Source organism: Mustela erminea, chromosome 16, assembly GCF_009829155.1.
Source record: "Mustela erminea isolate mMusErm1 chromosome 16, mMusErm1.Pri, whole genome shotgun sequence".
Lineage (NCBI taxonomy): Eukaryota > Metazoa > Chordata > Mammalia > Carnivora > Mustelidae > Mustela > Mustela erminea.
The window spans coordinates 60,679,112-60,751,200 of NC_045629.1; the positions used below are offsets into that span (position 1 = coordinate 60,679,112).

Genomic DNA, 72,089 nt, shown 5'->3' on the forward strand with positions numbered 1-72,089 from the left:
TTGTAAAGCAGAGGGATAAATACCATGGACAAGTACAAATGAGAAGTGAGCAATTAAAAGAATTTGCAATGGTTCGCTAATTCAGCAGATATTATTCAGAGCCCGCTATGGAGTAGGCACAGTTTTATTTATTGGAATTAATATGGTGAGCATAATCAGACATAGTCCAAGTAGCTTTAATCTTCTAAATATAAATATACCTCAAGGACTTGGTTTTCACATTCTACTACTCAACTACCTCTGCATTCCTTTTTTTAAAAATTTTTAATTAACGTATAATGTATTGTTTGCTCCAGGGGTACAGGTCTGTGAATCATCAGGCTTACACACTTCCCAGCACTCACCATAGCACATACCCTCCCCAATGTCCATAAAGCCTTTTTAAGTCAATGAGACTAAACAGGATCACTGTGCACCTTAGAAAGCTATATTCTTTGAGACTATAAGGAAGGATTTGTGCAGAACAGAAATTATACTGGGATGTAAAAGTTTTTCTTAAAATATTATCCTCTGAAACCTGTTTCAGAAATAATTGGGCTGGCATATGATGTAAAAGTTTAAAAAAACAAAACAAAACAAAACAAAACCAAAAACCAGAGAGGGAGAAAAGGATGGAATCCCAGCAGTCGTAAAGCACGAGATTTCTGAGGGGTAGGGCTCAGAATTGGTATTTTGAACAAATTTACCAGGTGATCACAAAAGCACTAAATCTTGAGATTCCTACACTGAATCTCAAAATACAGCAATACCAAGAAGAAAGAAAAAAAAAAGAGAGGAGAGTGAAAAGGTAGAAACAAAAAAATGTATTTTATTAATTTATAGGCACACACAAAGCTCTCAGATATTTAAGTAGTCAGAAGAGTACTTTTTATGCACTAGTAAGTGTGTTTATGTCTCATAAAATGATATAAATGCATATTAAATCATCAGAAGAATAGAGATACATCACTCAGTGGTTGAAAGCATAGGTTTGCTCTGGGAAATGGTGAGGAAACTATGAGAAGATACTGAAATAATGATGAAAAAACTTTTCTGAAAATAGTGGGTGTCTGTATATGTACTGATAATTAGAGAAACAAAAAAAATAATGCTTCAGAGACTTTTATAAATATGAAATCTTGAGTGAGCTGTTAATGTGTGATTATTCAAAGAAACTTCCATGTATGCATACAATTTGTCTTTCTTGATACTCAGTTTTCCACCACTGTCTTTTCCTTCAAACTCATGATGTCTATGATAAAATTCAGACCTTTTTTTGTTGTTGTTGTTATCACTTATTTATTTGACATAGAGAGAGAGCATGTGCACAAGCAGGGGTGAGGCAGGTAGAGGAAGAGGGAGAAGCAGGCTTCCCACAGAGCAGGGAGCCCGATGTGGGGCTCCATCCCATGACCCTGGGATCATGACCTGAGCCAAAGGCAGATGCTTAACCTACTGAACCACCCAGGCATCCCTAAAATTCAGACTTTAATTAGAGAACTGCTTAGGCCCTTTTAAACTCCACAGGCCTATTTATTCCCACAGTTTAGTCTGCTGTCCCTACTCTTATTGAGGTCTTTCTATTTTGCTTTCTTTCTCCTTCCAATGCATCCATTGCATCCTTTCTAACTTCCAAACGAGAGTTCTTGCCCTTGGCTGGAGGCTGGGCCTCAGCTATATCTTGAAGCCCATCCTTAGCTTGTGTCAGAAGCATTTATGGGGTTCTGTTTCTAAATCAATTCCATGCTGCTCTAGTCTGATATTCTCATTCTTTCAGCAAGATTGCTGAATAGTTACATGAATATATGAATATATTCAGCAAGATTGTTCAATAATTATTGAGCATTAACTGTGGCAGATTCTGAGATCAGAACTAGAGATAAAGGCATCTAATTTCCAGCTGTACCTGGAAGAATCATTTAAGTTGGATAAACCTCATAGTCTTAAAAAAAAAAAAAGAGGTAATATGCTACATTGTGAGATGTAGTGAAAATTACATAAAATAGTAAATGTAAAGTGTTCAAGGTATGACATTAACAAGAAACCAAGAAGCAGTGGAGGCTATTATTATTATTACCACAAAGTAAAAATATTAGAGATTTATAGTCCTAGTAAGTGTTTTTCTGTTATCACAGCAGCTCTGAATCATTTTATTCCATAATTCCCATGTTTCCTGTTTTTAAAACTCATTCAGCAAAAGTGCTCCTGGGTATTTACCCCAAAGATACAGATGTTGTGAAAAGAAAGGCCATCTGTACCCCAATGTTTATAGCAGCAATGGCCACGGTCACCAAACTGTGGAAAGAACCAAGATGCCCTTCAACGGATGAATGGATAAGGAAGATGTGGTCCATATACACTATGGAGTATTATGCCTCCATTAGAAAGGACGAATACCCAACTTTTGTAGCAACATGGACGGGACTGGAAGATATTATGCTGAGTGAAATAAGTCAAGCAGAGAGAGCCAATTATCATATGGTTTCACTTATTTGTGGAGCATAACAAAAAGCATGCAGGACATGGGGAGTTAGAGAGAAGGGGGTTGGAATTGGAAGGGGAGGTGAATCATGAGAGACTATGGACTCTGAAAAACAATCTGAGGGGTTTGAAGTGGTGGGGGGGTGGGAGGTCGGGGTACCAGGTGGTGGGTATTATAGAGGGCACGGATTGCATGGAGCACTGGGTCTGGTGAAAAAATAATGATACTGTTATGCTGAAAATAAATGAAAAAAAAAATTTAAAAAAAAGTACCTCTGTAGGACTTAAGCATAGCTTGACCACTGACTCTCATGAGGAACTGTAATCAAAATCAAATTATATTTATATTATAAGAACTATGGTAATTTCTATGAGTGTACCCTACAAAGCTACATGGTCCTGGGACCATCCATACTAGACTTAGCTGAAGGTAGTTAAACTATCCTAGAAAAATGAATCAAAGTTTCTCAAAATATAACATGAGTTTGTGAATTTGTAAAAAAGTTAATCTGCTGAATGTTTATATACCATTATATATTGAATTTGTATGCCTGACTTTGTCCAGCCATCACCTACAGCAAAGAATTGGCAGACAAAACTAGAATCTACCTCTGTAATTTCTAACAGTGCTATTTTCCCATCTCCATACTAGTTTTCAAAAGACAATTTATTCCTGATATAGAAATTGCCTTTTTTTTTTTTAAGATTTATTCATTTATTTGAGGGAGAGAGAGAGAGAGAGTATGAGCAGGAAAAGTGGTAGAAAGAAAAGAGAGAATCTCAGGCAGACTCCCCACTGAGTGTGGAGCCCATGCATGGGGCTCAACATGGGACTCAACATGGAGCTCCACATAGGGCTTAAGGTAGGTCTGGATGCAGGGCTTGAAGCAGAGCTTAATCCAACAACAATGGAGATCATGACCTGAGCAAAATTAAGAGTTGGAAGCTTAATTGACTGACACTCCCAGGTGTCCCCTGATATGGAACTTTTTAAAGATAGTTACATTGTGATGTTTTAGGAATACTTACCGCATAAATCCTGAGAATTTTTGTCTTGTGAACTTCTTCATGTAATAAAGGATCAAAAGTAGGATGAGGGGATAAAAGGAGTAGGTTAGGGGAGTAAGGCACTTCCCTCAGGTGCAAAATTTAAAGGGACACTCAAAAAAAACCAATAATTCAGATAAATAACATTTTAATGCAATATTTTAAAAAAATCAAAGTTAATACAAGAAAACTATGATGAACAAAGTATCAAAACTATATATAAAAGCATGACCAGCCAGTGTTACTGATTTTTTCTTTTGACCTAGATTCTGATATGGCTTAATACCACATTGATCCTAGAAACACATATTAATTAAAATTGTTTTATTACTTTGGGTATATATGTGTAAAAAGACAGTCTCTTTTCCATGATCTATTTAAAAAGTTGTTGAGAGACAGACAATTCAACCCCACACAACTGAAAAGATCTTTACTGTGTCTCATGTCCTTAAGAACACTGTTATGGACTGAGTTTTATTTCCCCACATACTTACATTGAAGCCCTACATCAGCCCCTTAGAATGTGACAGTATTTGAAAATAGGACGATTAAAAGGTGATTAAGCTAAAATGAAGCCCTTCTGATGGGCCTTCGTCCAATATGACCAGTGTCCTCCTCTAAGTAGAGGAGAGTAGGACGGGGGAGAGGTACCAGGGTCTGCGCACACAAAGAAGAGGGCATGTGAGAACACAGTGTTAGGGCAGCCACCTGCAAGCCCAGAAGAGAGGCCTCAGGAGAAATTGAATCTGCTGGTGCCTTGATGTTGAACTTCTAGTCTCCAGAATTGTGAGAAAATAAATTTCAGTTGTTTAAGCTATTATGACAGCTCAAGCAGACTAGTAAATTCCCTTTTTGATGTGGTGACGGTAGTGGCCATACTCCTTTCAGGAAGTAGTGATATCAGAACCTTTTTTGAATAATTGCTATAGTAGTAGTAGTTGGTCAGGGGGGGAAGATACAGAAGAGAGAATTTGCCAAGTACATTAATATTTGAATGTAGAATGAGTGAATGAAATTCACAAATGCACTCCAGGCAAAGAAAATCCCACAGATGTGTTTGTTTGCATTTCATGGAATCACTCTATTATTAAAGTACACCATATATCATCATGAATTTGTAGTGAGAAATACAAATATGGCATATGATATATAGAATTAAATATAATCATGTGTCAAAAAGTTCCCTGTAAGGGAATGAGATCTTGTGGTTTGCCTTAGCCTGTGGGGTTTTGCTGTATCAAGAGGGCTCCATGGGTGAACAGTATGAAAGTCGTCCTATTTTATTCACACCTGTTCATTAGTGTCTTAGTGCCTGCCCCTGAAACAAAAAGAAAAGAGACTCTCAGAGTTGACACTTCTTTCCTAAAACACTCATCCCATCAACAATATTCAATATTACATATCCAGAGGGAGCATAAGAACAATTTCAAATTCAAACCAAATCCCCAGAATACTGGAGATGCAGACATTTTATTAGTGTTAATATGTTAAAAAAAAAAAAAAAAAGCAGATGGGAGATTCCTCTCTATCTCGTCCCAGCTAAAAACACATTCTCAAAAACAACAAGAAATTCCAATAGTAATCATTTCCATATAATAAAGAGTAGGATAAATATTGTACTAAATGTGGGTAAAGACATGATTATCTCATTAATTAAGTGGATGAAAAAGTATAAATACAATATTGGTAAACTGGGGCACCTGGGTGGCTCAGTTGTTAAGCATCTACCTTTGGCTCAGGTCATGATCCCAGGGTCCTGGGTCAGGCTCCCTACTCAGCGGGAAGCCTGCTTTCTCTTTCCCACTCCCCCTGCTTGTATTCCCTTTCCCTGTTTCCCTGTGTCTCTCTCTGTCAAGTAAATAAAAATCTTAAAAAAAAAAAAAAATTGGTAAGCTAAGTTTAACAGTATGTAACCATGGTAAATCATTATGACCAAGTCAGATTTATGTCAGAAATGCAATGTTGGTTTAATGCTAGAAATCTAAGCTACCTAGATTTTGACATTGATGAATTAAGGAAGAAAACAGTATGATCTTAGTAAGTACACAAAAAGGGCTTAACCGAAATTCAGCATGCAGTTATAAGTTCTCAAAAGCAAACTAGGAATACAGGACAATTTTTTGAACTATTAAAGGACATCCACACAAAACAAAACTAGAAAAAAATCATTTTTGAAGGGTGAATTTTGAAAGTTGTTCCTATAAGATGGGGAAAAAGATGCTGCTAACACCAATTTTTCTCAAGGCAAAAATAGTATTATGTTATAAGAAAGGAAGAAATGAAAATTTAATTGTTTACAAATGGCATGATTGCCTGTGTAGAAAACCGTAAAAATAATCTACAAATACATAATTAAAATATAATAAGAGTATTTTCTGATTGCGAACTCATTTTATAAATGTCAGGAACACTTGTAAATATCACTAATTATCAGTTAACAATGTAATCAAGGAGCAAAATAAAGTTAAAATGTAAAATAAAATGTAAAATATCTTGGAGTGAATACATGTAAAAATGGTATTTTTAAAGGAGGAGATAAGTATATTGAAAATGCAACAGGGACATATAACTGGAGAGATGTACTTAATCATGGATTAGAAGACTCTCATGTAGACAGCAATTCTTTACAAATTAATCTATAGATTATATGCACTTCCAGAGAATCTAGATATTTCTCTGTGTATGTGCACATGTGTGTGCGTGCACCTGTGTGTATCAGAGAGAGGCAGAGACTTCTCAGCATCATTCCAAAATGTAATGGAAGAACAAGGGCCAAGAAAAGTCAAGACGTTCTTGAAGAAGTAAAATATTAAACCTCTATTTCTTATCAATAATCAAAACACAATATAGAACTTTAATATTAAGAATAATATCAGCAGAGGGACAGGAAAATAGATAACAAATATGGTCCAAAGAAACAATTTGTGTTATATATATATATATATATAGAGAGAGAGAGAGAGAGAGAGAGAGACTTTAGGGCAGAATGGGTCTTGAAATTTTAGAGTGAAAATGCTGCTAATCAATACATTTTGTCGCAAAAATTGGCTATTCAAAGAGATCCCTATATTACAGTATAAACAAAAATATATTCCAAGCAGATTTAAGAAATCAGTTAAAAGATAAGACTAACAAATGTTATATAGAAGGAGTGCAAGAGGTTTGTTTTTTTTATTTTGTTTTGTTTATTTATTTATTTTTTTAGGGAACCAGGTAAAGGAAAAGATTAAACTATACAGAGCAATATAACTTAATTCAATAAAATTAAAATTAAGAACTTTTATTTTTCAAATAGTCTCATAAAGTCAATGAAAAGAAAAACCACAAAGAAAGATATTTGCAATAAATATAGACAACAAAGTACAGTTGATTCTCATTATTTGTGTTAGTTATGCTAGTTATTTTCCATGAAGTCCCTCAAACAAAGAATTAGCAAATACTGATATTCCGCTCCTAGGGACAGTATGGGTTTATGGTCCTGTGAGCCTCTGGTCAACACATTTTCATCAGTCAGTCAACATATAGCCTTGTTTTATGTGTGTTCCTGTTTAGTGTCATCTTATATTTCGTATATATTATTGATTTGTTAACATTAACTCATGGTCAACAACGTTACAACTTATGGCTGACCCAAACTTATCTAACATACTTCCTTTCTTTGTAAGGCACATCATGGACTTCTCGTACTTGGGAACACTCGCCAGCACTTTAGCACTGTGTTTGAGGGCTTTTTAAATCATCAACAGAAATATAACAAAAAGGATAGAAATGCAAATACATTGGTTGCAAAAAACAGAGTAGAAACAAGAGGTTGAGGTATCACCTTATTCTGCCTCAGCTGGGACATTGATATGTATTGGTCAACTCAGTGTTTTTTGCTGGTTCAGGCATGTCTTCAAATGACCATGAAAGCAACAATAATATTGATTTTAGGATTATGAATTGATTTTAGCAAGTAGGCAAGTTAAAAAAGGTAAAATCTGCAAGTAATGAAGATAAACTGAATTAATATTTAGAACAAATAATTCCTTACAAATTAATATAAGGAAATAAAACAATTTATAGAAGATGAACAAAAATATGTATGAAAATTTGATAGAAGGGGAAGGGAAAAAATAAGCATGAAATATGGCCAACCTCAATAATGATGAGGGAAATGCTAATTAACAGCATTAAAGCATTATTAAATATCACTTCACAATGGTTATATTTTAAATATTACATAGCCTAATAATAACAATTATTGGTGAGAATGTGGTACAATAGAAACTAAATACTGCTATTGGTAGTATACATGGAAATAACCACTTTCAAAACAATTTAATGTTTTTTTGTTGTTGTTTTGTGTGTGCGTGTGTGATTTTAAACAATTTAATGTTTTACATAATACTGTTGAGTATTCATTTTCTTTCTTTTTTTAAAGATTTTGTTTATTTATTTATTGGATGGAAGAGATCACAAGTAGGCAGAGAGGCAGGCAGAGAAAGAGGAAGGGGAGGAGGCTCCCAGCTGAGCAGAGAGCCCGATGCGGGGTTTGATCCCAGGACCCCGGGATCATGACCTGAGCCGAGGCTTTAACCCACTGAGCCACCCATGTGCCCCAAGTATTCATTTTTTGTACCAAGCAAAGCCAAACCAAGGTGTGTGTGTGTGTGTGTGTGTGTGTGTGTGTGTGTATACTAATAAGACCGAGAATCAGGTCAGGTGTAACAGCATTCAGACCAGTATTTTCATAATAATGAAAATGTAGAAACCTCCCAAATGTCCATCAGCAATACAACTGATAAATTATGCCATCCTCACATAAGGAAATACAGAAGAATTTATAGCACTAATAATGAATGAACTGACTCATTAACATAAGGGCATCAATCTGAAGAGATTTCAAAAATTTATTGTAGAAAGGGCACCTGGGTGGATCATTTAGGTAAGCATCTGCCTTTGGCTCAGGTCATGAGACGCATCAAGCTCCTGACTTAGCAGGGAGTCTGCTTTTCCCTCTGTCTCTCCCTCTGCCCCCCTGGTCATGCGTGCTCTCTCTTTCTCTCTCTCTCAAAAATAAATGAATAAAACTGTTAAAAATATATAATGTAGAAAGACAGAGGGAAACACCAGAATACAAATAGTTTAATCCAGTTAAGCAAATTTATAAATTAGATAAATTTAAACAAATATTTGGGAATAAATAATACAAAATTCGGTCGGGAATAATGAGGTAAAATGTGAATAATGCAAGATTCCTAAGTGAGGGGGCGGTTAATGCTGGAACACTCTATTTCTTGTTTAACTTGTTTAGTGTGTCTGTAGAAATAAAGGTATTCATTTTATTATCATCCTATGTTAGAATATAAACTCTCTACTTCATATGTTTGTACCATAAAGATGAAAATGAAAATGAAAAAAAACCTTAAACTGTAAGGACGAAAATACCTGAGAAACAAAGACATGGCTCACTTTGTAAATTTGTGAAAAGTTCTAACACTCATGAACTCTTTTACCTAGAAAAACTTGTATTAATGGCATTAAAAGCTATGTATCAAAAATAATTGGATCTGATTTAGATAAGCTCTGTATAGAAATATAATAGTTCCCCATGAGAAAGGAAAATGCTTTGTGTTGTTTTATTCTTTATTTTTTTTTAATATTTTGTTCATTTTATTTGACAGAGATAGCAAGAGAGAGAGCACAAGCAGGGGGAGCAGTAAGCAGAGGGAGAGGGAGAAACAGGCTTCCCACTGAGCAGGGAGCCCGATCTGGACTCAATCTCAGGACCCTGGGATCTTGACCTGAGCTGAAGGTAGACGCGTAAGGGACTAAGCCACCCAGGAGCCCCTGTGTTGTTTTTTTCTAACACAGTGAACAGTATTCTGCCACTTCCCCCCAAATGTTAAAATACCAAGAAAATATCCCTCTGAAATTATCTGACAAAATGTAAAATAGAAGGAAATGGTGTGCCAAAGATAATAGGGCACCAATAAAATTTAGCTACGTAAGTTCAGTCTAATTCCAGTTTTTTTTCTCCATACTTCTCTTCCAGCTAGCTCTGAATAACTTTTCAGTTCCATTCTCCTAGCAAAATCTACTCATTTAGTGTTAAATTAAAATCCTGCAGTCAGAGTAAGAAACAAAGGAGAGGAAGTAGGTGAGCAATTTCTAAAGAATCAATTCAGTTGCCTCTTTGTTAAATGGTTTTTTTAAGTTGGTGTGTACTTAATTGGGTTAACATGATAATTAAACATGTGCTCATGTATAAAACCCACTGCAACTCCAGTCAAATAATAAGTGCTCAATAAGTAGTAATTATTATTAGGTCTATAAAAGATCCTTTGAGAAAAATTATGTACATTTGTTTATATTATCACCTCTTTTGTACAGACATCTTATTTTATTAATTTGGTTGTATATTTCTCAAGGGCCATTACCACAACTTCTTCTTCCTATCTTTCCCTACTAAGCACTTAGCATTTTAGTGATAGATAAGAAAGATTAAACAACTGGAATAGCTTCTAATAAAGCGTATTTAATCCAGTTAGAGAGGACCAAAATATTTGTGTATCAGATATATTTCCAGAGTGCTTCTTTTACTGAAAAAAACTTAGAAATAGAAATAATATTTTCAATGTTTGTAAAATGCATATTTATACATAGAAATTGCCTCAAAATAGCTAAGTTTATTAAAAAACAATTGATTTTAGAGCTCATTACATTAGGAATGATATGAACAAAATGATTGATAAGATTGATTTTAGCTACACAGAGTGGTTTAAGTAATTTTTAAAATTTAACCATACATAAATATTCTAATGAGGATCAGCAATTGAATAATGCCTTAATTGTTTTTGGTAAGGAATGGTGAGTAATGATTCAAAAGGCAACCTTAGATTATTTAGAGAGCAAAAAATGTAATTTATGATTGTAATAAGTGTGATTCTTTGATTTATAAATATTAACTAATGTTGTATTTCATTTACTTCACGTAAGCCCTTGAATTCCAGGGCTCCAATATAGGAAATAACATGGTCCACTTTACCCAGAGTGCCATCTAATGGCACTGTCCTCTTAATTTAAACCAATCTAAATGTGCTGCTTTGCATAGCTAATTTCAATTTAAAAAGAAGTATATCAGACATTAGATATTATTTTTGTTTTTTTATAACTGGTTTTCCAGTTTCTCTTTATAGAAGGATGAAGTAGAACCATAATAAGGACAAGTAAAAAGAAAATTATAAAGTAAAGGCAAACACAGTATATAGCAGAAAGTTGCAACACTGTGGATTTCTATGAAGTGCAAAAGCAAGCTTATCTGTATACACAATCATGGGGAAAAATTGCAAGTTGACAGGCACAGAAACAGAGTTAGTGATAGACAAACATTTCTGCATAGTAATTCAAGAGGAAGTATGAAAGAGAAAACAAGTGCTCCACCAAAACTCTAGCAGTCTTGAATTGTATTTAACCTTTATCATTAACTATAAAACCTTGCGGAAATGATCAATCTGACTTATCTGTATACCTATGCGTACAATTACAATAATATTTTCCCTAGTCTATTTCTGTGACTATTATAATGAATAAAAAGGGAAACATTTTGCAAAATTGAAAGTGTTACATGACTTTAAGAGATTATTGTCAGATCAAAAAAAGATTTAAAAGGATGTCATGGCGTGCAGGCTCACTGGGTCTGAGGATCTAGAGAGTTCCCTCAGGACCAGCCAAAAGGGTCCTTGGCTTTGCACTGGATAGAAATCAAACAGGAGCAAAGAGGAAGTGAAAGCAGAGTTTATTGAAGACAAAGAGGTAGTATCTAGACAGACAGTCTAGGAAACTTGGAAAGGAAAGGAGAGTGAGTCTTATCTCTTTACTTGGGATAAAACAAAGGGTATGTGGTTTTTATTGAGGATTGTGGTCCATGCACTGTCTTCTCAGGCACCCAGGAATGGATCAAAACAAAGACAAGTGTTTAGGTGTCTATAAGTCACTCAGTCTTGGAGCCAGAGGTCTTGGTAAGTCAGTGTTCTGGAAAATAATGCATGATGACCCCACCCAGTCACTCCTTCAATGTTATCTGTTGCTATGGAAGACTGCAAAGAGATCATTAACTCCTTGACCTTTACAAGGAGGACACAAATTATCTGTACAATAAGGCAGGGGTGCAGGTCCTAGCAAGAAAAGAGTCAGCAAAAAAGCAGCCCTTCATGGGGTCCCGTCATGGGGTCCCTTCAGTTTCCCTATCTCAATGTGGCAAGTATAGTAATTGGCTGATTATTCAACAGCCTTTAAAAAGTTTGTGCATATGTCAACCCACAGCAAAGTATGTTTTCATAATAGGCATGTCTTGTGTTACAGATGCCATTTTTTAAATATTTTTGTGCATTTATTTGTTTAGCCTTATTACTGTCATGAAATGCCTTCACAAATATTGATGAACACCACAATTAATGCCCATGCCTTTTAACTTTACATGATTTGAGAACTAACCTTAGCTTCAGCATCACAATTTGCAATATCAGACTTTTGCTTCTTCTCTTATCTCTTACTGTCCATGAGGATTTATATGAGAAATCAAGCAATTATATCACTTAATTCATTGATGATTTGTAGACATAGTTTAGCATGGTTTGGTTTTAATGGTTTTAAACGGAAACAATTGTGCAAGTAAATCATTTTATTAAGTACTTATTTTCCCTCTGGCATCTCACTGATTCACTTAAATTAGGATTTGAAAATTTTCACAGGCAGTAGTTGCTTCAAACTAATAAATCTGATCAAGAGACATCTTCACCTCCCACTTTTTAAAATTCTAAGACTCAAAATCTAGTCTCAGTTTCCTAAAATTTTATACTTGACCCCTCAAAGTATTGGTTCTTTCCTATATTCCTGAGTCTACAAAGATCTGTCTACTAGCCTGAAGAAAAAAGTAGAAAAGGATCTTTACTGATGCTTAAAACAACGTTGATTATATTGTTAACTGAATTTAAAGGAAATTTTTTGGCATTTTAACTAGTTATTTATTTATTTATTTTTTAGAATTTTTGCGCTTACTTAGTAAAGAATTGAAAATAAGGGACTGTCCTCTGAGCACAATTAAATATTAAACAGATCTATACAAATGTTCTTATCTTCATTTGAAAGGGCTTATTTACATCTCTATATCCAATTTCTTGAACCAGTAATTTGGACACATATTCTAAGAGAGGCTTTGTTTCTGATGAGGGGAAATGCAAACTGAAGAAAACTCAGTACTCCTCTAATTTTCCAGGGCAGATTATCACAACAAATAGTGATCATGAAGATACTGATGTGAAGCACAGGGTTTAAAGACTTTCTAAAATACAATTTTGTAAAAAATAAGTCTCCAGTCTTACTCTTCTTTTAACCAATTTTATATCAGTTGTTTCACAGTTAGTAAAACCTAATATAAAATAAGTCTGAAGAAATCAGATAGCAAAATAAAGTATACATTTATTCATAGTACATAATGTTAGTAAAGTATCCATTCATGTACATAATGGTCATATAAAATTTTAAAATAAACTGATTTTCCATTATGCAAAAAGTAATTGTCAGTAACCGGGTAACGTTTCTGAGACTGAGAGGGAATAACAGATGGTAGCCAGCATGGAGAAATATGTAAACATTTTGAAAAGCATGTCTGAGAAAGGAAATTACCTGAATAACAGGAGTTCCTATAGGTTTATATGTGTAAGGAAAATTTGCAAGAAGTTAAAAAAAATAAAGGAAGAATCTAGCATATCGTTGGAGATACAGTTTTTAAACGAGGCAAAATCAATTGAATGAAGATAATGAATGAACAGATTGAAGATCAGGTTTCATATGTGGTATCTAAGACACAATGTTCAGCATACATAAATTCTGAGAATTCTGCTTTTATGATGCTAGGTAATGGAAAGGCCACTGTTTTATGATGATTCATAGAGCCTTTTACAATGATAAAGTGGAAGAATGGTTTAGCAGTCGACCAATCTTTTCAGTAAGGAATCAAAAAAGTAGAAATGACATGGAGAGGTCATCTGTTCCCTCTCCCTCAGTACCTGGCAGGACCACACGTAAACTATTCTAGACAGGATTATTTGATTCTGAGAATGGAAGTAAAAAATATGTAGCTTGATAAATATTGGGTAATCTCCTCTGACTTTTGGAGAGGAAACTTTTTTCCCCTTTTATCTTTCCCTAAGTTTTAATGGCAGAAAAACTTAACATTATAACCAGAAGTGGAATGAAATATAATTCAAATATGAGGAAAGATTAAAACAAAAACCCATCTCTGGGACACCTGGGTGGCTCGGTTGGTTAGGCAGCTGCCTTCGGCTCAGGTCATGATCCCAGCGTCCTGGGATCGAGTCCCACATCGGGCTCCTTGCTCTGCGGGGAGCCTGCTTCTCCCTCTGACTCTGCCTTCCACTCTGTCTGCCTGTGCTCGCTCTCGCTCTCTCGCTCTCTGACAAATAAATAAATAAAATCTTAAAAAAAAAAAACCATCTCTACCTAATTTACATCAGCTTATACTATGAATAAATAAAAGCTATCAATGTCTATAGGACATAGTGAATCATGTATTTGAAAGAAGATCAGAACATCATAGAATAATTATTATACAACATTTTCCAGTTGTTCCTCAAAACAAAAATCTGTATCAGGAGACTAAGAAATAATCCAAATAATTAAATAATTCAGCATATTGGCAAATTAAGTTTAATAGGCAAATATTCAAAACAATATTGTATAGAAGGTAAGTACTCGTTTCAGAGTCAGAAGTCTGAGTATTGGAGACGCTAATTAGGCAATTAACATTATACCTATAAGTTCATTTTTTGGATTATACTTCTCAGTAAATAAGTGGAATAGACTGGATTTTGGTAAACACCTAATCTGATATGATTTGTGGACATATAAAGGATTTATAGGCATAAATTAAAATGACCAAAATTTTACTGACATAATCAAAGAAGTTTTCACAAGGTAAATCCAAGTGTGTGTGTGTGTGTGTGTGTGTGTGTGTTATTTAACTTGTTGTAGTCTTTGAGGTAGCCTAATAAATATTATGTATCTTCTTGATATGAGTTTTGAACCAAAATATAGTAACATATGGGAAATAAATATATCATTTTCAACATTTAATTACACTTAATTTAACATATTTAAATTTCTCACACACACACACAAACTCAATAAGAGAGCAAACAACCCATTAACAAAACTGGCAAAATACTTAAATAGAAACTTAACTAAAGAAGATGAACACACAAAATATAAGCATATGGAGCTCAATATCTTTATTCTCCAGGTAAATGCAAATCAATACCAAATGAAACAGTGTTATTCAACTATGGGAATAGCTATTATCAAAACCTTTTCAAAATTAAGAAAACAAAACAAAATAATTTTTTTTAATCAAATGTAAGGAGGTGGGGTATGCAGAATGGTATTAAAACTTTGGCAATTTCTTTAAAAAATTAAGCATATAGAAACATGTGTTTAATAAGTATTATTAGAAAGTTAAAGACAACACGAAAATGTAATACAGTCATTCTACTTCTAGATATTTACTCAAAGCAAGCTCTATGCCCATACTAGGATGTGTACACAGATGTTTGTAGTAGTTTTACTTGGAATAGCCTCAATTGGAAAATGACCCAAGTTCCATCAACAGGTAAATGGATCAGCTAATATTCTAATAACTGTGTAGAGACAGATGATTGCTACACTTATTATGGTAAACATTTCATAATGTATATAATTGTCAAATCACTATGTTTCACACCTGAAACTAATGTAATACTTTATGTTAACAATAGCAACAAAATTGTGGTATATCTGCAAAGGATTAGTACACTAAATTTAAAAAAATAGAGCTGTTCCTGTGCCTGGGTAGCTCAGTTGGTTATAGTGTCTGCCTTCCACTCAGGTCATGATCTCAGGGTCCTGGAACTGAGCTCCACATTGGTCTCTCTGCTCAGCAGGGAGCCTGCTTCTCCCTCTCCCTATGCTTCTGTGATCTTTCTCTCTCTCTCTCTCTCAAATAAATAAAATAAAATCTTAAAAAAAAATAGAACTGTATTGCACTCAAGATGGATGGATGTCAAAATAATTATGTTGAGTGAAAGAGACCAGACAAAAATAATGCATGTTAAAAGGTTTCACTTGCATAAAAATCCCAGAAAATGCAAACTAGCCTTTAGTGACAGAAAGCAGATCGGTGGTCTCATGAGAACTTGAAGGGTTCAGTGGGAGGGGAAAAGAGAAGGAGTACATAGGGCATGTAGGAGGTGTTTAATAGACTTATTATACTGATTAAAATTATGGTTTTGCAGTATTTAATTACATGAAAACATAAAATTCTATACTTTAATAATGTACAGTTTATGTGTTTCAATTATATCCCAATAAAATGATTTTAAAAAATGAAATGACATTGCACTATTTAGCTTTGTTACACTTGAAAGAACTGATTGGCTATCCATATTTAAGAACTACTATGCATCAACTTCAAAATAATCTGCTTACATTTATAATATGATTTTTACATTGTTAATCACTCTGAGTGATAAACAATAAATACTTTTATAATTATTTTATTAATACCAACAATATCCCCATGAGTTTGATATTATGTTGATTTTAAAAATGTGAAGACAGGCTAGGAGAGTTTCAATTATTTATCTGAGATTGTAGCATTTTTTAAAATTTTTAAAAAATATTTTATTTATTTATTTTTGAGAAAGAGAGAGAGAGCGCATGATCTGGGGGGAGGGGCAGAGGGAAAAGCAGACTCCCCACTGAGCACGGAGCCTGATGGAGAACTCCATCCCAGGACGCTGGGATCATGACCTGAGCTGAAGGCAAATGCTTAATCCACTGAGTCACCCAAGCCCCCTGGGATTGTTCATTAAGCTTCTATATCTGGCTGTCAGATAAGAACTTTGTTTCTGATATCATACTTCCCTAGTCTTTAATATAATGACTTAAGTGAAGTCCATTACCTAAAAATTCCCTTTGAACATTTGTAATAGCCTCTACACTAGCTGTTCTAAAACATCAATCATATTTTATTTCATTTTTATATGTCCACAGCACTGGGCACACTCCCGATGAAAAGGAAATACACATTGAATGCTGTGATTGTATTAAGCTTAATACATTATTATTTTTTTTAATTTCCTGAAATCTCTATAAACTACTTGCATCACAGGCCTTTACTTACAGAATAAGCATGGAATTTCAAATCTATTAAAATTTCAAGGAATTCAAAGCAAATAGGCCAGTGATTAGGCCCCCTCTTCTCCCAGCTCTCCCCTCCAGATATGTGTGGTTGGTTCAGAAAATATATAATTAGTGGAGATTAGTACATACACTGTCTTCAGGACATTTCTATGTATTATATGTTTTTCTTGATTAATGTGATGTTCCATGTTTGATCAGAATTGCTGTCTCTATACAATGGCTTATTAATTTATGTTAATGCTATCAACACTGGGATGATTTGGAAATAAGGTAGTCTAGGGCATTTGAAGTACCCAGCCTCAGTCAGAGAAGTTCAACCTACATAGTAAAAAATTCATCCAATATCACTAATTACGGATTCGGGATTTTTATAGGTATATTACCAAGTTTTGAAGCAGATTTCCTCCATAGAGTTCTTTAAGAGTTTACCATTAGGAACTAAGGTATTGATAATTGTAACATATCTCATTATGGGATACAACATTGTTTTCCCCCCAACTTTATTGAGGAATGATTGACAAATATAATTGTATATGGTTAAAGTGTGCAACATGATGATTTACATATACATCGTGGAATGAGTATCAAGATGGAAATAATTAAAACATTCATAACCTGACACAGTTAACTCTTTTTTTGTGGTTGCAGTAATTTGGAAGTATATAATACCTTATTATTAACTTATGCTGTACATTATTACATCCTGAGAGTTTATTCTAACTGAAAGTTTATACCCTTTAACCTAAATCTCCCCATACCCTTCTCCTCAGTGCTTGGCAAAGACAAGTCTATTCTCTGGTTCTATAAAATTGGCATTTTTTTTACATTTTTTTAAGGTTCTACATAGAATAATATGATACAGTACTTGTCTTTCCCTGTCTGGCTTACGACACTAAGATAATGCCCTTTGGCTTCGTCCATGTTGTCACAAATGGCAGGATTTCTTCTTTTTTACTAATGTCCGAATATTATTCCATTGTATGTATATATATATGTATGATTTCAGATCTTACATTTAAGTCTTTAATCCACCTGAGTTAATTTTTGTGAGTAGCATAAGTGTCCTGTTTCTTTGTTTTGCTTGTTGATGTCCAGCTTTCCCAGGACCATTTATTAAAGAGACTATTCTTTCCCCATTTTGTGTTCGTGGTGCCCTTGTTAAAAATTAGTTGATCATGTATGTGATCTCTTTGGATAGTACGAACGTTTTCATAATACTAATTCTTCCACCCAAATAATAAAATACTTAGGAATAAATTTAGCCAAGGAGGTGAAAGACCTGTACATTGAATATTATAATTCACTGATGAAAGAGTTGAAGATGACACAAATAAACGGGAGAGATATCCCATGTTCTTAGGTAACATTCTTTCTTAGTACATGGAGATCTTAGGCACCCAGACCCACGTATCAATTTATTAGGCATTTATCAGGTCTAACATTGTGAAGTTTCTACAGTTAGAAATAAAAATGGAGGAAGAGCATAGATTTCTTCAACAACATATACTTTCGGGATGCATGTACTGAGAGCAAACAGTAAAAACAAATTAGAAGTATTAATACTCGAATTTTTAAAAGCTTTAGTAATGGATTTTGGAATCATGTGTAATGTAAACAAAATATGGATCATTGCCCCAACCTATATATGAACATAAGATTTTATGATTATGAGGTGTCTCTTCTTTGAACGAACACAGAAATTTATAAATATACACATACATACGTTTATGATATATGTTCAGTATATGTATATATTTGAAAAATAATAATTTAAGTTATATTTGAGTTATAATTTTATGAAGAGCTAGTAGACTCAAGATTTGCTGCATCTAATACTGGGTGGCTCTAAGAACAAAGTGTGAATTATAAAAGAAAGGAAAATGGAGGAGAGTACTGAAAGTTATGTTGCCGTATGTCAATAGAGAGATGGGGGTCCTATAATTCACAGATAAAGAATGACAACAAGCTTACTAATGTTTTATGGTGATAAATTTGATACACTGTGGTCCCAGTGAAGCTTTTTGTTTATTCCTCAATTAAAAGTATATTTGAGCATACACTGTAATTCACCATATAGATACACATATATTCAGTGACAAATTCCCTAGATGAAATATTTCTGGATTTTTTTTTCTGGATAAAATTTCTTTTAAACTTTATATTCTTGGGGCGCCTGGGTGGCTCAGTGGGTTAAGCCGCTGCCTTCGGCTCAGGTCATGATCTCAGGGTCCTGGGATCAAGTCCCGCATCGGGCTCTCTGCTCGGCAGGGAGCCTGCTTCCCTCTCTCTCTCTCTCTCTGCCTGCCTCTCCATCTACTTGTAATTTCTCTCTGTCAAATAAATAAATAAAATCTTTAAAATAAAATAAAATAAAATAAACTTTATATTCTTTTCTGAAGCTCTTTTTAAAGTAGTGAGTTTTGGAGAATCATTCAGAGTGATACTTCTAATAAAGGACTACAGTATAGAGGATTTAAAATTCTGATGGGATTATAGTTTGGAGCATTTTATGATTAAATTAGATCAGATACACACACATATGTATTGGCATAAGGCTTAAATAGTATGAAAAAATAAAATTTAAAGATTTATGGCTTTTAGTGGATTTACTTCATTTGTATTAAACTTTGTGAAAAATAGACTTTATACTTTATGGCTCTCCATCATAAACAATATTCCAAGTGATTTCAATTATGCTTCAGTGGAATAAAGTGGCAGTTTTATTTTTTATTTACTTCAGTTACAAATTATAGTCTTTTTGAAACAAACTATAAGGCATAATAAGCATAATCCAGGAATGACAGATAAGCAATAACATATCACCAAATAAGATATTTGATTTCAAGCTAGTCTAAAGATTATGGGTCTCTAGATTCAAATAAAGATACAATCACTGTTTGAAACCTGTGTGAAATTTTGTCTGATGGACACTGGAATTTTGTCTGAAGGACAATTCGAAAAATAAAAGGTTCACTATGATCCCAGGGTTGTGGTTTTCATAGTCGTTTTATAATACTAGTATCTAAAATGTTACATATCCATTTAGTACAGCTTGATTCAATGACAGGCTAATTTGATAAAAATATGACTTTGTTGAAAAGACTTTCAAAACATAACTTTCCTGTACAGTACAATGAAGTTAAGCAGGATTTGTGATGTATTTTGATTATGCCTCAATTTTACTGATTCACAGTAAAGTTAATTACATCTTCCATCTTTGTGGAATTAATGTTACTTGTTTTATTTTCAGCCCTTGAATTTTAAGGCATGCCTTTTGCTGAGCATGGCGGGAGGTGAGGTCACTATAAAATTGGAAGCCTAAATTGTAAAAGTAAACTGTTAAAAGCACTTTGGAAGCTGTTTCAGGGTACCAATAGCTGTCATCATGTATAAGTAATTGCAATGTGAAGCTAATTACATTGTCAGAGCTGAACAGCAGCTCTGTCTTTTGAAAAGTCAAGGAAGAGAAGCCTGGGTGGCTCAGTTGGTTAAGTGACTGCCTTCTGCTCAAGTCATGTTCCTGGAGTCCTGGGGTCAAGTACTGCATCAGGCTCTCTGCTCTGCAGGGAGTCTGCTTCTCCCTCTGACCCTCCCCTTCTCGTGCACGTGCGCTCTCTCTCTCTCTCTCTCATTCTCTCTCTCAAATAAGTAAATAAAATCTTTTAAAAATTTTTAAAAATTTAAGTCAAGTAGGAAAGTAGGAAAGAGAAGTCAAGTAGGAAAGAGAAGTCAAGTAGGAAAGAGAAATACAGTGCGTTTGGAAATGTGACAGCTTTTCAAACAGGCATGGAGCTCAACATGAGCTACAGTTTTTATAAGATTGAGGATCTGACTTCATTCTATATTTTCAATATAGTTATTGTATCATCTATATTCTAAGATATTCTATTAGCTTCTTCTCATAATTCCTGCTTAAATAAAGAAAAGAGTTGGGGTAGGCAAAGAGTCATCCACAACATGGCAGTTTGCTCAGGTGTCTGTATACTAGGCTCCATTATAATATGATAAGTCTGTGCTAAATAATAATAACAATTTGTGATGTTTTCATACAAGTAAAGCAAAGCTCATCCTCAAAGTGGCTAAAGAACATTTTAACTCCAGCCTTGTCATCAGTCCCCTGTTCTGTTTATGGGTTCAGTGTGAGGCTAAATTAGCATGTAGTCTCAGATGGTTTTGATTAAAATTACCTTATTCCTGGATACAAATAAAAAGTCAAAGTGAAAGAAAATATGGCAATACATTCAAGAATATTGTTCATAAATAAAAATTCTTTCGGCATTGTGATAGCTTCTATCACTTTTTTTCAGAACATTCAAGTCTATAGGGATTACTGACATACTAATAAATTGGCATATATTAGGCTCTTTAGAGCCTAATTAGAATTCAAATGTATACAAAACATGTTTAATAATGATGATCTTTTTAATTTTATCATAGCAACATTGGTGACAAAAACCATAGTGAGGCATTAGTGCCAAAGAATAAGTAGTTTCTGGCTAATAAAATGGAAATTTTTGAAACCATGAAAATTACTAATGGCAAAGTGAAGCTTTCAGTGACATATCTACTTGTCCTTAGTGTAATCAAAGCTGCTTCCTTTTTTATAATTAAATTATTTTTAAACATTATTATAATATTTATATTATATATCCATGACTTCCCTCACAAAGATGACATATAATTTAAAGCATATTTTACAGAAAGAATTTTTAAATTTCTATTATGAGAATATTAATTTCCTATCTAATTCCATGAAAAACAGTTGTTTTAATTAGATCTTTGTCTAGAGTACGAAAAGTCATTATAGCATGAAATAGGGGCAAGACAAAATATGGCAATTTATAGTGGACCAGTCAATATCTGGACCCTCAAAATATTTTATTATATTTGTTTTTGAGCTAAATTATTTCCACTTTAAGACAGATAAATGAGGCACTTTTTCATATGGTTATTATTAGAGATAAGACAGTATTTACTTTTGATCTAATATAATCTTGTAGGATATGAAGATCCCAATTGATAAACAGATGAAGACAAGAGAATTAATTTTAAGATACAAGATGATAGTTTCTTCCTTTCCACAGTAGCCCACAATGAATGGAACAAAATATTTTTAAACTGACCCTTTTCAAATGTAACAATTCAAACTCTTTAAGATCTAAAGCATAAACATAGGCGGTAGTATGTCTACCATTTTAAACTAATAATTATACGAGAGTTCATCCTTATGGTACTACAGCAATAGTCCCAGAAATCTATATGTTTCTTTTTATCTTGTAAACTTATTTCTTGCCTGTGTCACTTTTACTTCCCACATTTAACTATAAATATTTTCTGCTTTACTCTTAAAGCCTCCAAAACATGTTCTTTTGAATATTTTGTTTTTTTGTTTGTATAGTCTTCTTTAATTTCAGATATTTACATGTATTTTTTGCAATGCAGTTTTCAGAAAACTCATTGTGAAATTTAAGAAGTGCTTACTCCCACTCACTGTGCAGCTATGTGCTGCAGGCCAAACATAATTAAAATTATTGCAGTCATCTGAACACTACATTCTTTTCTAACAAATTTGCATTAAAATGCCAGAAAAAAATGAGCCAAGCTGACACTGCTAGATAAAAAAAAACATTGGTAAGCTTTCTTTATTTCTGCCTTAACAAGACCCTTTCAATTTTGAACTTCCAATGGTTAGTTCATCAAGGTCTGTATAGAAATACTGACAAATTAGATTGGACTATAAAATTTAGATATTTGTTATATTTTTTCTAGCTATTTCACATATTTGTATAAATTCTTACTTTGTAAGCTCACACTTTTAAATCGTGTAGATTCTTTATGTCTTCATATGGCATTTTACTAGGATGGTCCTTGGGCTTATTTAATCACTGGAATATTTTTATTAAGTTTAGATTATATGACAGGTATAGTACAAAGTGCTAAGAATGCAAAAAAAAAAAAAATAGAAGACATAATCCTGTATGGCAAGGAGTCACAGTCAAGTGAGGCAGAGAGAACTAAGGAGATAATTAGGGTACAATATGACAATCAAATAACTAAAAATAAACAACATGCTTTCAGTTCTGGTCATCTTTCCCCCCGTCTACTGCCTGGTATATTTTTGATTTCTTGAAACTCCTTTTACCTTTCCAAAGATTAGTGGACATTGTCTGGCTCAAAGAAAAAATAGCAGTAACAATCAAGACAGGCAGATCAACAGATATTTTCATGAGATGATGAGTTCCAATTAAGATCTTCATCAATCTTAATTTCAAAAATTAGGGCTTCCAGTTTTGTTTACCTGGATTCTCAGTAGGGCTTTATTGAACAGTGCTTCTGAATCAAGGTAGATGTTCTCAAGTTATATTTCAGTCCCGCTCATTCTCCACTGGGCCCCATCCTAACCCAGTTCCTCCTCCACTTATAATCTTGCCAACAGTAATAGATTTTGTGGAAAAATACATTAGTTTGGAGTCAGATGAACCTCAGTTTTTGTCCTAGCTTCATTACATAGTATAATAAGACTTTGGTTGAAGAAAATTATTAAAATTCCTTGATAGTCTTGTGTGCTTTCTCAGTGTACATTTCTGGTTCTCAACCAGGGGCCACTTTACATCTCAAAGAAATTTGGTAATGTCTATAAACATTTTTGATTATCACAATCGAAGGGTTACTGCTGATATCAAGGAGATAGAAGCAAGATATGCTGCTGGACATTCCGCAATAAACAGGATAGTCCTCTGTTGGAACCAGATGTTAATAGGACCATGTTGAGAATCACTTTGCATTAGTTTTCTAGGGCTGATATAACAAAGTACCATTGAGTGGGTGGCTTAAACAACAGAAATTTGTTTTCTCACAGTTCTGGAAGTTACGACTCCAAAATCAAATGGCAGCATGGTTGAGTTCTTCTTTCCCCTTGGCTCGCAGATGGCCACCTCCTTGCTGTGCCTTCACAGGTTCATTCCTTAATGTGCATGCATGCCACGTGTTTCTTTCATTTTCTTATAAGAACAGCAGTCATAAAGAATTAGGCCTTCACCCAAATGACCTCATTTTAACTTAATCACTTCTTTAAAGGCCTTGTCTCCAAATACCAACTCCTTCCAAGGCAGTGGGGGTGGGACATCAATATATGAGTTTGAGGGAACACAATTCAGCCCAAAAAATCCTTGTTTAGAGTTTCAAATTCCAAATCAGCCATATAATGTCTATAAGGCCTTAGAAAATGTATTCAAACTTTGGGGCATAACAATTTCCTAATCCATAAAATAATACTTTATTTCATTGATATAATTTGAGGATTAAATTAATTAATATATTGCAAAGTTCTTAAAAACATGCCTAAGATAGAAGGAATCCTTTTGAAGGAATAGCTATTTATCAGTGAAAGTAACCTGTGAAATAGAATACTCCATCATATAATCGTTACATAATTGAGGTGTGCATGCAAGGTACTTAACATTATTTTTGTCTAACATATGACAGGTACGTAATAGAAATTGATTCCCTTTCCTTATTATTTTTTACTGATTCTATGTACAAAAATATAGGAACAATTTAGACAACAAAGAAAACACATACCAGAGGCAACATCAGAAGAGGCAAAATTTAAGTTTCTTATCTCTGAGATTTTCTTTATATTTAAGTAGGAGTTTGACTATGACTATTCCATCCTTTGAGCACACATCTACTACTAAATATTTGTTGAGGCATTGGTTTTTATTTCTTTTCATATCTGTCTTCTTAGTAAATTATAAGTTCCTTGATATCCTTATCCTGATAAGATAAATTATAAGTTTCCTCATATTTTACATTCTTTATATTTCTAATTGTTAGCATAGCTCTTGCACATAATACTAGAATTAATAATAATCATAATAGATGCTGTTTCAGTGTTTGAAATAGGCCATACACCATACTAATGATTTAAGATGGCTTAGTTCAATAATAGAATGATTGTATAAGGGAAGTATGAATATTGCCCCAATTATATTTATGGACTTTAAAGGACAGAATCTTGAAGATTAGTACTAAATTTCAAAATCAAGCAATTTGACTCCATACTCTGTGTTTTTAACTACTGTAAGATAAACTCCATAAATGTTGGATTAATAAAATGAATTATCAATTGGGAAAAAAATCATCACATAACAAAAAACTAAGGGATGTGCTAGTCATAGGTGCAAACACCATGATGCCTCAAGAGAACATTTGTATGTTCTTAAAATTTAAAAAAATGAGAAATAATGGAAAAGTCAGCCAATCAGACATCTTTCATTCTTTCTGAGTGTAGTCTGGCTATCATTAGAAATAAAAATTACAAGGGCACCTGGGTGGCTTAGTGGGTTAAAGCCTCTGTCTTTGGATCAGGTCATGATCTCAGGGTCCTGGGATGGAGCCCCGCATTGGGCTCTCTGCTCAGCAGGGAGTCTGCTTCCCTTCCTCTCTCGCTGCCTGCCTCTCTGCCTACTTGTGATCTCTGTCTGTCAAATGAATAAATAAAATCTTAAAAAAATAAATAAAAATTCCATTCTTATTGGAAAGAAGTATTTATACCAATCAGTTAAGGAGATAGATATATGTATTTTTTTACATGTGCGTGTAATAATTTCAAAATAAATGTGTTTTGAATTAAATAAAAATTATCTAATCATAGAACATAGCTGCTCCAAACAAATTTTAATGCTGAGAATTCATCATGCATTTAGTGTATATATATAGGGGTGTGTGTGTGTGTGTGTGTGTGTGTGTGTGTGTGTATGTAAATGTGTATTTTATATATACTTGGTGATACATAGTACATATATTATGTACTATATGTGTTGTACTATATGTGTTGGTGGTATTAATAACTCAAAATAATATTTAGAATGTTTGTTAGATGAATTTTTAAAAAGAATCCACACAAGTACAGTAAGTTAAACATATGAAATCTTCCAATTTGTTAAATCTAAAGTCCATACCCAAAGATGATCCTACTTGACCCACGGACCACATCAAACACACCTAATTACTTAATCTCCATGACATATTTTCCTCCTTTGGCTTCCAGGAAACCAACCCCTCCTGATTTTCTTTCTACTTCATTTGTTGCTCTTTTGATCACTTTTATTTTCCTATTTTATTTTTTATTCCACTTTTATTTTTCCTATTTCAAAACTTAATTTTAGAGACCTTGGTCTTCTCCCTACTGTCCATCAAACAATCATTCTTTTGGTCACCACCTTCAATATTATGATTTTAATACCAAAAGCTTCTTATTTCTTTTTATTTCTCATGAGAACACTATCTTGAATTCCAGGCTCATATAGTAATTTAAGTTATAAGATATTATTTCTGATTTCTTTCTCTCAAAATATGCTCTATACTTAACCTTCAGTTACTATCTCAGTAAACTATAACTCCTTCCTTGCAGTTATTCAAGGCAAAGGCTTTAGAGTCATCCTTTTCATTTGTCTTCATATATTTTTTCGTATGTCTTCATATATTTCATTTGTCCCCATATATTTTTTTCTTGTTTTGACAGGATATTTAAAATCTGACCACAAGTTTTTCACCACCACTGTTATCATTCTCATCTGAGCCACTGTATCAGTTAGCTACTACTAGTGAATCACCAAACACAAAATTTCAGTAGAGTACACAATAAACATTTTCTTATAATTCTGCTGGTCAGTTGATATGATTCTGCTCCAGGCTGCGGTGGCTGGACATTGTGATCAAGTATAGTTAGCTCAGGGGTGTAACACCATTTGCCACTCCTTTTCCTTCTGAGACCTATGAACTAACTGAGGCATGTTCTTTTTTTTTTTTTTTTTTGAAAGATTTTGTTTATTTATTTATTTGACAGACAGAGATCACAAGTAGGCAGAGAGGCAGGCAGAGAGAGAGGAGGAAGCAGGCTCCCTGCTGAGCAGAGAGCCCGATGTGGGGCTCGATCCCAGGACTCTGGGATCATGACCTGAGCAGAAGGCAGAGGCTTTAACCCACTGAGCCACCCAGGCGCCCCGAGGCATGTTCTTTTAATACAGATGGCAGAAGCATGAAAGAGTAAAGTTCCCTTTAAAGACCTCTTAAGGCTTAGCGTCAGAATTGGCTAAGCCTCTTTTTAAGAAGTGATACAATAAATTCCACTCATGATGATGTTGCAAAAATTTTGATGAAAGGAGGAATAAAGTATTTTGGCTAAATATTTATTGGGCAGTGGAAGAAAAGTCATGCCCTTGGTATTAATGACCAAAATATCTAAAAGAAAATTTTTATTAGCTGGTTTGGGATGACTTATCCAACTCTGAAATAACCAGTATTACCACTAGGATGGAACAGATCTGTTTAAACAGCCATTGGCCACAGACCCATCCCAGTGTCTAGTAGGGTCAGTCAAAACCTTCCAAAATAAATAAAGTTATATGGAGGAAGGAAGATATTTTATACTACAAAGTGGAAAGAAACTTGGTTTTCTTAGCAAACCTCTTCTCTGAATATGCAAAAACAATGAGATGAGCATGATTTCAGTTTAGAAATACACTGATGAAGATGATAATAGTTTCCTTTTTTGTATTCTTCCAATGTATCTGTAGAAAACAAAGTTTGTGAATATATAAATATTGGTGTGCATTTATATTAAATAATTTTAATTATACCTTTGTAGTTCTCCAATCTTATCTTATTCCTTAGAAAAGAATATGATCACTACAAATTAAAGTTTGATTTTCCATGGTTTTAAAAAACTATTGTCCTCTGTATTTTAAAAAAAGTGGTGTTTGATATATTTATCTTTAAATACTTGACATTTATTTCAGACACTTATGCTAAACTTTAAGTTTAAAAACCTTATACTTCTATTGGTTTACACTAGTTCTAGGAATATTTTCTAGAGATTTAAATAGTAATTTCCTTCTGAAAGAGGAAAAAGATTGCTTTATTATTGTTTCGATTCAAATGGCTTGTATACTATTTTGGCGAACATACTGCTGACAGTCTTCATTTTCAACTCATTATCAGTTTTACACAGCCCAGCATGTCAGAGGCTGGTGACTATTTTATAAAGATGTGGCTCTTTTCTAAAGAAGAAATGATAATTATATAGTCTTACAATGTAAAGGGCTCCATAATCGCTTTATCCCTGGTGTAACATTAATAGAGTTTGTTTAATAAATCAGGTTTATTGGCCATTAGAAACCCACGATGCTGGGTTGCATTATAGTTGTAGTCCTATCTGTGTGGTGCAGTTTTACCCCTTGACGGTTGACAGTTGCAAAAACATAAATAAGGATTAGGTAACAGCAAAGCCTGGAACATATGCCAGCTACTTTAAAATTGTAATTTTATTACCATTAAATCAGCAATTTTTTGGCATGTTATTTATGGCAAGGAAAATCCAATGGTTTCCAAAGTATGAAATTATATACGATACACCATTTTTAATTATTGTGTGTTTCAGAGAGGTAGTTTGAGTTAAAAAGGTATAATATTACTCAGTTGCAGTCATTACAAAAATGATGTGAATATAAATATTTTACTCAGTGTGGCACGGCTATAGAAGTCCCCAAAATATATCATGTATTCTTTGTACCAGCCATGAGATATCTTGGAGAAGGTTTCAATAAAGATGGTTTGAATTCATGTCAGATTCAGATTAGACTAGCTTATAGGCATTTATCTGTTCTATCTGCCTGGAAGAATTACCACGTCCTGTTCGAACACTCTCCCCGCTCTGGCTTGGGAATGCTTATCATTGCTGAGACCTAGAGTTACCACAGACCCTTCAAAATCTCATTAACAAACCTGGGTTTTGTTTTCGGAATAAAGAAAATTAATTCATTTATCTTTGCTGAAATGGGCAAGAGGTTGTAAAATGAATAGACACCGTACTTTTTCTACACTACATTAATGAAAGTGACAAATTGAGACACACATACGGAGAGCAAGGTGGGGATTCTTCTTTCACATCTGCTGAACTTTTATAAAAGTAATACCAGCTCGGCAACATTCGATAAGGATGAATGCTACAAATACACTCTGTTCTGTACCCTTTACCCTTTATTCCACAACTCATATTTATTTCGCATCAGTTCAGTCAGAAACATTAATCTTGTTTAGTACCGATAACTAATATTTAGTTCATTTTAGGTACTTGTCAGAGGAACAGTAGGTGATGCTGACATTGAAAGTGTCTGTCTCATGAAATTGCAGTGCACAGACACAGTACTGACTGTGAAATGGAAGGAGACAATATTAATGCCTCTGGAAGAATTATCACTTCGTCTGGTGTAAAACTCAGAAGTACACCAAAATACTCTCTCCAAAATGCTCTCTTCTATAGGACTGATCTGACACTGAAATATCGGCATTCATTTATACGTGCTTTCTGACTTTATCTCTATTTTCTGGGATGTAAAACAGTCTCAGGTGTGATAGCTTAGGAGAGCCTGTCTAGCGAAGTTCCCGATAAGTGAGTCATGCAGTGGAATGATGTGATGTGACGAGGGGCGGAGGGAGAACCTGGACGAGTACCATGTTAGTTAAATGCCATCTCAAGCCGGGGACAAAAATTTGAATTATATTTAATAGATAAAAAAAACTAAGATCAATGAACTTGTTTGAAGTCATACATCTTAGAAAAGTTAAGTCTAAGTGAAATAAATGTGACCAGATTCTAGAAGTAGGACTACTAGGAAGAACAGAAGGACAAATTTTGGGTACATCAATAGTTGTGGGAAACTTCTATAAAAGGTATTTGCCAAAAATAAATAAATAAAAAGGCAAAGAGAGCCCTTCATTCTGGTCCAAGCCTGAAGTTCTTTAGTTTAGACAACCTTATATGCCTAATAAAAGTTAGAAGTGGAATAAGAACTCAACATCGGTTTTGAGGCAGAACAATAATTTTAACATATTTGAAACTTAAAAATTTTTAATTTATTACATTAAATTGATTAGCAAGTAAATCATGTAATATGTTACGGACATGGCTTAGCCATGGGGAAGTCAGAAATAGGGCTCTTTGCCCCTGGGCATTGACATCCTATTTTGGGTTAACTATAATAAATGATATAAAACACTCCATATTTAACAATAAAGAGCAAATATTAAATATTTGTACTAGTTTTCTATTGCTACTGTAACACATTACTACAAACTCAGTGGCTCAAAACAATAAACAGTCATTATTTATTATGTATATTACTATTATATTTCTGTTCTGGACACTAGAACTACAAAATCAGTCTTTCGTGTAGTGGTGGGCTTCATCCTTCAAGGTTTGGAGACTCTAGGGAAAAAAATGTGTTTTCTTTGCCGACTCTTGCTTCCTTTGCCCATCTCCTCTCTCTATAACATCGACTTTATTGCCTCCCTCTTATAAGGACTCTTGTGTCAATATTAGGTTGATCTGGATAAAGCAAGATAATTTCTCCATCTCAGGATTTTTATTTATGTCTTTAAAGTCCCTTTTACATGTAAAGTACCATATTTTCAGGTTCTAGAGACATGGATAAGGGCATCTTTGGGACTCATTATTTTGTCATTAAATGCTATGTAAGTTAGGAGAGGGAAATCAGAAAATTCAAAGCATTTTCACTATTATAGCTTCACATGTTTCTAAATTTTTCAATTTATAGTGACTCCTCCCTCTACTCGTAGAAGCCATTTTAAATGCATCCTTCCTAGCTTTCCTCCATTTAGCTAATATTGTTTCAGTCCTTCAAATAGACTGTGCTCTTGCCTACACAAAGGTTTTGAAATTACAGTTCCTGGAGCCTAAAATATCATTAACCACCCCAGTACTTCCGTTGTATAAGACTTATCACATTTTTAATTAAAATTGTATTTGTGTAATTAGTTTAACTCTCACCTATGCAACTGAAACACAAATTCTGTCAGTGCAGGGATCATGTCTATCTTGTATTTGAAGATGAATAAGAGTATATTTGTTCAATGAGTGAATGAATAAAGTAAACTAAAACTCTCTTCATTATTATGAACTATAGCATGACATTCAAATATTGAGATTACTTAAAATATAATTTTTTGCTATTGAAAGGCAGTCTTAAAAATTAAAGAAGAGGGGCACCTGGGTGGCTCAGTGGGTTAGGGTCTCTGCCTTGGGCTTGGGTCATGATCCCAGGGTCCTGGGATTGAACCCCACATCGGGCTCTCTGCTCAGAAAGGAGCCTGCTTCCTCCCCGCCCCACCCCCCACCTGCCTCTCTGCCTACTTGTGATCTCTGTCTGTCAAATAAATAAATAAAATCTTAAAAAAAAAAAGAAGAGATATTATAGAGTTTAAAATAAGAAAATGCTATGGCATACTCAGCAAAAGTCAATAGCCCCGAGGCAAAGACCTTAAAAATGTTTCCAAAAAGCCCATAAGGTGGCCTGCATTACCTCGGTAGATTTGCCAGAGTCCTGGATCTTCCCTCTGGCTTAGAAACTGATTTTGTCAGCACACAAAGGGAAAATTCATTGCTCAGAAGTGTATTTACATAAAATAAGCATATAAGTCTAATGCCAGTGTATTAATTTACAATAAGATATGTAAGTGTCACCGGTGCTGGAATATTTAATTCAGTATAAGTAACCCATTCAATCCCTCTAAGTGTTCCAATATAGAGGAAAATAAGCCAAATTTTGCTTGGTTAGGACAATATGAAAACAGTTAGTGTTAAGGAAATTATTATGAATGCAAGATTGACCTATAAGTCATTTAAAAGATTCTTTAGAGGTATTTTTGAACCCCACATGACTAAAGAGCTAACACTGAACACATTCTTGTCAGAGCTTGGATGGGCACTGCGAGTATCTGTTCTATGACTTTTCTTGTGCTTATTTACATAAGTTATAGTTTGCTTTTATGTATATTCTTTATATAAGTTGACATATTCTCCACTAACATTTAAGTCCTTATAGTTGAACTAGTCATTTTGTCCTTTTTAGATGGTTTATAGAACTTGGTTTAAAAAATCAAATTTTTGTTTATTTATATTTTTTCCTCTCTAAAGCTTATCTTATTTTACATCATTTCTAAATCCTTCAGGAGAGACGGTCTAAAAACTGCACACTTTTGTTCGAAGTTTAATTTTTTTATGAATACTAATATTTGTAAATGCATTAGAAAGTCACCTCTAGGGGGAGGAGTCAAGATGGCGGAGAAGTAGCAGGCTGAGACTACTTCAGCTAGCCGGAGATCAGCTAGATAGCTTATATAAAGTTTGCAAACACCTGAAAATCCATCGGCAGATCGAAGAGAAGAAGAACAGCAATTCTGGAAACAGAAAAACAACCACTTTCTGAAAGGTAGGACCAGCGGAGAAGTGAATCCAAAGCGACGGGAAGATAGGCCCCGGGGGGAGGGGCCGGCTCCCGGCAAGCGGTGGAGCAATGGCGCACAAAATCAGGACTTTTAAAAGTCTGTTCCGCTGAGGGACATCGCTCCAGAGGCTAAACCGGGGTGAAGCCCACGCGGGTTCAGCGTGGCCTCAGGTCCCGCAGGGTCACAGAAGGATCGGGGGTGTCTGAGTGTCGCAGAGCTTGCGGGTATTGGAACGGGAAAGCCGGATACAGAGACAGAGCCGACAGTAAGCTCGCAGCTCGGTGTTACCTTGAACCGGTCGCAGGCTTGGTGAGCTCGGAGCGCGGCCGGAGGTCAGGCAGACGGGACTAACAGGGCGCTGTTCTCTGAGGGCGCACTGAGGAGTGGGGCCCTGGGCTCTCGGCTCCTCCGGGCCGGAGACCAGGAGGCCGCCATTTGTATTCCCGTCCTCCGGAACTCTACGGAAAGCGCTCAGGGAACAAAAGCTCCTGAAAGCAAACCCGAGCGGATTACTCACCCGGCCCCAGGTAAGGGCGGTGTAATTCCGCCTGGGGCAAAGACACTTGAGAATCACTACACCAGGCCCCTCCCCCAGAAGATCAACAAGAAATCCAGCCGATACCAAGTTCACCTACCAAGAAGTGCGGTTTCAATACCAAGGAGAGCAGCAGAATTCCAGAGGAGGAGAAAGCAAAGCACGGAATTCATGGCTTTCTCCCTAGATTTTTTTTAGTCTTGCAGTTAATTTAATTTTTTTCTTTCTCACTTTTTGTTTTTTTTCTTGCCTTCTTGTAAAATTTTTTTTAACTTTTACATTTTTCTTTTTTAACGTTTTTAACTAATTTATCTAATATATATATTTTTTCTATTTTATATTTTTATTATTTGTTTTCTTTTTTTTAAATTCTTTTCTTTTCTTATTTTTTTTCTTTTTTCTTTTTTTTTCTTTCTTCCTTTTTGAACCTCTTTTTATCCCCTTTCTCCCCCCTCACGATTTAGGATCTCTTCTAATTTGGTTAAAGCATATTTTCCTGGGGTTGTTGCCACCCTTTTAGTATTTTACTTTCTCCTTCATATACTCTTATCTGGACAAAATGACAAGACGGAAAAATTCAACACAAAAAAAAAGAACAAGAGGCAATACCAAAGGCTAGGGACCTAATCAATACAGACATTGGTAATATGTCAGATCTAGAGTTCAGAATGACAATTCTCAAGGTTCTAGCCGGGCTCGAAAAAGGCATGGAAGATATTAGAGAAACCCTCTCGAGAGATATAAAAGTCCTTTCTGGAGAAATAAAAGAACTAAAATCTAACCAAGTAGAAATAAAAAAAGCTATTAATGAGGTGCAATCAAAAATGGAGGCTCTCACTGCTAGGATAAATGAGGCAGAAGAAAGAATTAGTGATATAGAAGACCAAATGATAGAGAATAAGGAAGCTGAGCAAAAGAGGGACAAACAGCTACTGGACCACGAGGGGAGAATTCGAGAGATAAATGACACCATAAGACGAAACAACATTAGAATAATTGGGATTCCAGAAGAAGAAGAAAGAGAGAGGGGAGCAGAAGGTATACTGGAGAGAATTATTGGGGAGAATTTCCCCAATATGGCAAAGGGAATGAGCATCAAAATTCAGGAGGTTCAGAGAATGCCCCTCAAAATCAATAAGAATAGGCCCACACCCCGTCACCTAATAGTAAAGTTTACAAGTCTCAGTGACAAAGAGAAAATCCTGAAAGCAGCCCGGGAAAAGAAGTCTGTAACATACAATGGTAAAAATATTAGATTGGCAGCTGACTTATCCACAGAGACCTGGCAGGCCAGAAAGAACTGGCATGATATTTTCAGAGCACGAAATGAGAAAAACATGCAGCCAAGAATACTATATCCAGCTAGGCTATCATTGAAAATAGAAGGAGAGATTAAAAGCTTCCAGGACAAACAAAAACTGAATGAATTTGCAAACACCAAACCAGCTCTACAGGAAATATTGAAAGGGGTCCTCTAAGCAAAGAGAGAGCCTACAAATGGTAGATCAGAAAGGAACAGAGACCATATACAGTAACAGTCACCTTACAGGCAATACAATGGCACTAAATTCATATCTCTCAATAGTTACCCTGAATGTGAATGGGCTAAATGCCCCTGTCAAAAGACACAGGGTATCAGAATGGATAAAAAAACAAACCCATCTATATGTTGCCTCCAAGAAACTCATTTTAAGCCCGAAGACGCCTCCAGATTTAAAGTGAGGGGGTGGAAAAGAATTTACCATGCTAATGGACATCAGAAGAAAGCAGGAGTGGCAATCCTTATATCAGATCAATTAGATTTTAAGCCAAAGACTATAATAAGAGATGAGGAAGGACACTATATCATACTCAAAGGGTCTGTCCAACAAGAAGATCTAACAACTTTAAATATCTATGCCCCCAACGTGGGAGCAGCCAACTATATAAACCAATTAATAACAAAATCAAAGAAACACATAAACAATAATACAATAATAGTAGGGGACTTTAACACTCCCCTCACTGAAATGGACAGATCATCCAAGCAAAAGATCAGCAAGGAAATAAAGGCCTTAAACGACACACTGGACCAGATGGACATCACAGATATATTCAGAACATTTCATCCCAAAGCAACAGAATACACATTCTTCTCTAGTGCGCATGGAACATTCTCCAGAATAGATCACATCCTCGGTCCTAAATCAGGATTCAACCGGTATCAAAAGATTGGGATCATTCCCTGCATATTTTCAGACCACAATGCTCTAAAGCTAGAACTCAACCACAAAAGGAAGTTTGAAAAGAACCCAAATACATGGAGACTAAACAGCATCCTTCTAAAGAATGAATGGGTCAACCGGGAAATCAAAGAAGAATTGAAAAAATCATGGAAACAAATGATAATGAAAATACAACGGTTCAAAATCTGTGGGACACAACAAAGGCAGTCCTGAGAGGAAAATATATAGCGGTACAAGCCTTTCTCAAGAAACAAGAAAGGTCTCAGGTACACAACCTAACCCTACACCTAAAGGAGCTGGAGAAAGAACAAGAAAGAAACCCTAAGCCCAGCAGGGGAAGAGAAATCATAAAGATCAGAGCAGAAATCAATGAAATAGAAACCAAAAAAAAAAACCAATAGAACAAATCAACGAAACTAGGAGCTGGTTCTTTGAAAGAATTAATAAAATTGATAAACCCCTGGCCCGACTTATCAAAAAGAAAAGAGAAAGGACCCAAATAAATAAAATCATGAATGAAAGAGGAGAGATCACAACTAACACCAAAGAAATATGGACTATTATAAGAACATACTATGAGCAACTCTACGCCAATAAATTTGAGAATCTGGAAGAAATGGATGCATTCCTAGAAACATATAAACTACCACAACTGAACCAGGAAGAAATAGAAAGCCTGAACAGACCCATAACCAGTAAGGAGATTGAAACAGTCATTAAAAATCTCCAAACAAACAAAAGCCCAGGGTCAGACGGCTTCCCGGGGGAATTCTACCAAACATTTAAAGAAGAATTAATTCCTATTCTCCTGAAACTGTTCCAAAAAATAGAAATGGAAGGAAAACTTCCAAACTCATTTTATGAGGCCAGCATCACCTTGATCCCCAAACCAGACAAGGATCCCATCAAAAAAGAGAGCTATAGACCAATATCCTTGATGAACACAGATGTGAAAATACTCAACAAAATACTAGCCAATAGGATTCAACAGTACATTAAAAGGATTATTCACCACGACCAAGTGGGATTTATTCCAGGGCTGCAAGGTTGGTTCAACATCCGCAAATCAGTCAATGTGATACAACACATCAATAAAAGAAAGAACAAGAACCATATGATACTCTCAATAGATGCTGAAAAAGCATTTGACAAAGTACAGCATCCCTTCCTGATCAAAACTCTTCAAAGCGTAGGGATAGAGGGCACATACCTCAATTCACCACTGCTATTCAACATAGTACTAGAGGTCCTAGCCTCAGCAATCAGACAACAAAAGGAAATTAAAGGCATCCAAATCAGCAAAGAAGAAGTCAAATTATCACTCTTCACAGATGATATGATACTGTATGTGGAAAACCCAAAAGACTCCACTCCAAAACTGCTAGAACTTATACAGGAATTCAGTAAAGTGTCAGGGTATAAAATCAATGCACAGAAATCAGTTGCATTTCTCTACACCAACAGCAAGACAGAAGAAAGAGAAATTAAGGAGTCAATCCCATTTACAATTGCACCCAAAACCATAAGATACCTAGGAATAAACCTAACCAAAGAGGCACAGAATCTATACTCAGAAAACTATAAAGTACTCATGAAAGAAATTGAGGAAGACACAAAAAATGGAAAAATGTTCCATGCTCCTGGATTGGAAGAATAAATATTGTGAAAATGTCTATGCTACCTAAAGCAATCTACACATTTAATGCAATTCCTATCAAAGTACCATCCATCTTTTTCAAAGAAATGGAACACATAATTCTAAAATTTATATGGAACCAGAAAAGACCTCGAATAGCCAAAGGGATATTGAAAAAGAAAGCCAACGTTGGTGGCATCACAATTCCAGACTTCAAGCTCTATTACAAAGCTGTCATCATCAAGACAGCATGGTACTGGCACAAAAACAGACACATAGATCAATGGAACAGAATAGAGAGCCCAGAAGTAGACCCTACAGTACAACTCTACAGTCAACTAATCTTCGACAAAGCAGGAAAGAATGTCCAATGGAAAAAAGACAGCCTCTTCTATAAATGGTGCTGGGAAAATTGGACAGCCACATGCAGAAAAATGAAATTGGACCATTTCCTTACACCACACACAAAAATAGACTCAAAATGGATGAAGGACCTCAATGTGCGAAAGGAATCCATCAAAATCCTTGAGGAGAACACAGGCAGCAACCTCTTCAACCTCAGCCGCAGCAACATCTTCCTAGGAACAACGCCAAAGGCAAGGGAAGCAAGGGCAAAAATGAACTACTGGGATTTCATCAAGATCAAAAGCTTTTGCACAGCAAAGGAAACAGTTAACAAAATCAAAAGACAACTGACAGAATGGGAGAAGATATTTGCAAACGACATATCAGATAAAGGACTAGTGTCCAGAATCTATAAAGAACTTAGCAAACTCAATGCCCAAAGAACAAATAATCCAATCAAGAAATGGGCAGAGGACATGAACAGACATTTCTGCAAAGAAGACATCCAGATGGCCAACAGACACATGAAAAAGTGCTCCATATCACTCGGCATCAGGGTAATACAAATCAAAACCACAATGAGATATCACCTCACACCAGTCAGAATGGCTAAAATAAACAAGTCAGGAAATGACAGATGCTGGCGAGGGTGCGGAGAAAGGGGAACCCTCCTACACTGTTGGTGGGAATGCAAGCTGGTGCAGCCACTCTGGAAAACAGCATGGAGGTTCCTCAAAATTTTGAAAATAGAACTGCCCTATGACCCAGCAATTGCACTATTGGGTATTTACCCTAAAGATACAAACGTAGTGATCCAAAGGGGCACGTGCACCCGAATGTTTATAGCAGCAATGTCCACAATAGTCAACCTATGGAAAGAACCTAAGTGTCCATCAACAGATGAATGGATCAAGAAGATGTGGTATATATACACAATGGAATACTATGCAGCCATCAAAAGAAATGAAATCTTGCCATTTGCGACAACATGGATTGAACTAGAGTGTATCATGCTTAGCGAAATAAGTCAAGCAGAGAAAGACAACTATCTCCCTGATATGAGGATGCAACATGGGGGCTTAAGTGGGTAGGAGAAGAATAAATGAAACAAGATGGGATTGGGAGGGACACAAACCATAAGTGACTCTTAATCTCACAAAACAAACTGAGGGTTGCTGGGGGGAGGGGGTTTGGGAGAAGGGGGTGGGATTATGGACATTGGGGAGGGTATGTGCTTTGGTGAGTGCTGTGAAGTGTGTAAACCTAGTGATTCACAGACCTGTACCCCTGGGGATAAAAATATATGTTTATAAAAAATAAAAAATTAAAAAACAAAACAAAACAAAACAGAAAAAAGAAAGTCACCTCTAGACAACCATAATGATTCACATTTCTAGATAACCTAAGGATTCATATTTGATTGGATAATTTATCAAGGGACTCAAATTATTTTCACAATTTTTAAGATTCTGTGAAATATCCCAATTTGGAATATACTTGGTAATGAATGGTATTATCATTTGCTAATAATCTTTAGCCTCTGTATAAAAACTCATCTACTGTTCAAGATGCTGTTTATATAATGGAGAACCAGTGAGGACTTTTTTGTGAAGCTTACCTTCTGTTGGGGTATGACGGAAAATAAACACAAATAAACAGGATAAAGATGTCATGAAGAGGAGATATGATTGAAAATGATCAGAAGAAAGCTATTTTGGATGCTCACTTAGCAAAGGTTTCTTTGTGAAGGTAGTGCTTTAGACAAAATAGATGAGAAGGCCACGTGACCATCAGTGTTCAGAAAAGAAAGCCACAAAAGTCTCAAATGTAATAAATCTGAAGAGTGTAAGATACCCAGAATGATCAATGAACAAGGGAAAAAATAATTAGAGAGAATTTTAAGAAAGAAGATAAGAAAGGAAACAAATCCTGTGAGGCCTTGCAGGTCAGGTCAAGACTTTGGCTTTTAAAGTCTCAGTGTCATGGAAAGTCACTGAAAGCCTTCAGAATGAGGAGTGTGAAATTATCTGATTTTTTTTTTTTTAGTTTTTTTTTTTAATTAAAATTCAATTAGCCAACATAGAATACATCATTAGTTTTAGATGCAGGGTTCAATGATTTATCAGTTGCATATAACACCCAGTGCTCATCATATCATGTGCCCTCCTTAATGCCCATCACCTGGCTACCCCATCCCACCCCACCCCCCTTCTGCAACCCTCAGTTTTTACAAGTGACTTTGCCAGCTCACTGGAGAATACATTATACTGAGGCAAGGGCTAACCTACTGAGTCATGTTGGGGGATTACTACCACAGTCAAGATGACAGAAGATGAGGACTAGAATTGTGTTTGTGGTAGTAAAAGTGGTGCGAAGTGGTCAGATCTGAAATATATTTTGGAGCTCGAATGGATGAGACTCTTGGCTAGCTTGCTGTGGAGTCTTAGAGCAAGAACAGATAGAGGAGGGGTTTGTTGATAGCGAAACTATAGCATCACTCTCCTTTACGCCCCCAAGGCTTCAGTGCAGAGTTAGTCTGACATCTGAGGACGGAACAATGTAACTTTCTAGCAATCTTTCACTATTTTTGTTCACATACCTGATGTTTCATTAAATTGGTATAATCGTTGTTCCAAAAAAAAAAAAAATATGCTTTGCACTTTGGTATTTCTTTTTCTTTCTAGTGTACTTCACTCTGACTAGAATCATCTTCATTTTTATCTGTGCCTCTCAAAACTCTTTTCATTCTTTAAGAAGTCAAACAAGAACTTGACTTATAAAAACTCTTAAATTATAACTAGTACAGTGTATCAGTTATTTGAACAATCCTGTCTTCTCATAACAACTCCAAAGCATGAGCATTGCTTTGCCTTTTTGTACCTTATATACTTTTATATTTTATACTTTATATATTTACTTTTTGATGACCACTTTATATGTATTAGATACTCAGAAAACGTAGGATAAGTAAAATAAAAACTTACAAACAGTTCAAAGTTACCCCCACTAATTTAGAAAACAAAACAAAATAAAACCAAAAAAAGCCCTGTGATTTTAAAATTTGCTTAAATAGTGCAGTTACTCATTTTATAAATAATGAGACAGAATTCCAAAAAAATTGTTTTTGTTTTTAATTTGGCCATTACTGAGGGAACCATCAGAAGAATTTTATTCTCAGCAGAGTCAGCCCACATGCGGGTTATATTTTAGTAGTAGAAAGGGCAAGCTGTAGAGGGGTAGGAAAACCTGGCTCCTATACCTAGAAAGCCAACTCTGAATGGTTATCCTAGTTTCTGAACTACCTGTAGGATTGTTTTTTGCAGCTTAATCACTGTTCAATTCTCTGTCTACTCCACCTCGTTTACCATAATCTCTTATATATATTATAACTAAGTTTTTCCCCAATAAACCTTCTGCAAATGAGTTTCTTCTGTCTGAGTCTCTTTTCCAGGGAACATGACCTCAGATAAAATAAGTCTAAATAAAATGAGAAGCCATCTTTTGGGGAAAATGCTTATCACAGATTAAAACATGCTGCTTTAAAACTTTGAATATGGAAAAAAAATATGTTGACTTAGACCAAATGATTCTAGAGCAGTATTTTGGTCAACTTTGTGTGTGTGTGTGTGTGTGTGTGTGTTTAGTATTTTTCAAAAATTATGCATACATAATTTGTCCTATTCTTTATGTCACAGAATTAGAAAATTCTACCTTAGATTTTGTTTTGGGGTTTTTTTTGGAGAGGTTGCTTTATTTTATTTTTTTTTTTAATTTAAACTCGATTAATTAACATATAATGTATTATTTGTCTCATGGTACAGGTTTGTGACTTATCAGTCTTATATAATACTCAGTGCTCATTATAACACATACTCTCCCCAATGTCTATCACCAGTTACCCCATCTAACTCAGATTTATATGGCATTATGGAAGGTAGCAAGCAAACATAAATGGATATTGATATTCTGGTAAAATATAGATGAAGATTTAGTTATTTTTAAGTAAACAAAGTAACAAGTAAGCAAAACTAGAAAAGTGGATGCTTCAAATAGTAGTGAAAAAGTTACTAATTCAAACTTTGGTTTGAATTAACATTTTTCTTTTTAAATTTGTCCAGTCATAGTCCTCAGTTTCTCTCTGTAGTAAATGAAGAAAACTCCCAAATATTGAAATTTAAGCTCTTGAATAATTTCATAAAATAGTTTGATTTTATGCTTAAAATTAAATGAACTTTCAGCAAAGAAGTGAAATGTTAAAACTACTCAAGATTCTAAATCTTTTCTTAAGATGTCTCACTTGAGCAAGACACTTAAAATACAGATATAGTCTTGACTCTCATCAGTATCAGAAAGAATATTTTTTTTTTATCACATCCCTCATCAAAATCTTATGTGAGTACATTTTTACTCAACAGCGGACAAGCTGAGTATTGATAAAGGAGAGTTGAAGTACCTACTTTTTTTTTCCTCATGAACCAGAGAAGATTTGCCTCAGTCTCAGTGCTTTAATCATATTCACAATTTTTACAGATCCTTCAAAATTGTTGATCACCTTCTATTCTCTCTGAATAAAATGGTCTTTGCATTAGCTTTCAGGAAAATTCCATTTCATCTTCTTTATAGTGAGTTATATAGTGGTGCTGTAACCTCTTTAGTGAATTAGTCAAAGTGATGGGAACTACAAAGTCCTCAAGTGCATGTTGCAACTTCTAATACTGTTACAATCATTCTTTAGAGTGACTTCTAAAACTATACATTATTTAGTGACTTTATAAATAAGTATAAGTATAATAAGGTATTTTTTAATTTTTTAATTTTTTTAATTTTTATTTTTTTATAAACATATTTTTATTTTTATCTTATTTATGTTATTATATGGAGTAACTTCTAAAATTATATATCCTTAGTGGAATTAAAAGATCTTAGTGAGTTCCTGAAAATGAGCTTGGAGGTATTTTTTAAAACACCTAAAAATATTTATTCTACTTGAACATAAATTCTATTAAAGAATTAAGTCAAAAGAGATATCAGACGTGAAAAGAAAGATTTATAAACAAGCATTGATTTAATAGGACTAAAATGGGGTTAAATAAAATATGTCAATGTGATAAAATATTCAACCATTAGCTATTTTATAGGAATAACCTATAATTACAGGAGATAAAGGTTATAAAACAGTTAAAAGGAAAGCCAGGATATAAAATTATGTATATTTATATGCAATATAGTCGAAATGGATATGTGTGTGAGAGAGAGAGAGCATACCTACACATGGGTATGTGTAGAGTTGCTGTTCTTTCCACTCTTATATAACATTTCAAAATGAAAATGGTTTACATTTATTATGTAAAACAGTAACACAAAAAGTTCTTCTACATCTAGTATATGTGCTGCCGAAGCGAGCACAAAGTTCTTCTACATCTAGAGAAAGACTTGCTGGTTTTAGATATATGGAAGATTGGAGGGGAACATTTGAAAACTGGGGAGTACAGGGTATGGGAATTGGAGAGTAAAACACTCTCTAAAATAAACACACTGAGAGTAAAACACTCTCTAAAATAAAACACACTGATACTGAAAGAGATAGCCAACAAAGAAGGTTATTATTTTTTTCTGGTTTTCATTTCTAAAGATCTATATAACAAACAAAGGGATTTAAAAACATTGTAGATTAACTTGTTTATTGTATATATAAACTCAAGTTACCTAAATTACGTTCAGACTTAGAGAAATTATTTGTACAATAAAACTAAAGTTTAATTAATGAACTAATGTTTGAGAATAAATAATTATTGTTGGTAAATTAAATGTGTTACAATGAAGTCTTAATTTTACTGACTAAAGGAGGTTGGGAAAACGCAGTTGTAAGCATTGGTTGAAGGTAGAAGAGTGGGGGGGAGCTGTTCTTTTTAGGAAAATGAGAGCAGGGTGATTAACTTTCAGCTAAGCATTCAGGATCAGAAGGATATGTGCTTGATGCTCTTTTTTCTTTTCTTGAGACTTTGACAAAATACAAGCAAAATGCAAGAGCACTGTATCAATCAGGGTTTCACCATATACATGTGATTGATTGCAAGGAATTGACTTAATCTTTGGCTAGCTACCTAAGCAGAAACTCTCAGGTAGGAGCTGAATCTTCAGTCCATTCACTCCACAAGCAGATTGTCTTCTTGATTAAGATAAGACTCTTAAGGTCCTCAATTGCCTGGATCAGGCCTATCCTAATCATGAAGGACTTGAAGTCAACTGATGGGCTTGTTAATCACTTCTGCAAAATACTTTCATGGCCACACCAAAATTAGTGTTTGATTAAATAACTGGGTACTAAAGTCTATCTAAGTGGATACATAAATCTGACCATCATAAGCACTGTGAAACATGAAATAGTGCATTTGAAAAGAAGAGTAGTAGAAAATGCTACATATTGACCTTCTCTGCTGAAAATACATAAATCAAAACATTTGGAGTATATTCAAACTTGGTGGAAAACTCACATTTCAATGTGATGAATTATGATTGTAAACTCTTATCTCTAATAAATTGGGGAGTCTGTCTTTCCCAAAACCATAACTTTCACATTTTTAATTTTTTTTAATTTTTAATTTGTTTTTTCTCCCAAGGTTTTATTTAAATTCTAGTTAGTTAACAAAAAGCACAACGTTAGTTTCAGATATAGAATTTAGTGATTCAAAACTTACCTACAATACTTACATAAAACATCATAAGTGCCCTTTTTAGTATCCACCACCCCACTTACCTCCAGCAACCTTCAGCTTGTCCTCAAAGTTGAGTCTGTTTTATGGGTTGCCTCTATTTTTTCCCCCTTTGTCCATCGTTTTGATTCTTAAATTCCACATATGAGTGAAATCATATGGTATTTGTTTTTCTCTGACTTATTTCAGTTAGTATAATATACTCTTGCTCCATCCATATCATTGCTAATGGCCAGATTTCATTCTTTTTTATGACTAATATTCTATTATGTATGTGTACACACACACACACGACATATACAACAACTACTTTATCCATTCATTAGTTAAGGGACATATGGGCTCTTTCCATAATTTGGCTATTGTTGATAATGCTGCTATAAACATTGGGGTAAATAAATATCACTTTTTACATGATCAATCATATGTAGTTAGTTTGTTTCTGAGTAGAAAAATCATTATGCTTGGAGAGAAAGACAACTAAACAACTAACAAAAGCTGGAGTCAACTGAAAGCATGATTACTTTAAAGGCTTTACAAAAGTCATGAATTCTACAGTTATTAGGAGAACTAAATCTATATATTCAATTTTTTTTCTAAATTTGAAGGAAAAATGGAATTGTTATTAACCCAATTACAAATTCCTGAATGACCAATTCTTTTACTTATTGCTATAAATCACAGCATGCAGCAGTAAATTTCTGGTCTATTTTAATATATCTTAAAATGATTGTATTCTATTCTTAATAACTAGAAATTTGAACTAAGCTTACACTGATATGGTAGGTAAAAAGTCTTTCATGGTTTTCTTTGCTTTGGATACCAGAGAGGTTTGTTTTTTGTTTTTGTTTTAAAGATTTTATTTATTTGAGAGAGAGAACGTGCAAGCAAGCATGTACTAGGAGTGAGGGAAAGAGGAAGAGGGAGAAGCAGACTCCTCTACTGAGCAGGGCGCCATACAAGGTGGGGTTTGATCCCCCATCCCAGGATCCTGGGATCATGACCTGAGCCCAAGACAGATGCTTAACTGGCTGAGCCACCCAAGTTCCCCCATACAAAAGAGTTCTTTGAGCATATATTTTTATGCTCAAATACCTTGTACTTAAATATGTTATGAAGTTACTGTAGTTTAGACTACTACTAACTCACCTCAAGAATATTTTTTTTACCTCAAGAATTAAAAAAATATATATTAAAATTTGACTGTTTTAACATGGTTATTGTTGCTAAGAAAAGTACTCCATTGGGATCTGCACACTCAGCACATGTCTCATTTTGTTAAAATTTACAGAGGCAACATCACAGTGTAACACTGACATGAACATAGTTCATCGATTTTAACTACTTTGGTAGCAGTATCTTGAAAATATATACATATAGTGTAATTTTTTTTTGTATATGTGGGTTTAAAAGTGGACTACATATTATAAATTTGAGATAAAATGCTCAGATGTATGTATAAATAAATATTCATTAATGTCCCAGGATTCCAAGTTTAAACTCCGAAAACATTAAACTGCAGATTCTGAAGTATATTACTAAGGTTGTAGGGGCAAGTACGCACAAACACACATAAATGTCGTATTTGTGTAACATTATACTCCTTGGGTGAAATTGAAGACAAACTTTTGCATTAATCAAAATAATTAAGTCTTAAAATGTAATCAGTTTTTTTATTTTATTTCCTCTCAGACTGTAGAAGACACCAGGTCAAATAATGTGAAAAATAATGAGTAGGATCTGTTAACGGAAATTCTGCAAGGAGCTAGCAGGATGAACTGGAATGTAGATGGTAGCAGAGTAACTAATTAGACAGCCATCTGGCACCATTTAGATCAGGGCAACAAGGCCTCCACCTCTTAATAGTCCTTTAAGGCATCATTCTCTTACTGCAGTATGCTAATTGATAGTCATGTGAAGGCCCTGAGTTAGAAGAGAAATGTTAAATTATGCTCTGCATACTCTGATTAAGATAATTAGCAAAATGCATTATAGGAAGATGTCAGACAAAATGGTTAATGTTTCTAAAAATTTCAATTAATTATAAAAGTGAGACTCTAAGTACAAAATGTTTTTTTTTTTAAAGAGAAATTTTCATCAGTAATATTACTACCTGCCCCCATCCTCCTTCTTTATTTATTTTGAAAAGTTCAAGAACTGACGAAATGCCACGCCCTATCAAATGGTGTTATTAGGGAGCATTGTAGAAGACACAACATTTTTCTTCCTTAATGTCTAGACTAGTGGGTGAGCCACCAAGGTAAAAAGAAAAAAAAAAGGCGGGGGGACAATATGACTGAAATTGCCCTTCTTATCTTTTTTTTTTTTATTTTTTTTATTTTTTATTTCCAGCATAACAGTATTCATTATTTTTGCATCACACCCCGTGCTCCATGCAATCCGTGCCCTCTATAATACCCACCACCTGGTACCCCAACCTCCCACCCCCCGTCCCTTCAAAACCCTCAGATTGTTTTTCAGAGTCCATAGTCTCTCATGGTTCACCTCCCCTTCCAATTTCCCCCAACTCCCTTCTCCACTCTAAGTCCCCATGTCGAACTCACTTTGGAAATTTGGCACAGCCCGCCAAGATTTATGTATTCTATTTACTGTGTGAGACCTACCTTCCTTCCTGCACACATGATTACTCAGAAAATCCCAGGTATCTCACGATTTTGCTATTTTCTGGTGTATTCATCTGTCAGTCACTGCTTCATTCTGATTTTTCCAGCTTCTCTGCTTTCTGCTGTTATTGATTCCCTAAGCAGGAGAGAAAATGTATTTTCTCCTTTTAGGATTGTTATTAGAACTTACAAAAAAAAATATTGAAGGAGTATCAGGAATTAAAATATGTGTTTTTCAGACACAAGAAAATTGGTCAGGCAATTACATATCCAATTAAGTAGAAAATTCTAAAATGTCTAAAATATCCAATCATTGTGAGGCAAAATGTGCTTCTTTCTATAAGATAGAGACTCTTTCTTTTTCCTTAAAGTCCTTTGGGGACTATTTATCTATGGCACTTGCCTGGCAGGCAGTTCTTTTGCTAGGCTGTGTGACTAACTTCCACATTCTCCCCTGAGGATTACACAGACAGGACGTTCCTATCTGATTGGCTTTCAGTGGTTTTAGTTGCTTTAAAATGACTTGTGACCAGTAAAGTATGGAGGTGGTCACTCCACAGGCTCTAAATCTTTGGAAGATTATTTTTAAAGCAAATCCCTTAGAACTGCTGTAGAATGAACCTTTTTTTTTTTTGAGTGATGGGAGAAAATAGCAGAGAAAACCATAAGGATCACCATTCTGATAAACGAATGAAATATAACTTATTCCCAATTTTGTTAAAGAAAAAGCTTTAATCCAAGAAATAATGTACTAAATATATTCATCCAGGATTGGAAAAACACAGGAATTCTAATACATGCATTATTTAGATATAATGTATGAATAACTCAGTTTTTACATCATACCCCTTTATTCCAAAGCTGTGGCTTTGGAAAATAGAGGGAAAAAATGAAGTATTTATTTGACCCCCATAGACAATTATTCTTACAACAAGATCTAATTTATTTTTCATATTTGTAAAATAGAATATTTTTGCTCAAATTGTTTTTACTTCAGAAACTTGGTACATCTTTCAATCTAGTTATATAGGAGGTATTTATCCACCCATCAATTATTAACCATTATGCCAAATAATTCTGGCAAAGCAATAGTGAACTAGAAACATAGGCCCCTGCCTCCGTGGTGCTTACCATTCAATATGGAACATTTATATGAAGCCATCTTTACCCTCCTGCAACTTGGAATTTTGGAGTTAGTATTCATACAGAAAATAGTTACAATGGCAATGAAAGGAATCTATAACAATGCATTAAAATAAGAGGGTAGAAGGTTTTATTTGTTTGTTTTTTTGTTTTAAGAAAGAGAGCTGGATGAGCCGGGGCTTTGGGGGTGGAGGCAGAAGGAGAGGAGGGAGAGAGAGGGGGTTAGATATATATTTTTTTTCCTCTAAAGATTCCATTTATTTGACAGACAGAGATCACAAGTAGGCAGAGAGGCAGGCAGAGAGAGAGAAAGAGAGGAGGAAGTAGGCTCCGTGCTGAGCAGAGAGCCCAATACGGGACTCAAACCCAGGACCCTGAGATTATGACCCGAGCCGAAGGCAGAGGCTTTAACCCTCTGAGCCACCCAGGCGCCCCAAGGGGGTTATATATTCTTAAGCACATATGAGTTCAAAATGGCCCCAACAAAATCAATAAGGATTCAGAGAAGAAAGAAGAAAGATCTGCATAGTGTATCATACATGGATAAGTGGAAAAGGGAGAGAGCATTTGATACAGGAAAAGCTCACAAGCTGGCAAAGAAAAACTAACAATATCAAGGAAAAGTTTGAAAGAAAATGATTAAGAATAAATTGTAAATGACCTACTCCAGCTTTCAGGAGTTTTAAACCAGTGCATCTTTCTTATCTTTTAAACTCACTAATCCCCCATGGGAATATTCTACTTGAGGCAATTCAAGCTAATGACAGAGAAAATACTTTAAACTTCATCTTTGCCCTCGACTTTTTCTGCATCTCTCACACTACCAGTCGGTAAAGGTTCAGCTCTCATTCTAAATATGGATTTACTACTATTGTTTTTATGTTGATATGATTCTTCATTGTGATCAGAGAAAAGGGAAATAAATTCAAGTTCATTTATGTAATACAGTTACTTTATTAAGAAAACAAAAGTAAATTATATATCAAGTGCAGAATGTTTACATCCTAGGATAATTGATCTATGTTTCTGAAGAGTAGTTGTTCAATGCAACTAGGCTCTGAGAAATAAACCCCTGCTTATTTTATGGTGGAACTAGGCAAAAGCACTTTACAATGCAGTCAAAACTGAAGTATTAACTAAAGTGTTTCTTGGAATATATTTGCTTTAATTCAGATTCTTTGTGTTGCAAGTAATAGGAAACAATTCAAATTTAATTGAGTAAAATCAGTGGGTTTTATTATAAGTTTTCATATACATTTCAAAGACAAGAGTAGCAGAAAAATGGCCAAGCATCAGAAAAGTTGATTAGTCAGAGTTTAGAAAGTTGATAGGACTTGCTGTCTCTGATTTCTGCTACATTCTTCTTTTTCCAGAGACCAGGTTTTTATACTCCTTGGTTCGTCTGGTAGAAAAATTTACTTCCTCTTTTCAGGAGTCTGGTAAACTGAGCTAGGAATGTCATGACCTCGACTCCCAATTGCTTACTTAAGAATAGACATTTATACGTCATGTTGGGTCAATAATCACATCTCGAACAACAAAATTAGCCTGGAAATAAGATGGCAATTACACAAATGCTGTTGAAGAGCATTCACCACATTCATTTTGCGTCCATGTAGATTTGTGTTAGTGTTGGGAGGGAGAAGGGAGAACAGTTTCTATGGCAGGAGTAATGGAGTGATAAAACAACTCAGCAGGGGTCCGATAAAACATTGTGTGTGGGTGTGTATCAAAGCCAAATTGATTACTTACGCCTTTGAAATATTGGATTGTACTTTTGAGTCTTAAAATGTTCTGGCTTAAATTATTGACTTTTTTTTTATGACTTTATGTCTTATCTCTTTATCACTGTTGTGCACCCTTGTGTTAAATACCATGTCTTGAATATTGTATTCTATCACCTCCACTCCAGTTTCTTGGGCTCAATAATTCACCTGCACAGTCTTACAAAACACTTACTTTTCAACACACACAGATATACATAGACACTACAGAGACACACAAAAATATTAATTACTTGTTTTTTCCATTGGTTTCTTTTTACCTGTTGGCGATTCCTGCTTAAGTATTTCTAATTCTACAAATCATATTCATATTTACTTTTTTGATGCATTCTTGTTGTCTCAGCTACATGATGACTCAATTTTAATGGCTCTTGTACATCTTTTTTTTTTTTTTTTAAAGATTTGATTTATTTATTTGACAGACAGATCACAAGTAGGTGGAGAGGCAGACAGAGAGAGAGAGAGAGGAGGAAGCAGCCTCCCCGCTGAGCAGAGAGCCTGATGCAGGGCTCGATCCCAGCATCCTGGGACCATGAACTGAGCCGAAGGCAGAGGCTTTAACCCACTGAGCCACCCAGGTGCCCCGGCTCTTGTACATCTTAAACTCATTACCATACCAAAGAACTGGATGAGCTTATCTTTGAACTGCTTGATGTTATCTTAATTTTCCTAAATGGAGACTATTATTATAATCTATAATCTTTGTATATAAAGTTTAGTAAAATTGCAAGATATATAAAAACTCAATGCTCTTAGTGGGAAATTAGTGTGTGTGTATTCTAATTTATATTTTTATTTTTATTCATTCTTTTGATAAACATATAATATATTATTAGCCCCAGGGGTATAGGTCTGTGAATGCTTTCTAAGAATATTTTGCTAGTTAATATCTTTTCTGGCACTCTTTGTGCCAGAAACATTTAATAAGTATAAAACATTTATTAAGTAACCATCTATAAAACATTTATTAAGTAACCATCACCACCCAACAATAGAATACACACTGAGAAAATGGTGAGTAAAATCTGACATGGCTTCACAGAACCTATTGTCCAGTGTAAAATAATGGCAGTAATCAGTTAATAAATAAATTAACAAACAAGTAAGTTGGATTTTAATAAAAGCTAAAACAGAAGAAATAAAGTAGTAACCTTTTTTCCTCAGAAGGAGAAGTTATTTCCTAATGTTCAATGGGCTTCTAAAAATATATAGAACACCAAATCATGTAGAAAATCATAAAACTATCAAAGGTTAGTTTTCACAAATCATATTTTACAATATGATATAAATATATAATATACTTTTTAATAATTATAAATTAATTTATTTGTTCACTTCTCAGTGATTAGTATGTGTAAGCCCTAAAACCAAAATACTTTAAAGATGTTTGCATATCTCTTATCTATTGATTTAACTTTTCTTTCCTTTTGTGTTTTTATTATAGAAAATTCAGTTATTTCTTAGCAGAGAAAATAGTACAATTCAACCCTAAGTACCCATCATTTCATGAAACATCTATCTCTTCAAGATCATTTCCAAATATATTTACTATCTTGAAGTAAATTTCAAATATCATGTTATTTTATGCGCACATATTTCAATATACTTATATAATTGATAAGGTTTTTTAAACATAACAATAGTATCATTGTCACATTTTTTAAAAGATTTTATTTATGTATTTGACAGAGAGAGACAGAGATAACAAGTAGGCAGAAAGGCAGGCAGAGAGAGAGGAGGAAGCAAGCTCCCTACTGAATAGAGAGCCTGATGCCGGATTCCTGAGATCATGACCTGAGCTGAAGGCAGAGGCTTAACCCACTGAGCCACCCAAGCACCCCTCATGGTCACATTTTAAAATAACACTTTACTGTTATTTATTTATTTACAAATAAAATTTACTGTTATTTCAACAGTAAATTCACAAAAATCATCCTTTAATGTTATCTATGCGTAAATATCTAGTAGTGCAGTTGCTGGACCATAGGGAAGTTCTATTTTTAACTTTTTGATGAACATTCGTACTGCTTTCCAGAGTGGCTGCACCAGTTTGCATGACCACCAACAGTGTAAGAAGGTTCCCCTTTCTCTGCATCCTCGCCAACATCTGTTGTTTGCTGTGCTGTTAATTTTCACCATCTGACAGGTGTGAAGTGGTATCTCATTGTAGTTTTGATTTGTATTTCCCTGAAGGTAAGTGATGGTGAGCATCTTTTCATGTGTCTGTTAGTTGTATGTATGTATTCTTTGGAAAAATGTCTATTCCTGTCTTCTCATTTCTTCACTGGATTATTTGGGGAGGGTTGGATATTAAGTTTGATGAAGTCTTTATAGATTTCATTAGATATGTCATTTGCATATATCTTCTCCCATTCTGAAAGTTGTCTTTTAATTTTGTTGAGTGTTTCTTCCAATGAGCTGAAGCTTTTTATCTTGATGAATTCCCATAGTTTATTTTTGCTTTTCTTTTCCCTTGCCTCCAGAGATGTGTCTATTAAAACATTGCTATGGCCAAGGTCAAAGAGTCGGTTGCCTATGTTCTCCTTAGGATTTTGGTGGTTTCCTGTTTCACATTTATATCTTTCATCTATTTTTAATTTGTTTATGTGTATGGTATAGTCCAGTTTCATTCTTCTGCATGTTGTTGTCCAGTTTTCCCAACACCATTTGTTGAAGAGACTGTCTTTTTTTCCATTGGATATTCTTTCCTGCTTTTGTCAAAGATTACTTGACTATATAGTTGTGGATCCATTTCTGGTTTTTCTGTTTTTGTGCCAATACCATACCATCTTGATCTCTGCACCTTTGTAGTATAGCTTGATGTCCAGAATTGTGATGCCTTTAGGTTTGCTTTGCTTTTTCAAGGTTGCTTTGTCTATTTGAGGTCTTTTGTGGTTCCACACAAATTGTAGGATTGTTTGTTCAAGCTCTGTGAAAAATTCAGGTTGTATTTTGATAAGGATTGTATTATATGTGTAGATTCCTTTGGGTAGCAAAGGCATTTCTTTTTATTTTTTTCTTTATTTTATTTATTCGAGAGAGAGTGAAAGGGAGAGAGAATGTGAGCAGGGAGAGTAGTAAGGGGTGTGAGAGAGAGAATCCTCAAGCAGACTCCCAACTGAGTGTGTAACCTGTTGTGGGGCTTGAATCCAGAACTCCCAGATCACGGCCTGAGCTGAAATCAAAAGCTGGCCACCCAGGTGCCCCTGGTAGTATAGACATTTCAGTAATATTTGTTCTTCCAATACATGATCATGGAATATTTTTTTCCATTTCTTTGTGTCATCTTTAATTTATTTCAAAAGTGTTCTGTAGTTTTCAAAACATACATCTTTTACCTTTTTGGTTAAGTTTATTCCTAGGTATCTTATGGTTTTGGTACAATTCAAATGGTGTTGATTTCTTGATATCTGTTTCTGCTGCTTCATTATTGCTATATAGAAATTCAACAGATTTCTGTATGTTGATTTTCTATCCTGTGGCTTTACTGAATTCATGTGTCAGTTCTGGCACTTTTTTGGTAGTCTTTCAGGTTTTCTACATGGAGTATCATGTTATCTGCAAATAGTGAAAATTTGACTTCTTCCTTGTTGATGTAGATGCTTTTATTTCTTTCTGTTGCCTAACTGCTGAGTCTAGGATTTTTAGTAGCATGTTAAATCACAATGGTGAGAAATAAGACATTAAATAAGATATTCCTGTCTTATTTCTAACTATAGAGGAAAACCTCTCAGTGTTCCCTGATTGAGGAGCTTATCAGTGGCTCTTTTGTATATGATCTTTATGATGTTGAAGTATTTTCCGTATATCCCTGCTTTGTTGAGGGCTTTATCAGGAATGAATCCTATATTTTGTCAAGTGCTTTTACTCATTCTAGGGAGGATCTTATGATTCTTACCTTTTTTATTAATGTGGTATATCACATTGATTGATTATGAATATTGAATCACCCTTGTAGCCCAAGATCAAATCCCACTTAATTGCAGTGAATGATTCTTTTAATGTACTGTTGGATTCAATTTTCTAATATTTTGTTGAGAATTGCTGCATCTATATTCATCATGAATATTGGCCTGTAGTTGTCTTTTTTCATGGAGACTCTCTGGTTTTGTAATCAAGGTAACACTGGCTTCATTAAATGAGTTTGGAAGCTTTCTTTCCATTTCTATTTTTTTGGAATAGTTTGACAAAATAGGTATTAACTCTTCTTTAAATATTTGGTAGAATTTCCCTGGGAAGCCATCAAGTTCTGGGCTTTTGTTTCTTGAGAGATTTTGATAACTGATTCAGTTTCTTTGCTGGTTTTGTGTTTTCTGTTTCTTCAGGTTTTCTGTTTCTTCCTGTTTGAGTTCTAGTATTTTTTATATTTCTAATAATTTATCCATTTTTTCCAGGTTGTCTAAATTATTGGCATACAGTTTTTCATAATATTCTCTAATAATTGTTTGAATTTCTGTGGTGGTGTTTGTGTTCTCTCCTCTTTTCATGACTTATTTATTTGGATCCTTTCTCTTTTCTTCTTGATAAGTCTGGCTCAGGGTTTTTGAATTTTATGAATTCTTTCAAAGAACCAACTCCTACGTTCTTTGATCTGTTCTACTGTTTTTTGTTGTTGTTTCTATGTTATTTATTTTTGCTCTAATATTTATTATTTCCTTTTTGCTGGCCTCAGGCTTTATTTGTTATTTTTCTTGTTTCTTTAGTTGTAAGGTGAGGTTGCGCCACTATTTCTCTTGCTTCTTGAGGTAAGCCTGTATTGTTATATACATCCTTATGACCATTTTAGTTGTATGCCAGAGGTTTTGCACCATTGTGTTTTCATTTTCATTTTGTTTCCATGGATTTTTTATTTTTTATTTAATTTCCTGGCTGACCCATTAACTGTTTAGTAGGACATTGTTTAACCTCCACGTATTTATGGTCCTTCCATATTTTTTCTTGTTTGACTTCATGTTGTGGTCAGAAAATATGCATGGTATGATTTCAATCTATTTGTACTTGTTGAGGCCTGTTTTATGACCTAGTATGTGATCTATCCTGGTTAATGTGCCATGTGCATTTGAAAAGACTGTGTATTCTGCTGCTTCAGGATGAAGTGTTCTGAATATATCTGTCAAGTCTTCCTGGTCCAGTGTGTCTTTCAAAGCCAATTTCCTTATTGATTTTCTGCTTAGATGATCTGTCCATTGATGTAAGCGGGGTCTTAAAGTACTCTACTGTTTTTTAAAAAATATTTTCTTTCTTTATTTATTTGAAAAAGAGAGCACGAGTGGTGGAAGGGACAGAGGGAGAAGGGGAAGCAGACTTCTCACTGAGCAAGGCACCCAACATTGAGCTTGACACAGGACCCTGAGATCATGACCTGAGCCAAAGACAAATGCTTAGCCAACTGAGCCACCCAGGCATCCCTAAATTTTTCTACTACTATTGTATAATTATCAATAAGCTCCTTTATGTTTGTTATTTATTATTTTATATATCTGGGAGCTCCCAAGTTAAGGCCATAAATATTTACAGTTGTTTATCTTTTTTGTTAGGTAGATCCCTTTATTATGATATAGGGCCCTTCTTTATATCTTTTTTTAGTCTTTGGTTTAAAATCTAGTTTGTCTGATATAAGTATGCTACTCTGGCTTTCTTTTGGCATTTGTGTGCATAACAAATGGTTCTCTGTCCCCTCCCTTTTGTTAATCTGCAGCTGTCGTTAAGTCTAAAATGTGTCTCTTGTAGGCAGCATATAGATGGTTATTATTATTTTTTTTTATTATCCATTCTGGCACTCTGTGTCTTTTGGTTGAAGCATTTAGTCCATTTACCTTCAGAGTAATTATTGATAGATATGAATTCAATACCATTGTATTAACTTGTTAAGTTGTTGATTCTGGAGATTTTTCTCTCTTCCTTTCAGTGTTTTCACTTGTGGTCTTTCTTTCCCTGTCAAAGACTTCCCTTTAGTATTTCTTTCAGGGCTCATTTAGTGATCATGAACTCCTTTAGTTTTCATTTGTCTGGGAAACTTTCTTCTTCTATTCTGAATGACAGCCTTGCTCGATAGAGTATTCTTGGTGACAGATTGTTCCCTATTTTGCATATTGAATATATCATGCCACTGTCTTTTGACCTATCAAATTTATATGGAGAGATCTGCTGCTAACCTTTGTCTTCCCTTGTAAGTTTGGGACTTCTTTTTTCTTGCTGCTCTCAGGATTTTTTCCTTATTTCTGTATTTTGCAAATTTTACTATTATGTGTCTTGGTGTTGGACTGTTTTTTATTGGTTTTGATGGGAGTTCTCTGTGCCTTTTGGATTTGGAAATCTGTTTCCTTCCCCAGATCAGGGAAGTTTTCACCTGTAATTTAATCAAATAAACATTCTGTCCCCTTTTCCCTCTCTCTTCTTTTGGGGTTCCTATGATTTGAATGTTATTATGCTTAATGAAGTTGCTGAGTTTCCTAAGTCTATATTTTTTTTTTGAAGATTTTATTTATTTACTTTACAGAGGTCACAAGTAGGCAGAGAGGGGTTGGGGAAGCAGGCTCTCTGCTGAGCAAAGAGCCTGATGCTGGGCTCAATCCCAGGACTCTGAGATCATGACCTGAGCTGAAGGCAGAGGCTCAACCCACTGAGCCACCCAGGCACCCCCTTACATCTATCTTTATGGTCCAATATTTTTCTTTTCCTATTCTTTTCAGCTTCATTATTTTCCATAATTTTATCTTCTACATCAGTTATTTGTTTCTCCTCTTCTTCCATCCTTGTGGTCATTACACTGTGGTCATTACATCCAGTTGGTTTTGCACCTCAGTTATAGCGTTTTTTTATTTCAGCCTGACTAGCTTTTATCTCTGTGGTAGGGGAACCCCTGATGTCTTCTATGCTTTTCTCTATACTTACCCTGCAAGCATGCTTATGATTGTTGTCTTAAATTCTGGTTCAGGTATATTACTAATATCTGTTTCGATTACATCACTGACCATGACCTTTTCTTGTTCTTTTGGGATGAATTTCTCCATCTTGACATTTTGTGTATGTCCCTGTCTTCTGTGTCTTAGGAAAGCTTGTTATATTTCCTGCTCCTGAGAGTAATGGCTTTATTAATAAGTCATATACTGTCCAGTGCCTGGCACTTTAGGAAGTGTTTCTGCTGTGTACTGTTTGCACTCTGCTGTGTGTTTTGGCTGCTCTTTCTCTCAGGTCAGTCTGCTACAGAGTTTCTCTATGACTGCAGTGGGGAGTATTTGGCCCTTATTTAACTAGGTGTACTCTGCTCTACATACCTGGGTTAAAGAAGGCCCAGTGCTTTTTCCACTAGATCTGAAGTTTTTCAGCTATGTGTACTTGTCATATGTTCAGGGTTTGTGCTGGTCTTCTGCAGAGATGGCCAATGCTCTGATTTTTAGGTCACTTGCCCTAGTAAAGAAGCAGAGAGCAGGGGGGCAGGTCTTGGTGTAGGTGGCTCAGGCCTCATTCTTGGCGCTGTTCTGATCACTGAGGTTACTCTGTGCTGATGGGTGAGGGAGAAAAATCTTGCCAGCCGTTTTCCTCATCCTTGGAGAGGAGGTTCATGCCTGCTGCTGCCTGGGAAGCACCCACAGAAAAACAATCACCCTTCACGTGTCTCAGGTATTGCTCAGATCCCTGCCTTCATCCTGTCTATGTCCAGGCCATCTGCCCACCCAGCAGTGCAGTTCATCTTCTTTTTATTTTAGGCTTGCTGCTTTAGTCTCAAAACTGCGAATTTTAGGGATCAACATGGCATGATCCATGTTGGTCCTTAAGGGAAAGGTCTCACCTCACTGGGGCTGGTGCAGGTTTGTACCAGAAGGGTAGTTGCACCAACACACAGGAGCTTGGATTTAGAGTAAAGCACAGCAAAAAAAGGAGTGTCCAGGTTAGCCACCCTCAACAAGTGTCTTTGCCCTGATGCCAAGAGGCATGGGAGTGTAGTGTTGCCTGCCAGCTCTTTTGTCCCCTGAGAAGCAATGCCACCTCTCCCAGATGTACTCCAAGAAGGTGGGGGGGAATGTCTCTCCCAGTGTTTCTTAGGGGGTCCTCAGATTGTACTATCTGCTCCGGGCCTCTACCTTTCTTATCCACAGGAACACTGCAAGTGTTAATAGGGTCAACACCAGCCATGGTGTGGATCTCTATAACTCCAATCTGTGAGGTCCACTGGTTATAAAAACTTACCATAATTAGCCTCTCTCCTTTTACCAGTCAATGGCTTTGGGGAAGTGTTTTCCTTGCACAATCCTCTGTGCCCTGATTTCTGTCTGTCTGTCTGTCTCTCTCTCTCTCTCTCTCTCTCTCGCTCTCTCATCTCTCTCTGTGTTATCAGGGCTTTCTCCCCTCTGCAGTACCTGTGAACCTTTTCTCCCCAAAATATGTCTCTGAACCTCCTACCTTCCACGAAGTAGCCTCTTTTCTTCCTCTAGTGAAGTTTATTTTGTCAGTCCTCAGATCAATTCCTTGGGTGTTCAGAATGATTTGACACTTATCTATCTGTGTTCAAAGGACAAGGAAAACATAATGTCCTCCTACTACTCCATCATCTTAATTAATTAATTTATTTTTGAGAGAGAGAGAGTGAGCATATGTGAGTGGAGGAGGAGGGACAGAGGAAGAGGGAGCAAGAGAATCCCAAGCAGGCGCTACTCCCAGTGCTGAGCCCAACATGAGATTTAGTCTCACAACCCTGAGATCATGACCTGAGCTGAAATCAAAAGTTGGATTCTTAACTGACAGCCATCCAGGTGCCCTTAATTTCTGTATTTTAAAATAGAATTAATTCCCATTATTTTTCCATAAAGTTGCAAGAAAAAAAGGGGTACCTGGGCAGCTCAGTTGGTTAAGCATCTGACTCTTGGTTTCAGCTGAGTTCATGATCTCAGGGTCCTGGGATTGATCCCCATTTCAGGCTCTGCATTCAGCACAAATTCTGCTTGAGACTTTCTTTCCCTCTCCCTCTGCTCCTCCCCCACACAATCTCTCAATTTAATAAATAAGTCTTTTTAAAAATTGCAAAAAAACCCATAAATATAGATATATATTAAATCCATTTTAAAGCAAGGCATACTGTAGTTTGGATCTCAGTAAATTAGAATCCAATAAAATAAAACTAACATTTTCTTTCAAACACTTCCAAATACATTTCCTTTTTTCCTTTAAAATAAAGCTTTCAGATGAATTTATTGCTTTTCTTTAAATTTTAACTGAAATATTAAACTTAAGTTTGAGCCAATTCCAAAAATTTAAACTCTAAATATATGATTTTGTTGAATTTGGAAGAGATTGAGATATCGTTGATAAAATAATACAGGAAAGGATGGTAGATTTTGACATAAACAAAGAAAATGATTTGTTCATCAGAGGTCCAAAAGAATTAATGCTTTTTCCTAAATGACTGAAGGACTGTTGAATGTGAAAATAGATTTTTGGTAGTGCTGAACTTAATCACTTGACAAAAAGTAAAATAACATAGCATTCTAAGTTTAGGCAAACTTTACAAGTGTCTTATAATCCTGAGAGACCACTCATGTCATAATGTTGACTGTTTCTTCCCATTGGTTTTTTTTTTTTCAGTCAATGATAAGAGAAGGAGATTAATAATAGAATATAGGCTTAATGTTCAATATGCAATGCAATGCATCTTTCTACCAATATTACTATATCTCATACTTCAACTTTACTGCATTCATCAAATGCCAAATTTGATTTCTGACAAATAAATGTTTAGCACCTATCTACTTAAGTACCTTTTTTTAAACATCTAAAATCTGTTTATTTTGAATGCAAAGGATAGCTTTGCAACATATGCACTTTTATAATTTCTGCTTGGGGAAAATTAGAGAAAGAGCACATTTACATAGTCTAACAGAAATTTGCGTCTATAAGAAGGTCACACATTGAGTCATATATTGCTTTACAGTTTAGTTCAAAGGGAATTTTCCAGAAGTGGAAAATATTCACAATACTAATGAGGAGAGGGGAAAGATGAAATATAAATGATCAGATATGTGGAAAAGTAAGTAAGTTCCTAGAGGAAATGGGACCCTTTTCTCCGAGTTTCTAAACTGTGCTTGAATTATCATCCATTAGGTTTCTGTTCTCTATGGGAAAAAAGCCCCATCCCCCTTCTAAAAAATTAGTGGACTTTATTCCTTAAAGCAGCTTTAGGTTTATAGGAATATTGAACAAATAGTCTGGGGAGTTCTTATACACAAATCAATCCCACCTCTTCATAGCTTTCCCTATTATTGACAGCTTGGATTGGTGTGGTACACCTGTTACGCTGATGAATATCAATTAATTGATGAATGATATTGATGCATCATTCTTAACTAAAGTCCATGGTTTCCATTAGAATTCGGTTGCTGCATTGTACAGTTTTATGGGTTTGTCATTTATTTACCATTATAGTATCTTAGTTTCACTGCCCTAAAAATGGCCTCTGCTCTGGCTATCCACCCTCCTTTCTTCTGTCTCTACCTCAATTCCTGGAAACCATGAATCTTTTCACTGTCCTTGTAATTTTGCCAAAAATGTCCCTTTGATGATTCAGTGATATTTTGCTTTTCAGATTAAATACTCTAGAGATAGTGCATATTTATTCATTTTAAGTCAAGGAAAGCATATGTGGAAGGAGAACCCATGTGTGTTCCTCCACAAGACTCTACCCACAGTGTGAAAGTTTTAAAAATAATTCATGAGCTATAATGTATGGATCAGGAGCTGTGAAATAAAATTTCCATGGCTGGGAAGTTTTGAGGTATCCAGAATTGAAGGTAAAGAGAGACTTCACATAATTCTATCAAATCGCTATGACATATGGCAGGTTGTCTACCAAATGTAAATGAAGTCTTGTAAAAATGACTTCCTGAACTGTGGAAAGAGGTCACTAGTGCTTATTATTTTTTTTTATGCTACCTGCCAAAATCTTGAGTAATAGATATTTATTTACAAAAAAAGTCAAAGTATTATTTAAATTGAAATGTTATAAAGACAAGGAATGTCTTACTTAAAATTACTAAACCAATTATGCTAAGTAATATTTTTAAGAATTTACCAATATAGTCAATTTAAACATAAGTATGTACAATTAATTATATTTTATAAATAATGGATTTCTGACATATATTTTCATGTGTATCCTCACTAGGATAATGTGAAAAACTTTCGAACTGATGATGACTAAGAGTAGTATTGCTGTGTTGGTTAGGGCTAGATTCCACTGCTTATATTTTCCAAATTCTCAGATTCTTTTCTGCATTTACTCTGCAGTTCTTTTATCCATCTTGGCCAGAACTGGAATGTTGCTTCCTTGTACTAGAGCTTTTATTACTAAAACATACATCATTTAGAACAGTGGATGTGTTTTTGGAAATGGGAGCTCACACTAACTCTGTGGGTCATCTTGGCATGATCCCCATGGAGATGATTTAGATTTCCCCAACCTCATCAGTGTTTCTAAAACCACTGTGAGCTTTTGGCAATTGTGTCTTCCAGCTACTCATCATATACATTTTACTCATCTCAGGGAACTTTGATGTTTCTTAGGACCTTTACATTGCCAAAATATCTCCATCAACTAATCCCTAATCACTAGCTGTTTAGTCTCTGATTACTATATCAGTTCTATTATAGGTGTCTTGACCAGCCAAAAACCTTTTTCTTTGTTCCTGTGTGGAAGCTACAGTGGTATCATATTTGCTTGTATCTAGCATTGTTACTCATCCTATCTACCAGAGCACAAGTTAAATGGGAGAGGGAGAAGCTATAATAAAGGAAACAATACACAATCAACTCAAGATAGCACACTGGCTGGGACCACTTGCATATGGAACATTTTGGCTTATGAGCTTCCTACATCAGCTGTTGTACATTCTGGCATACCAAGTCTCACTGCTTCTAAGGATAGGATAATATAGAGAATGTGGACAAAATGTGAATACTAATATACATAGCTATTTCAGGAAGTATTTTAGAAGCTTTAAAATGTTTCTGTGCTATGTTGAGTGGCAGTAAGAGAGGTATATGTTCATCTGATTTTGATAGCTCAAAAAATTATACATTTGTATAAAAATTACACATAGGTTATACCGCTAAACTTGCTTCCCTCCAAACTATTTAGCTAAAGGCTTGCCACTTTCCACAGTGCAGTGAACCTCTTTCTTTTTGGGTGATGTTATGTTAATTTATAGTTAAGCTGCAGTACATATAAATGCATATAAATGACAAAATATTCAGTGAGCTCATGTTTACATTTTATCTCTGATTGGGAAAATAGGAACTGTACTCTTTTGATGGGTACTAGATCATTTAAAGTTACTTGATCTTTTTGAATACTCAGGAAAAACACGTATCAACAGATACCAACATTCTTAAAAGAAAACCCAGTAGTAAAAATATTAATAATTATTATACTAACAACAACAGCAATAATACGAACACATAGCAACAATAAACCACCAACTTTTACTGAGTGCCTGGCTTCCCTTTTAACTTCATTTAATTCTCATAATATTCTTTTAAAGCATGCCATATTTATCCCCATTATAAAACAGAGGACCTTGAGACTTTGAAATGTTAAGTCTATTGTGCAGTAACAACTGGATAAGAAATTGCAGAGCAGAAACAAAAACAAAGGCAAACAAACAAAAAACTGAAAATCCCATATTCTTAATCTTTTTATTAAACTATGATATAATTATATTATTTTTAAAGTCAAATTCACGGAAGAAATTTATGTAAGTGACTTGGTGTAGTCTTTTAGCAAAGAATTATGTTTTTTTATCATTTCCATATACTCTAAAAGATATGAAATATATATTCAAAAATGTATTTCTAACTTATTATATATAAATTGTATTAATCTATAATGCTTGGACATTTCTATTATCTCTATTCTATAATGACTATTAAAGACAACATTGAGTTCTTTTTTTTTTAGGATTTTATTTATTTATTTGACTGACAGAGATCACAAGTAGGCAGAGATGCAGGCAGAGAGAGGAGGAAGCAGGCTCCCTGCTGAGCAGAGAGCCCAATGTGGGGCTAGATCCCAGGACCCTGGGATCATGACCCGAGTGAAGGACAGAGGCTTTAACCCACTCAGCCACCCAGGCACCCCGACAACATTGACTTCTTTCTTTTCTATTATAAAATCATATGTAATCATTTCAAATGATGTCAAAAGAGAAAACTGTACTAAGAAGAAAATGTTATCCATTCAATTATTTTACCTAGTAGTTTCCAGTAATATTTTTCTGAATTTCTTTCCAAATTTGTGCTTATATACATGGGCATATTCCCACACAAATATATAATAATTCCATTTAGTATATTTTATAGAAGTGGTATTTTACCTAAATTCTTCATTGAATATTATATTATAAACATTAAAGATGAATCAAAATTTTAAGTAAATATCATTTATATCATAACTTATTAAATATTTCTCTGGCCTGCTAAATTTTATTTTTCCAAACACAGCATTCTTAATAATGAAATATTAGAAGAATCTCTTCTAAAATCAAAAGCAATATAATGATAGAATCTGCAACTGATAATTTACAATGTACTTTAGAAAGGAAGAAATTAAATAGTAATTATTAATTGTTAACTAACCCTCTACCTAGAATATACAAGAAAGACTGGAAAGATTCTAGAATTAATGAGAGGTCAAGTGTATTTTATGTTAAAATTTTAAATGAAATATTTATTACAAAAAATAATAGGAAATGTATTGAAATCATATAATACACTATAAAACCGATGAAATACCGAAGTGTAAATCTGAGAAGAACTTCACTGGACCTCAAAAATTGTATACTTTAGTAGAGGACAAAAATGGTGAACTAAACAAAGAAAAAAGGGGCTACAATCTCATGTTCATGCATGAGGAAATTCAATATTGTAAAATGTCACTTCTAACCAATCTATATGCTTCACAGAATTATAATCAAGATGCAAAAGAATGTTCAGGGAATTTGATGAATGAAATTTTAAGTTCAAATGTAAGAGAGGTGATGATAATGTCTTCAATGAATTGTGCTGGTAAAAATAATATATTTTTGGTATTTTTTAATACATTCAGTGTTTCAATATTCTACTTTTTCAATGTTTTTTGAAAAAATTCAAATATATTTCTGTTTCACATTACATTAATCCAGAATTTAAGGTGGTGAAGAATGTTTATAATCTTAAAAAAAGAATAATTTTTATAATTTTTAAGTAGGCAGGGTCCAATATACAGGAGCCATATGGAAAATGGCTGACATATTTGACTTCAAAACACAAGTCTGTATTAAAAAAAACCAAAACTAAGAACATGTTTAGAGCAAATGGGAGGTCCAGGAATATATTTACAGCATATATATATATATAAGGTAAAGAAATTGGATAGAGGACAAATCTCCTCAAATCTGTAAGGAGAAGAGAAATTAAAAAATAGATTAATAGACAAATATATGAAATGGCCATTTACTATATTTTAAAAGTGCTTAATCTTACTACTGATAATTTAAATAAAAAATGAATATGGATTTGTGCACACCAATTAAGAACTATGGAAATCATTGATAACATTGAATGTTGGTATAGATATAAAATGATACATACTAATACACATTTTGTCATCATACAAATTTGCTAAACCTTTTGGGAAGGCAGTGCATTACTAAATACCAACCCCATGCATACGCTTTGACCCATCATTTGTATTTCTATGATTTTTATTCACAGAAATACTTACAAATGAGCATAAAAAGCATCCATGTGATCAACATTGCTTCATTCTTTTTTTTTTTTTAAAGATTTTATTTATTTATTTGACAGAAAGAAATCACAAGTAGATGGAGAGGCAGGCAGAGAGAGAGAGAGGAGGAAGCAGGCTCCCCGCTGAGCAGAGAGCCCGATGCGGGACTCGATCCCAGGACCCCGAGATCATGACCTGAGCCGAAGGCAACGGCTTAACCCACTGAGCCACCCAGGCGCCCAACATTGCTTCATTCTAATAAAAAGAACATGAAGAATTTTGTAAATAATATCTACCAGTAGGACATAGGTTAAATAAATTTGGTTTAACCATAGTATTCAGTAATATGAAGCTATTAGGACAAAATGAAATCAAGCCAACTGTGTTGCCATGGAAAAATTTTGAGGACATATTGCTAAGCATTAATAGCAATTACAGGGTAATTCACAATATGGTGTTATTCATATTAAAAGGTGTATATGTCTACCTATTTATTTCTAAATTCATAGGGAAGAGGTCTGTAAGGTCACACTTATTATGTACTGGTGGGGCTGACTTCCTAGCATTCTTCCAAATTTCCCAGTCATATGTTTTGTTTTTGTTTTTGTTCCAAGGGTGAGCCTTTTGATTTAAGCCAAATGGCCATGTAATTTATGATTATATCTGGACACGTTTCAGAGTGAGAAGGGACACTATTAATAATTATGCCTAATAAAAGGCATAGCCATATCTCTCTCAGCAAATCTCAAAACTGTCCCAGCAAATGGTGACATATGGTCTGTATACTTACGGCAGTCAATGAATTTTATTCTCTCTCCACCATTTTTTTGGATATGTGCGCCTTATCTAAGGAGAGACAATTAGGAAAATAAGACTTTTGCAGATACTACTAAGTAAAAACAAAGACAAAAGCAAAAAAAAAAAAAATCTACTTTCTCCTCTGAACCTAAAAAGGACACTGTCTTACGTATGAAAACACAGAGTTTGGATATAAGTTCTGTATCTGCAGCAGTATTTTGAGCACTAAGTAAAAGCTTAGAGCTACTCACAGACACTATGTGTTCCCTGAATTTTGCTGATTGAGAAGAGAACAGAGGCCAAGAAATTAAGTTCTTAGTACTTTGGGAGGCATTTAATCAAACCTTACTTAAAGTTCCAAACTACCACCTGGATTTTTCAGTTACATGAGTCAAAATTTCTCTTTTTTTACAGTTGACTTTTCTTTTTATGTCTTCTCTACCACACAGTGCTAATGAATATACATTTAGGATCATCATTAACTTCTCATGCTGACTCTAGGAGTGGAAAATACGTGAAGGCAAGGCTGGAAATTTTCATGTTTTGCTTATCTTCCTTCTCTATTTTTTTATACTGTTTACATTATGTGTCATTTTTGAAATAAATGTCAAAAGCTTTTAAAAAAAACTTCTTATATGATATCCAAGCTGAAGAAGAAATTTATCTATTTTGATTTTATGTCTTGTAGCTTGAGAACAGTATGTGAAATTATTTTTCCCTGGAGAATCCTCTCTCTGTTTTGAAATAGCCTTAATAGAATCTGCTTCTTTTCTTTCCCTGGCTTTCGGTTAGTGTTATTTTTTGTTGCATTATTATTTTAATAAATATTTCCTTATCTTTTTATAGCCAATTATGTTATGCTCAGTAATGTTTAACTGATGTTAAGCTCACCATCAGTTTTTAAACTTCTATTTTAAAGCATAAACTTCTACTATAAAGCATAATTCATTTCTCATTGGCTGAAGTACATCTTCAAAAAAATTTTTTTTCAAAAGTAGCTCATCAAGGATCACCTGGGTAGTGCAGTCAATTAAGCCTCTGACTCTTGGTCTTGGCTTAGGTCCTGATCTCAGTTGAGAGCCCACATCCCAAGTCAGCCTCCGTGCTCAGCTTGGACTCTTTAGTTTAAAGACAGTCTCTCCCTCTCTCTTTGCTTGTCACCTTCACCCCCCCCCATCAAGTTAATACATCTTAAAAAAAAAAAAAAGTAGTGCATCTATTCTCTTGAAACATACTCTTATAAACTTCTTATAAACTTCTTATCTTTACATCAAATAGAAAACTCGAATTTGTGTAGTTGTTAGTCACAGTTTTTTATTAGATCTTATGGCATTTATTGTTGAAAAAAATAATATTCTAGGCATTTATTTGAAACTTAAACTAAATATATAAATGCACACACTATATCCTGGCATATGGCTACTATGCAAGTGAGAGCCAACATCTTAAAAATTCCTCCAGGCATTCTTTAAATTAAGTATAATTATGGATGAATCCTTTTAAATTTATTTCTTTTGGGGGTATAATAAACAATTAAATGTAAATACTTACATTTAAGTTCAAACAATTTTTCTGACCATTGTTCTAAATATCATTAATATCCCAATTTTTAAAATGTATTTCTCCAGAGTGACTTAATTTTGTCAGCTTGACCATCCATTGTCTTCATATTTCTCTTCTGTTTGCACATCTTCTATGACTCCTCTGTTCTTCTCTACATTTTAGAACATCTTATTAAATTTGTTCTATACATCACTGATTGGGTTTTTCTACTTAAAAATTCACCTTTTTATTTTTTTCATTATGTATTGAAAATCTACTATTGCCTTTTAAGTTTCTTTTCAGTCCTTCATTATTATATTTACCCCCTTGTTATATTTTATACTGTGGTATTTTCCTTTCACTTTCTCCCCTTTATCTTTTTCATATCATTCTGCTGCAGTTTCTCAAAACAAACAAATAAACAAAAAAAACTTTTTTATTCCTATTAGGATAACTAATAGTTTTTATACTGTCTTCTATTCAATTTGAGAAATACTTGAAGGATGTATGCTTTTAAGTTTGAGGTTTTAGTATAAATTATTCTTCCTTGTATGGCATTTTTGTTGTTGTTGTTGTTTTGTTCCCTTTGTTTCTGTTATGGCATCATGAGTAGAAGTCTAATGTGTTTTCATGACTGCTAGTGGGCAGAAGAGTGATTTCCTTTGGCCCTGCTCTGGCCACCTTGCCCTTCTCTCCTGCCTGAATACTGTTGTCTATAGTTGTCAGCCCAGGGTTCAACATCTGAATTTATTTAGTTTGACTTGCTAACTTTAGATGAGAATGTGTCCTAATACTGTCTCTTATTTGGCACTGAAAAAAAAAAATCAGGAACATAATGCATCACAATCCCCAATTTCTTGAACTCTCAGAACTCATTTTCCAAATTTATGTTTGTGCTTTAATATGAGAATTTTACTACCTATGTGAAATATTTTGTTAGTCTCCTACCTCTACTTTTCAACTAAACCCAGATTAATTTTATACCATATATTATGTAGATGTTCTGTTCTCCAGCCTGTTATATCCAAAGTTCTGATAACAAGGAGGGAACATATTGCTATGGCTACTTGAATCTGCAGCACCCACACTGGAAAAACAGCAGCGAAGATATTTTTCCCACAGGGCTATAGAAACTGAAGACAGACAAATGGTTCTACTTTCATGCCAGGATGTTTGCTTTATGCCAAAGAGCACAGTGAGTGTTCAGTTCTTTTTCTCAGTCAAGTTCTACTATCCTTGCGTTAAGTAAATTTCCTCTTTCCAAATAGCTGTAAAAGAGTGGATTTATCTCAACCAAATATTGTATTTTTTTTCCTTTTTTATCCGACTTCAAAGATTCTGTTGAAAGTTAGAGAGGCTGTGTCACATGATAGCTTTAAAACAGATTATTGCTTTCCAAGCATAATTTTAACATTACTGAAACAGTCTTGTTCTTTGAGAAAAAAATCCAAGAGAAATAAACCTTGTCAATCTGTTTGTAAATTATAGGATCGTGATAGACATACATTTAAACTGTCACAATTTATTTTTTGGATTGAAAAATAAAAGTCAGCAGTGGTCTTTCTATTTTTGTGATTTTTATATCTATCTTAAGTAAAAAGACAGGGTATGAATATGAATTTAGTTTTGCGAATGCTATCTATGAAAGCTGAAGCCAACGTTGTTATGTGCCTTGTGTTTATTTTGCTTACATGACAGTCATTGACAGGAAGTTTGGCATTTACAGAACTCCAAAATGATTCCTGTAGTGTCAGTTCCAAATGCATAATCTTGGTCTGCACTCTGCCCTGACTTTCAGGATTAAGACCTCTGACATGGAGAATGATGCTTCCCACTGTTGTTGCTATGGCAAAGACCTTAAAGGTTCTTAAAGTGCTCCAAGTGAATAGAGTGGAAATTGAGGCATTCTGTAATATCAGGAAGACAAGCAAGTAGAGCAGCAATGTCATGTAAATCTCAAGTGCCCTATGAACGCAACAACGTGAATGTGTGAGAAAAGGATAAAACCCTGTTTTTGCAGTGGTTTCAGGACTATGAGGTTGTTTATCAATGGAACAATGATCTCTAGGATTAGTGGACCACATTTCAGTTATAGTAAATTTTGACCATGTCTAATCTTAGAATTTATGATCCCAGGTCACTTCACTTAAGAATGCTTTCAACCACATATGCAGTTCTAATGCCACAGGCCAAAGCTCTCCATGCACAAGCTGAGCTTATTTAAAGTTACTTATATAATAGGAAAAAAAAAAAAGTTTGCACAGTTTACCTCTTAAGTGTAAGAATATCAAAAATGCCAGTTCCCATCTGACATAATAATATTGCTGTTTCATCCACAGTCTGAGTTCTCCACTTCTTTTTTCAAAATTTTATTTATCAGAGAGAGAGAGAGAGAGCACAAACAGGGGGAGTGGTAAAAAGCAGAGGCAGACGGAGAAGCAGACTCCCAGCTGAGCAAGATGCCAGACATGGGACTAGATCCCAGGACCCTGGGATTATGACTTGAGCCAAAGGCAGACACTTAACTGACTGAGCCACCCAGGCATCCCAGTTCTCTACTTTTAAAATTGGAAGGACCCAGGCTTTTTGAATGAGGCCAAAACATTAGCCTGAGCTTCTACTCATTAAGAGAGACACAAATGAGTGGACCTGTAACCTGGGGCACAAATGGAGTGGACCTGCTTGCTTTAGGTTGACAGATATATCAATATGATAACAGATTTGTAAGGCACATTCTGACACGTAGGTGTCTTATTTGCTTCTCCCCTGTGAACTCCAGGTGGCTATCTTGAGGAAATATGGAGCCACCATTTAAGTAGGAGACATAGAGGATTAGATAGATAGATAGATAGATAGATTGATTGATAGATAAAGGATAGGTGTAGAGGAAGAGGCATAGAACAAGTGCTTATGAAAGAGATAAAATTGGTAAGGGAAACTAAAAAAAGAATCTTCAGGGAAGAAAGAGCAGTATCAGGAGATTGTGTCAGAGAAGCCAAGAGGAGTACAATAAAAAGGAAAAATGTGTTACTTGGATTTATCTAATGGATGTTATCTATCTAATTGGATGTCATTAATGTGGTAATAGATCTTTACTAAATGTAATTTTAAAAATCAGGATAAGATTAAAGAGTGAATAGAAGGTAAATATGTATAAACATCACAAGTATAAAACATTTCAAAAGTGGTAAATGATAATTTTAATAATAAATATCTACTTTGTGTTTCTACAAAATGTATAAAAATTGATAGAACAGTAGGATTTTTATGGTACAAGATATTCCATAAGATATTATACTCTTTGTATGTTAACTGGAAGTATTCAGAGAAAAATAAACTTAATAATGCAAGGGAAAGACAAAATTTTATTTTATTTTATTTTATTTTATTTTATTTTATTTTATTTGGGGTGGAGACAAAATTTTAAAAGGGAGACTATTTTTTTGAGAAAGATCTAAATGTGTACAGAACATGCTCTTTGACAGGAGAAAGCACTCTTCCTAGTTTGTATACAAAAAATGGAAAGAGTCCATAGAAGTATTTCAGAGTACTCAATAGAAACAGTTATTTTTAGAAGACTCAATAGAAATATCTAACCTGGAGATTCAGAAATAACTGATTATTCTGTTTTAGAGTTAGAAATATGAGAACATTTAAAGGAATTAGGAAGCATGAGTAAGAAGAAGAGTATTGGCATAAGATTATTAGCAATCACAATTTTTGGAATGTGATTTGGAATTTTTGGAATGAAAAATGAGGAATGTAAGAAAGCAATGGATAAGGAGGCATAAGGTATTTATATTATGAAAGCTAGAATTTATTGTCATTGACAAAATTTATTGTCATTATTAGATCTTTCTCAGAAACTCAGATGAGAGCACAAGAGTTGGATGATCCAATGTAAGTAAGAAAATCTCTTTTTTACTAACTGAAATTCTGTTGCCTGCACAGAGTCACTGCAACCCTCTCCCAACCCAGACTTCAGTAAAAGCAAAGGAATTTATCAACCATAAATTTGTACTGAATAAATATAGTTTTAAGCAAGTTGAACAAATGTAAAAATTAGAATAAAAATAAAATATTGCTGGGACGCCCAGATCGCTCATTTGTTTAAGTGTCTGCCTTTGCCTTGGGTCATGATCTCAGGGTCCTGGGATTGAGCCCTGCATCAGACTCCCTGCTCAGTAGGGAGTCTGCTTCTTCCTCCCCTCTCGATGCATTTCCCCTACTGTGCTCTCTCTTTCTCTCAAATAAATAAATAAAACCTTTTTTAAAAAATTAAAATAAATAAAAATAAAATAAAATACTGCTCTATTAAATGTACCACCATTCACTGAAACACTTTTACTGATAAATAGCTGTATTTCATATGACTATACAAATATTTTATTATTACTAAGTTATTTTACTTAATTGAAATACAATTTTTTTAAAAAGAGTTACAAATAGGGCGCCTGGGTGGCTCAGTGGGTTAAGCCGCTGCCTTCGGCTCAGGTCATGATCTCAGGGTCCTGGGATCGAGTCCCACATCGGGCTCTCTGCTCAGCAGGGAGCCTGCTTCCTCCTCTCTCTCTCTCTGCCTGCCTCTCTGCCTACTTGTGATCTCTCTCTGTCCAAAAAAAAAAAAATAATAATAATAATCTTTAAAAAAAAAAAAGAGTTACAAATAGAACAAAATTAATAAGGATTTAAGACCTAATTCTTGTAAAACTTGTTCATTTCCTTGAAAAGATGCTTGTTTATCATTATTAGTTTCATATTAACTGATAAAATATTTCAAACTCCCAGGATCTCAAGAATATGAAATTGCTTCACTAAGCCACCCTACTGTATTCATATTCTTTATTATGAAAATTAATTCCAGTTAGTCAGTTTTCATGCTTGATACATAAGAATCAATAAAAAGCACGTCATGAGTACTTCCAAATATTAGAGCAAATTAGCTGTGTTTTCTTTTACTTTCATTTTTCCAAAAGTGTATCAGTAAACTGAAATGGTGATTGGTTTTTCTTGTTCCAAGGGCTAACAGAGGTAATCACTTCTGAGGGAAGCGCACATACACAAACACACACGCATTACCAGATGGGTAAACAACATACTGACATTTCAAGTTCACTTGCTTAATGTATTCCATATACGTTTTTTCTCCCCATTTCCCAATGCTTAATTTATTATTTCAAAAGGGAAGACTCAAGGTTAATTCATCCTTAATTTTTTTCAACCTAATATAAATAACAATTTTAGACTTATTTCAGTGATTAAAAAACTACTGAATTTTACAATTCATCTATCACAATAGAGTACTTGCATAAGAATAAGAAATGACCAAAGTGTATTTTGTAATAATATAGACAAAATAAGTAAAATATTACATTATTATTCCATTTCTTGTCAAGTGTTAACATAGGTAATTCAAAGAATAATATGATTTTAATTTTTTAGTTCTACAGAAAAATACATGATTCTGTTTATATGATCAAAATTCTTAGGTCTTTTAAAGAAGACATTGCAGGGGCTCCTGGGTGGCTAGTTGGTTAAGCAACTGACTGCCTTCAGCTCAGGATGTGATCCTGGAGTCCCAGAATCGAGTCCCACGTCCAGCTCCCAGCTCCAGGGGGAGTCTGCTCCCTCTGACCTTCTCCCTTCTCATGCTCTCTCTTGCTCTCTCTCTCTCTCTCAAATACATAAATAAAAATCTTTTTAAAAAGAATGTATTTTTAAAAATAATAAATAAATAAGACATTGCAGCAAATTGTCATGAAGACTGTCAAATAGGGGTGCCTGGGTGGCTCAGTTGGTTAAAGCCTCTGCCTTCGGCTCTAGTCATGATCCCAGAGTCCTGGGATCCAGCCCAGCATCAGGCTCTCTGCTCAGCAGGGAGCCTGCTTCCTCCTTTCTCTCTCTGCCCTACTCTCTGCCTACATGTGATCT

At 34.7% G+C, this 72,089-nt stretch overlaps 1 long non-coding RNA gene across 1 annotated transcript; it reads left to right on the plus strand.

The window, feature by feature from the left end:
• Positions 1-35,503: 35,503 nt before the first annotated feature.
• LOC116575403 lies at positions 35,504-43,686 on the plus strand. The gene is made up of 4 exons (XR_004279756.1): positions 35,504-35,513; positions 36,638-36,642; positions 38,772-38,778; positions 43,586-43,686. It is a non-coding gene; the product is annotated as an uncharacterized LOC116575403 (long non-coding RNA).
• Positions 43,687-72,089: the final 28,403 nt, after the last annotated feature.